Source organism: Bos grunniens, chromosome 19 (assembly GCF_055505025.1).
Source record: "Bos grunniens cultivar Pamir isolate PY7600 chromosome 19, Bosgru_T2T1.0, whole genome shotgun sequence".
Classification (NCBI taxonomy): Eukaryota; Metazoa; Chordata; class Mammalia; order Artiodactyla; family Bovidae; genus Bos; species Bos grunniens.
In genome coordinates this window covers 54357698-54429786 of record NC_141183.1, presented here as the reverse complement: position 1 = coordinate 54429786, position 72089 = coordinate 54357698, and the positions used below count along the sequence as shown (strand labels likewise).

Below are 72089 nucleotides of genomic sequence, written 5' to 3'. Positions count from 1 at the left end.
GTAGAGGATCATGTTATCTGAAAACAGTGAGAGTTTTACTTCTTCATTTCCAATCTGGATTCCTTTTATTTCATTTTCTGCTCTGATTGCTGTGGCCAAAACTTCCAAAACTATGTTTATGTTGAATAATAGTGGTGAGAGTGGGCACCCCTGTCTTGTTCCTGACTTGAGGGGAAATGCTTTCAATTTTTCACCATTGAGGATAATGTTTGCTGATAGTTTGTCATATATAGCTTTTATTATGTTGAGGTATGTTCCTTCTATTCCTGCTTTCTGGAGGGTTTTTTTTTTTTTATCATAAATGGATGTTGAATTTTGTCAAAGGCTTTCTCTTCATCTATTGAGATAGCCATATGGCTTTTATTTTATTTTTCAATTTGTTAATGTGGTATATTACATTGATTGATTTGCAGATATTGAAGAATCCTTGCATCCCTGGGATAAAGCCCACTTGGTCATGATGTATGATCTTTTTGATATGTTGTTGGATTGTTTGCTAGAATTTTGTTAAGGATTTTTGCATCTATGTTTATCAGTGATATTGGCCTGTAGTTTTCTTTTTTTGTGGCATCTTCATCCAGTTTTGGTATTAGGGTGATGGTGGCCTCCTAGAATGAGTTTGGAAGTTTACCTTCCTCTGGAATTTTCTGGAAGAGCTTGAGTAGGATAGGTGCTAGCTCTTCTCCAAATTTTTGGTAGAATTCAGCTGTGAAGCCGTCTGGTCCTGGGCTTTTGTTTGTTGGAAGATTTCTGATTACAGTTTCAATTTCTGTGCTTGTGATAGGTCTGTTAAGATTTTCTATTTCTTCCTGGTTCAGTTTTGGAAAGTTGTATTTTTCTAAGAATTTGTCCATTTCTTCCACGTTGTCCATTTTATTTGCATATAGTTGCTGATAATAGTCTCTTATGATCCTTTGTATTTCTGTGTTGTCTGTTGTGATCTCTCCATTTTCGTTTCTAAATTTGTTGATTTGATTCTTCTCTCTTTGTTTCTTGATGAGTCTGGCTAATGCTTTGTCAATTTTATTGATCTTCTCAAAGAACAAGCTTTTGGCTTTGTTGGTTTTTGCTATGGTCTCTTTTGTTTCTTTTGCATTTATTTCTGCCCTAATTTTTAAGATTTCTTTCCTTCTACTAACCCTGGGGTTCTTCATTTCTTCCTTTTCTAGTTGCTTTAGGTGTAGAGATAGGTTATTTATTTGACTTTTTTCTTGTTTCTTGAGGTAAGCCTGTATTGCTATGAACCTTTCCCTTAGTACTGCTTTTATAGTGTCCCATAGGTTTTGGGTTGTTGTGTTTTCATTCGTTTCTATGCATATTTTTATTTCTTTTTTGATTTCTTCTGTGATTTGTTGGTTATTCAGCACCGTGTTGTTCAAACTCCATATGTTGGAATTTTTAATATTTTTGTCCTGTAATTGAGATCTAATCTTACTGCATTGTGATCAGAAAAGATGCTTGGAATGATTTCAATTTTTTTGAATTTACCAAGACTAGATTTATGGCCCAGGATGTGATCTATCCTGGAGAAGGTTCCATGTGCGCTTGAGAAAAAGGTGAAATTCATTGTTTTGGGGTGAAATGTCCTATAGATATCAATTAGGTCTAACTGGCCTATTGTATCATTTAAAGTTTGTGTTTCCTTGTTAATTTTTTGTTTAGTTGATCTATCCATAGGTGTGAGTGGGGTATTAAAGTCTCCCACTATTATTGTGTTATTGTTAATTTCCCCTCTCATACTTATTAGCACTTGTCTTACATATTGTGGTGCTCCTATGTTGGGTGCATATATATTTATGATTGTTATATCTTCTTCTTAGATTGATCCTTTGATCATTATGTAGTGTCCCTCTTTGGCTCTTTTCACAGCCTTTGTTGTAAAGTCTATTTTATCTGATATGAGTATTGTTACCTCTGCTTTCTTTTGGTCTCTATTTGCATGGAATATGTTTTTCCAGCCCTTCACTTTCAGTCTGTATGTGTCCCTTGTTTTGAGGTGGGTCTCTTGTATACAACATATATAGGGGTCTTGTTTTTGTATCCATTCAGCCAGTCTTTGTCTTTTGGTTGGGGCATTCAACCCATTTACATTTAAGGTAATTACTGATAAGTATGATCCCATTGCCATTAACTTTGTTGTTTTGGGTTCGAGTTTATACACCCTTTCTGTGTTTCTTGTCTAGAGAAGACCCTTTAGCATTTGTTGGAGAGCTATTTTGGTGGTGCTGAATTCTCTCAGCTTTTGCTTGTCTGTAAAGCTTTTGATTTCTCCTTCATATTTGAATGAGATCCTTGCTGGGTACAGTAATCTGGGCTGTAGGTTATTTTCCTTCATCACTTTAAGTATGTTCTGCCATTCCCTCCTGGCCTGAGGAGTTCCTATTGAAAGATCAGCTGTTATCCTTACGGAAACCCCCTTGTGTGTTATTTGTTGTTTTTCCCTTGCTGCTTTTAGTATTTGTTCTTTGTGTTTGATCTTTGTTAATTTGATTACTATGTGTCTTGGGGTGTTTCACCTTGGGTTTATCCTGTTTAGGACTCGCTGGGTTTCTTGGACTTGGGTGGCTATTTTCTTCCCCATTTTAGGGAAGTTTTCAACTATTATCCCCTCCAGTATTTTCTCAGGGTCTTTCTTTTTGTCTTCTTCTTCTGGGACTCCTATGATTAGAATGTTGGAGCATTTAACATTGTCCCAGAGGTCTCTGAGGTTGTCCTCATTGCTCTTAATTCTTTTTTCTTCTCTGTTTCATTTATTTCTACCATTCTATCTTCTACCTCACTTATCCTATCTTCTGCCTCCATTATTCTACTGTCAATTCCCTCTACAGTGTTTTTTTTTTTTATCTCATTTATTGCATTATTCACTATATATTGACTCTCTTTTATTTCTTCTAGGTCCTTGTTAAACCTTTCTTATATCTTCTCGATCCTTGTCTCCAGGCTATTTATCCGTAACTCCAATTTTTTTTTTCAAGACTTTCGATCATTTTCAGTATCATTATTTTGAATTTTTTATCAGATAGATTCCCTATCTCTTCCTCTTTTGTTTGGTTTAGTGGGCATTTATCCTGTTCCTTTACCTGCTGGGTATTTCTCTGCCTTTTCATCTTGTTTATATTGCTGTGTTTGGGGTGGCCTTTTGTATTCTGGCAGTTGGTGGTTCCTCTTTATTGTGGAGGTTCCTCGCTGTGGGTGGGGTTGGATGGGTGGCTTGTCAAGGTTTTCTGGTTAGGGAAGCTTGTGTCAGTGTTCTGGTGGGTGGAGCTGGATTTCTTCCTTCTGGAGTGCAATGAAGTGTCCAGTAATAAGTTTTGAGATGTCAGTGGGTTTGGTGTGACTTTGGTCAGCCTGTATATTGAGGCTCAGGGTTATGTTCCTGTGTTGCTGGAGAATTTGCATGGTATGTCTTGCTCTGTAGCTTGTTGGCCTTTGGGTGGTGCTTGGTTTCAGTGTAGGTATGGAGGCGTTTGAGGAGCTCCTATCAATTAATGGTCCCTGGATTCAGGAGTTCTCTGGTGTTCTCAGGATTTGAACTTAAGCCTTCTGTCTCTGGTTTTCAGTCTTATTCTTACAGTAGCCTCAAGACTTCTCCATCTATACAGCACCGATGATAAAAAAACATCTAGGTTAATGATGAAGTTTCTCCACAGTGAGGGACACCTGGAGAGGTACACAGAGTTACATGGAGAAGAGAAGAGGGAGGAGGGAGATAGAGGTGACCAGGAGGAGAAGAGGGGGAATCAAAAGGGGAGAGAGCAAGCTAGCCAGTAATTACTTCCTTATGTGCTCTCCACAGTCTGGATACCTCAGAGATGTTCATGGAGTTACACAGAGAATAGAAGAGGGAGGAAGGAGACAGAGGTGGCCAGGAGGATAAAAGAGGGAATCAAAAGGAGAGAGACAGATTCAGCCAGTAATCAATTCCCTAAGTGTTCTCCACAGCCTGGAACACACAAGGAGATTCACCGAGTTGGGTAGAGGAGAAAAGGGCAGGGGGAGATAGAGGCGACCTGGTGGAGAAAATGGAGAGTCAAAAGGGAGAGAAAGCCATCAGGCCAGAGATCTCACTCCCAAGCAAAAATGGGTATTGAAGATTGGGTTCTTAAAGGTACAAAGTTGATAACAAATACCAAAAAGCAAAGATTAAAAATCTTGACAGAGGTTAGATTCTCAAAAATACAGTATTAAAAAAAAAAAAAAACAATAAAACAAACAAAAAACACAAAGTCACAGAAATTATAAACTATATGTACATGAAGCTTGCTTTAAAAATAGGGTCTTTTTTGTGTAAAGTAATAGTAGGTTATAAAAATGAAGATTAAAGGAGTAATGGGGACTTAAAAATAACCAAAATAAATAAATAAAATAATTTTTTAATTAAAAAAATGGCAATAGTAAAAATATATCTAAGACTTTCTCTGAAGCTGTTGTGGACAGTGTGGGGTCAGTTCATTTTCAGATAGTTCCTTGGTCTGGCTTGTACTTCTCATGGTCTATAGGCCCCTTCCTATGTAGTCGGTGCTAACTACAGGGTTTTAATCTATTGCACCTGTCACTTCCAAAGCGGTCCCCTCTGTTTATTTTAGTTTCTTCTATTTGCTGGTCTCTTCAGTGTCTAATTTCCACCCTGACACAAGGAGCGCGGTGGTGGTCATTTTTTTTTTTTTTTTTTTTTTTTAGGCTCGCTTGTTCAGTCGTGGTTTGGGGAGGGAGGAACACTGCAAACAAATATCACTGGTGTGTGTTCACACTGATTCAGCCACACTGGGTTTGCCCCTGCTCACGGCGTGTGTGCTTCCCAGTCTACACTGCTCAGACTCTAAGTTGCTCTGCCGGGAACTGTCTGATGCGGGCCCTGGTTTGCCTGCACTTCCCAGGTCTAAGCCATTCAAGTTCAGGTTCTGGGGTACTCCACAAAGGCTCAGACTTGGTTGGGCCTGCGTTTTGCTTCCGTCCCAGGTCCAAGCAGCTCAGGTGACCAGGTCCTTGGCACGCGTAGTTGCCCCCAGTTGAAGGCTGCAACTTATCCCCTCCCCCACCCCAGCCGCTGGGTTTTCTGGTTGTACAAGGGGTGTGCCTTCTCAGGTGTGCCATGTATCACTTCTGGGAAGCTGATCTCTGGCTGCGACCCTCCTGGCGGATGTTGACCGTCCAGAATCCCAAGAAGACTTGGTTAGCAACAAAGTCTGCTTGCAGTTTGGTATAGGATGCCTCTCTGGGGCCGTGATTGTCCCCTTCCAGCTCTGGCTGCCCTTTCCTGCCTGTCTCTGGTGGGGGATGGGCTGGTCCGCAGCCAGTTAGCTCTGCTCAGTCCTTTGTTCTGTGAGCGTGCCTGGCCATGGTTATGGCTTTTTGCAGGTTCCCGGGATAGCCATCTGATAGTCTGGATTGCTATCTCAAGCTAGTTCCCTCAGATTGCCCTTAGGGCATTCAGGGCCGGTCCTTACCCTAAGCAACGCAGCCCACTCCTCCCTGTCCCTCCCCCACTTGCTAGTGGGGAATGCGAGCATCTGGGCTGTTGCACCGCTGGAAGTTGCTGTTAGGCACGTAATCTGTGGGTTTTGATTATTTATTTATTTTTCCTCCTGGTTATTTTGCCCTCTGAGATTCCAAGGCTTGCCACAGACCCACCGGAGAGAGTGTTTCCTGGTGTTTGGAAACTTCTCTCTTTTTTTAGGATTCCCTTCCCAGGACGGATCTCCATCCCTATCTCTTTTGTCTCCCTTTTTATATTTTATATTTTGTCCTACCTCCTTTCGAAGACAATGGGCTGCTTTTCTGGGTGCCTGATGTCCTCTGCCAGCATTCAGAAGTTGTTCTGTGGAATTTTCTCGGCGCTCAAATGTTTTTTTTGATGAATTTGTGGGGCAGAAAGTGGTCTCCCTGTCCTATTCCTCCACCATCTTAGGACCACCTCCTCTTGCTTTGATTTATGTCACTGAGTGTTCTGTCTATATTTTCCTCTAGAGTTTTGTAGTTTCTGGTCTTACATTTAGGTCTTCAATCTATTTTGGTTTATCTTTGTGTATGGTATTAGGAAGTGCTCTAATTTCATTCTTTTACATGTCCAGTTTTCCCAACACCATTTATTGAAGAGGCTGTCTTTGCCCCATTGTATATTCTTGCCTCCATTGTCAAATAAGGTACCCACTGGCATGAGTTTATTTCTGGGCTTTCTATCTTGTTCCATTGGTCTGTATTTCTATTTTTGTGCCAGTACCATATACTCTTGATGATTGCACCTTGGTAGTATAGTCTGAAGTCAAGAAGGTTGTCTGAACGTTGATTCCTCCAGCTCAGTCTTCTTTCTTGACTGCTTTGGCTATTCATGGTCTTTTGTGTTTTCATATGAATTGTGAATTTTTTTGTTCTCAGTTCACTTCAGTTCAGTCACTCAGTCGTGTCCGACTCTTTGCGACCCCATGAACTGCAGCACGCCAGGCCTCCCTGTCCATCACCAACTCCCAGAGTTCACTCAAACTCACCTCCATCGAGTCAGTGATGCCATCCAGCCATCTCATCCTCTGTTGTGCCCTTCTCCTCCTGCCCCCAATCCCTCCCATCATCAGAGTCTTTTCCAATGACTCAACTCTTCTCATGAGGTGGCCAAAGTACTGGAGTTTCAGCTTAAGCATCATTCCTTCCAAGGAACACCCACGACTGATCTCCTTTAGAATGGACTGGTTGGATCTCTTTGCAGTCCAAGGGACTCGCAAGAGTCTTCTCCAACACCACAGTTCAAAAGCATCAATTCTTTGGCTAGTTCTGTGTAAAATGCCATTGGTAATTTGATAGGGATCGGATTGAATCTGTAGATTGCATTTGGTAATATCAGTTCAGTTCAGTTCAGTCGCTCAGTCGTGTCCAACTCTTTGCGACCCCATGAATCACAGCACGCCAGGCCTCCCTATCCAGCACCAACTCCCAGAGTTCACTCAAACTCATGTCCATCGAGTCAGTGATGCCATCCAGCCAGCTCATCCTCTGTTGTCCCCTTCTCCTCCTGCCCCCAATCCCTCCCAGCATCAGAGTCTTTTCCAATGAGTCAACTCTTCACATGAGGTGGCCAAAGTACTGGAGCTTCAGCTTTAGCATCATTCCCTCCAAAGAGGATCCAGAGCTGATCTCCTTCAGAATGGACTGGTTGGATCTCCTTGCAGTCCAAGGGGCTCTCAGGAGTCTTCTCCAACACCACAGTTCAAAAGCATCAATTCTTCGGTTCTCAGCCTTCTTCACAGTCCAACTCTCACATCCATACATGACCACAGGAAAAACCATAGCCTTGACTAGACGGACCTTTGTTGGCAAAGTCATGTCTCTGCTTTTGAATATGCTATCTAGGTTGGTCATAACTTTCCTTCCAAGGAGTAAGCGTCTTTTAATTTCATGGCTGCAGTCACCATCTGCAGTGATTTTGGAGCCCCAAAAAATAAAGTCTGACACTGTTTCCCCATCTCTTTCCCATGAAGTGATGGGACCAGATGCCATGATCTTTGTTTTCTGAAAGTTGAGCTTTAAGCCAATTTTTTCACTCTCCTCTTTCACTTTCATCAAGAGGCTTTTTAGTTCCTCTTCACTTTCTGCCATAAGGGTGGTGTCATCTGCATATCTGAGGTTATTGATATTTCTCCCGGCAATCTTGATTCCAGCTTGTGCTTCTTCCAGCCCAATGTTTCTCATGATGTACTCTGCATAGAAGTTAAATAAGCAGGGTGACAATATACAGCCTTGACGTACTCCTTTTCCTATTTGGAACCAGTCTGTTGTTCCATGTCCAGTTCTAACTGTTGCTTCCTGACCTGCATATAGATTTCTCAAGAGGCAGGTCAGGTGGTCTGGGATTCCCATCTCTTGAAGAATTTTCCACAGTTTATTGTGATCCACACAGTCAAAGGCTTTGGCATAGTCAATAAAGCAGAAATAGATATTTTTCTGGAACTCTCTTGCTTTTTCAATTTGGTGGTATAGTTGTTTTCATAATATTGATTCTTCCTACCCAGAAACATGGACTATCTATCCATCTATTTATGTCATCTTTGATTTCTTTCATCAGTGTCTTATAATTTTCTGCGTACAGTTTTTTGTCCCCTTAGCTAAGTTTATTGCTAGATATTTCATTCTTTTCATTACACTGGTGATTGGGATTGATTCTTTAATTTCTCTTTCTGATTTCTCATTGTAAATATATAGAAATGCAAGTGATTTCTGTGTATTGATTTTGTATCCTGCAAGTTTCCTATACTCACTTATTAGCTCTAGCAGGTTTCTGATACTGTCTGAAGGGTTTTCTATGTACAGTATCATGTTATCCGCAAACAATGAGAGCTTTACTTCTTTTTCAATCTGGATTCCTTTTATTTCTTTTTCTTCTCTGATTTCTGGAGCTAGGACTTCCAAAACTATGTTGAGTAATAGTGGTGAAAGTGGACACTCTTGTCTTGGTCCTGATCTTAGGGAGAATGTTTTCAGTTTTTCATCATTGAGAATAACGTTTGCTGTAGGCTTATCATATATGGCTTCTACTATGTTGAGGTAGGTTCCTTCTATGCCCATTTTTGAAAAGTTTTAATTATAAATGGGTGCTAAATTTTGTCAAAGGCTTTTTCTGCATCTATTGAGATAATCATATGATTTTTATCTTTCGATTTGTTAATATAGTGTATCACATTAAAGAATTCTTCAATCCCTGGAATAAACTCAACTTGATTATGGTCTATGAGATTTTTGATGTGTTGCTGAAATCTGTTTGCTAAAATTTTGTTGAGGATTTTTGCATCTATGTTCATCAGTGATATTGTCCTGTAGTTTTCTTTTTTGCGTTGCCTTTGTCTGGTTTTGGTGTCAGGGTGATGGTGGCCTCATAGAATGAGTTTGGAAGGGTTCCTTCCTTTGCAATATTTTGAAAGAGTTTTAGAAGGATAGGCATTAGCTCTTCTCTAAATGTTTAAAATAGAATTCTCCTGTGAAATCATCTGGTCCTGGGCTTTTGTTTTTTGGGAGATTTTTGATCACAGCTTCAATTTCACTGCTTGTAATTGGGTTGTTTATAATTTCTATTTCTTCCTTGTTCAGTCTTGGAGGATTGAACTTTTCTAATTATCTGTTCATTTCCTCCAGGTTATCCATTTTATTGCCATATAGTTGTTCATAATAGTCTCCTATAATCCTTCATATTTCTGCATTGTCTGCTGTAACCTCTCCTTTTTCATTTCTAATTTTGTTGATTTGATTCTTCTCTCTTTTTTTCTTGATTAGTCTAGCTGAAGGATGTTATTTTTGTTTATCTTCTCAAAGAACAAGCTTTTAGTTTTATTAATCTTTGCTATTGTGTCTTTTTTTTTTTTTTCATTTCTTTCTGCTTGGATATTTATGATTTTTTTCCTTCCACTAACTTTGGGAGGTTTTTTGTTCTTTTTCCAGTTGTTTTAGGTGTAAAGTTCAGTTGTCTATTTTGTTGTTTCTTGAAGTAGGATTGTATTGCTATAAACTTCCCTCTTAGAATTGCTTTTGCTGCATTCCATAGGTTTTGAGTTGTCATGTTTTCATTGTCATTTGTTTCTAGAAACTTTTTGATTTCCCTTTGGATTTCTTCAGTAACCTGTTGGTTATTTAGAGACATATTGTTTAATCTCCCTGTGTTTGTGTTTTTTACAGTTTTTAAAATTGTAATTGATATCCTATCTCAGTGTTTTGGTCAGAAAGGATGTTTGATACAATTTCAATTTCCCTAAATTTACTGAGGTTTGATTTGTGACCCAAGATGTGGTCTATCCTGGAGAATGTTCCACATGCACTTGAGAAGAAGGTGTATTCTTCTGCATTTGGATGGAATGTCCTGAAGATATCAGTGAGATCCATCTGATCTAATGTAGCCTTTAAGACAACAGGAAAATTTTGTGAATCTTCATTAATTTTCTGTTTTGATGATCTGTCCATTGGTGTGAGTGGGGTGTTAAAGTCTCCTACTATTATTATGTTACTGTCAATTTCTCCTTTTATGTCTGTTAGTGTTTGTCTTATGTATTGAGGTGCTCCTATATTGAGATAGGTGCATAGATATTTACAATTGGTGTGTCTTCCTCTTGGATTGGTATGTCTTCCTCTTGGTTCGTATGTCCTCCTCCTGGATCCAGGGGGGAAGACATGTAGTGTCCTTCCTTATCTCTTGTAATATTCTTTATATTAAAGTCTATTTTGTCTGATATGAGGATAGCTACTCCAGCTTTCTTTTGCTTCTCACTTGCATGGAATATATATTTTCCATCCACTCACTTTCAGTCTATATGTGTCTTGAGGTCTGTCTGAAGTGGCTTTCTTGTAGACAGCATATATATGGGTCTTGTTTTTGTATCCATTCAGCCAGTCTGTGTCTTTTGGTTGGAGCATTTATTCCATTTACATTTAAAGTAATTATTGACATATATGTTCCTATTGCCATTTTCTTAATTGCTTCAGATTTGATTTTGTAGATCTTTTCCTTCTATTTCTTGACTATATAAGTCCCATTAACATTTGTTGTAAAGCTAGTTTGGTGGTACTGAATTCTCTTAACTTTTGCTTTTCTGAAAAGCTTTTGATTTCTCCCTAAATTTTGAATGAGATCCTTGCCAAGTAGAGTAATCTTGGTTGTAGGTTTTCCCCTTTCAGTATTTTAAATATATCTACCGTTCCCTTCTGGCCTGCAAAGTTTCTGCTGAATGATCATCTGTTAAACGTATGGGGTTTGCCTTATATGTTAGTTGTTGCTTTTCCCTTGATGTTTTTAATATTCTTTCTTTGTGTGTAACCTTTGTTAGTTTGATTAGTGTGTGTGTTGGTGTATTTCTCCTTGGGTTTATCCTATATCGGACTCTCTGCACCTCTTGGACTTGATTGACTATTTCCTTTTCCATGCTGGGGAAATTTCCAACTATAATCTCTTAAAAGGTTTTCTCATACCCTTCTTTTTCTGGAACCCCCATAATTCGAATGTTGTTGCATTTGATATTGTCCCAGAGGTCTCTGAGATTATCCTCAGTTCTTTTCATTCATTTTACTATATGCTGCTCTTCAGAAGTTATTTCCACCATTTTATCCTCCAGCTCACTGATTCGTTTTTCTGCTTCAGATATTCTGCTATTGATTCCTTCTAGAGTATTTTTATTTTCAGTAATTGTGTTGTCTCCGTGTGTTTATTCTTTAATTCTTCTAGGTCTATGTTAATTGATTTTTGCCTTTTCTCCATTCTGTTTTCAAGGTTTTTGATCATCTTTACTATGATTATTCTGAAAGTTTTTCAGGTAGTTTGCCTATTTCCTCTTCATTTATTTGGACTTTTGTATTTCTAGTTTGTTCCTTCATTTGTGTAGTATTTCTCTGCCTCTTTTTTTTTTTTTTTTTTAACTTTTTGTGTTTGAGGTCTCCTTTTCCCAGGTTTCAAGACTGAATCCTTTCTTCCTTTTGGTTTCTGCCCTCTTAAGGTTGGTTCAGTGGTTTGTGTAAGCATCATAGAAGGTGAGATTTGTGCTGGGTTTTTTCTTTTTTTGTTGTTGTTGTTTTTCCTTTGATGTTCAAGGCTGAGTGAGGTGGTAATCCTGTCTGGTTATGATTTGGTTTGTATTTTTGTTTTGTTTGTTGTTCAGATGAGGCGTCCTGCACAGGGTTCTACTGGTGGTTGGGTGGTCCTGGGTCTTGTATTCAAGCGGTTTCCTTTGTGTGCATTCTCATTATTCAATACTCCCCAGGGTTAGTTCTCTCGTAGTCTAGGGTCTTGGAGTCAGTGCTCCCACTCCAAAGGCTCAGTACCTGATCTCTGGTCAAGAACAAAGATATCACAAGTGGTATGTTATGGCATTAAGTAAGATTAAAACAAATACCCAAAAACAAGAGACCAAAGACGAATGCCAGACAAATGGCAGTTACAAAATCAGGCAAATAATAATTAAAATAGTGAAATATACATGTACACAAATATACTCATAAGAAAAATTAAAACAGTCCAACAAAACTAAAGTGCAATAGATTGACCCAGGAAACAAAGGAAACCAAAAATCATATCTACCAGTTAAGAACAAAATTAACTAAAGCACAAACTGGAAAAAAAAAAAAAAAAAAAACTAAAGCAAGGTGCGATGTGGGGAATAAAGCAATGAAACAAAACTAACAAATATATTGAGAGGAATGAAAAGAACAAAAAGAAAGAAATAATAGCTATGCAAAGTTAAATAGAAGTAGATAAAAAAGATTTATATACATTAAAGATTAACTGCAAGGGGAAAAGAACAGTAGGAAAAGCAAACAAAGGAATAAATGTAGAAAAAATAATAATAATTTTAAAAAACTAAAATTAAGAAAAAAGAAAAAGAAAACTCCACAGAACTGCAAAAGCCCAACATAGAGGCAGAGGTTTATAAAAACAATAAAAAGAAACCTGAGAAAACAAAATCAAAAGCTTAATTAGATTTCATAGTGCCAATAAAATCGACAACTACAATGGGGGGGTGCTGAGGGGGGGGAATAAATTTATAAAAATCCAAAAGAATCCACAGAACAGGTCAAACTATAGGAATAATAAACGTTTTTCTTGAGTCACTACTGTCAGATTCCTTATCCTCGCGGGAGTCACAGTCCACCTCACCTTCCTAGGATGCCCTCCAACAATGTGCTGATCTCTGAACCTTCTGTGGGGGTAGCTCAGATTCTAATCTGGTCCTACTCCTGTGTGTTCTTGCCTCCAATATCCATAGCTACCAGAACTAGGGTGTTTTCTTTTGTGGGAGTTCTCAATGTCCTTTTATATATTCCATAGACATAGAGTCTGGCTAGTTGATTGTGTGGATTTAAGCTACAGCTTGTACAGATGGTGGGAAGGTTGTGGGTCTTCTTCCTTAGCCACACTGCCCCTGGGTTTCAATTGCGGTTTCCACCTCTGCATGTGGGTCATCCACTAGAGTTTGCTCCTGAGGCTGCCCTGGAAGACTTGGGTCTGCCCCAGTGAGGACCAGGTGTGAAGGTGGTGCAGCTGCTTGGGTTGCAGAGGTTCTGGCATGCCAGGTGCTCAGGGGAGTTGGCGGCTAGGGCAGCAGGAAATATAGTGTTCTAGAAGGGTATGGCCACCAGTATGGATCAAATATTCCAGTATTCTTGCCTGGAGAACCCCTCTGACAGAGAAGCCTGGCAGGCCACAGTCCACAGGGTCACAAAGAGCTGGACACTACTGAAGAGACCCTGCATGCATAAACACAAGCCTTTGTTTGCCTGTGGGGGCGAACAAGCTCTGCCCAAGTGAGGGTTGAAATGAAAGTGGTGCACCTGCTTGGGCAGCCAGGACGCTGGAGGCACCAAATGTGTCGGGACACAGACTGCCTCCACCACAGGAGTTATGGCCCAATCAGAGTCTTTTTTTGAGCCTCTGGTAGCTGGCAATCAGAGGGCCTCTTTGGCCAGTCTTTTTCCATTGCTCTGCCCATTCAGGCACTTAGAGGGCTCCCTTGCCTGGGGTCCTTCTCTGTTGTTCAGTGCAGCAGGCACACAGAAGGGCCCACCTGGCTGGGGTCTTAGTCTGTAGATTGGTGCATCATGCATTAAAGGGGCACCCTGTGTGGGGTCCTTCTCTGTAGTTCCCTGTGTCAGGCGTTTAATGGGCCAGCCTCTCAATTGTTCAGCTGCCCATGCTGGCCTTTAGGGAGAGAGAGGCTATGGTGATGGCTCCAACCCCTATGTGTGACTCAGCAGTATCACCTTGCTTCAGTGGCTGCCTGGCTTTCTTCCACAGGCATTTCCCACCACAGTCTCCTCCCCTACATCCCCTCAAACTGTCTCTCCACAGTCAACAGCAGCCTTCACCCTGGGATTGCTCCCCAATCCTCAAACTCCAGCTCCCAGCCACTGTACCTTCTAGGGGACCTGCATCCCTGTCCTGGGTATACTGCAGCAAGGACTGTTTGATTCTCATTCCCTTTAGTTTGCTGCAGATCAGCTGTTTCACTTTCAGCCTTAAATGTTTCTCCTCTCACTCAGACAATTGCCTTGATGTGGGGATGGGACCCCTGCTTCAGTTCCCCCATTCCCCCACCCACCGAGGGCAGGTCCAGTCTTACTAACACTCCTGTTTTCCCCCCTAGTTCCTTCCTCCTATCGAGTTTTGTATGGTTCGATATATTCTTTTCCGCTGGTTGGGTACTCCTTTCTGCTCTTAGCTGGTGTTCTCCATGCACTTCTGTGTCTGAAGGTGTATTCCTGATGTATCTGTGGAGAGAGACATACTCCATACTCTCCTACTCCTATGCCATCTTGTTCTCGCTCCTGCTTTTTTTTTTTTTTTTTTTTGAGAACTAAATCAGAATCATAATAAATTAACCCAGGTAATTTAATTAGTTACTTTTGATAGTTACAGTTAATGGCCTCTGATGGTAATGTGCTGTCACTTCAATCGTGTCTGACTCTTTGCCAGCCTATGGACTGTAACCCTCCAGGCTCTTCTGTCCTAGAGATTCTCCAGGCAAGAATACTGGAGTGGGTTGCCATTTCCTTCTCCAGGTCTGACTGTAAAGGGGATTGATAAGACCTATTTACTTCTCCAGAATCAACCCAGGCTATTTTAAGACTGGAATTTAAAATGAACTGAAACTCTAAATAATGGAACAACTAGTTTTTAGAATCTCTTGTCCTTAAAAGCTACAATTTCACATATTTTTAAAAATAAACCAGAGGGATTGTGCTTTGCTAAGTAAAAATATTTGTAACAAAAGAATTCAGATCATCCTGGAAATCTCATGTAAAACAAAACTGTATCTAAGAACTCAGTTTTTATTCTACACCAAGATAATAAAAATTATCTAAACAGTTCATCATAATAGGAATGTATATACAATTCATGCCCTTGTATAAAAGGAAGGACTTTATTGAGTAGTAATTCATATGTAAAGGGTACTAGAGTTTTATAGATGGTGCAATAGAATTGGATATACATGGGGAGTCGACCTTGGGTTCTGGTGGGTAAAATAAATGATAAATTTCTAGGGGTTGTTTTCAGTGTACAAACCTTTCCCACCTATCATATTGTCCAAGATCAATTAATTTTTTAAAAATTTATTTATTTTGATGGAGGATTCTTTATTTATTTATATTTTAAATTTATTTATTTTTAAAATTTATTTCTTTTAATTGGAGGCTAATTACTTTACAGTTTATTGTGATCCACACAGTCAAAGGCTTTGGCATAGTCAATAAAGCAGAAATAGATGTTTTTCTGGAACTCTCTTGCCTTTTCCATGATCCAGCAGATGTTGGCAATTTGATCTCTGGTTCCTCTGCCTTTTCTAAAACCAGCTTGAACATCAGGAAGTTCACGGTTCACATATTGCTGAAGCCTGGCTTGGAGAATTTTGAGCATTACTTTACTAGCATGTGAGATGAGTGCAATTGTGCGGTAGTTTGAGCATTCTTTGGCATTGCCTTTCTTTGGGATTGGAATGAAAATGGACCTTTTCCAGTCCTGTGGCCACTGCTGAGTTTTCCAAATTTGCTGGCATATTGAGTGCAGCACTTTCACAGCATCATCTTTCAGGATTTGAAATAGCTCAACTGGAATTCCATCACCTCCACTAGCTTTCTTCGTAGTGATGCTTTCTAAGGCCCACTTGACTTCACATTCCAGGATGTCTGGCTCTAGGTGAGTGATCACACCATCATGATTATCTGGGTCATGAAGATCTTTTTTGTACAGTCCTTCTGTGTATTCTTGCCACCTCTTCTTAATATCTTCTGCTTCTGTTAGGTCCATACCATTTCTGTCCTTTATCGAGCCCATCTTTGCATAAAATGTTCCCTTGGTATCTCTAATTATGTTTAAGAGATCTCTAGTCTTTCCCATTCTGTTGTTTTCCTCTATTTCTTTGCATTGATCGCTGAGGAAGGCTTTCTTATCTCTTCTTGCTCTTCTTTGGAACTCTGCATTCAGATGCTTATATCTTTCCTTTTCTCCTTTGCATTTCGCTTCTCTTCTTTTCACAGCTATTTGTAAGGCCTCCCCAGACAACCATTTTGCTTTTTTGCATTTCTTTTCCATGGGGATGGTCTTGATCCCTGTCTCTGTACAGTGTCATGAACCTCAGTCTATAGTTCCTCAGGCACTCTCTCTATCAGATCTAGGCCCCTAAATCTATTTCTCACTTCCACTGTATAATCATAAGGGATTTGATTTAGGTCATACCTGAATGGTCTAGTGGTTTTCCCTACTTTCTTCAATTTAAGTCTGAATTTGGTAATAAGGAGTTCATGATCTGAGCCACAGTCAGCTCCTGGTCTTGTTTTTGCTGACTGTATAGAGCTTCTCCATCTTTGGCTGCAAAGAATATAATCAATCTGATTTTTGAGTGTTGACCATCTGGTGCTGTCCATGTATAGAGTCTTTTCTTGTGTTGTTGGAAGTGGGTATTTGTTATGACCAGTGCATTTTCTTGGCAAAACTCTATTAGTCTTTGCCCTGCTTCATTCCGTATTCCAAGGCCAAATTAGCCTGTTACTCCAGGTGTTTTTTGACTTCCTACTTTTGCATTCCAGTCCCCTATAAGGAAAAGGACATCTTTTTTGGGTGTTAGTTCTAAAAGGTCTTATAGGTCTTCATAGAACCGTTCAACTTCAGCTTCTTCAGCATTACTCGTTGGGGCATAGACTTGGATTACTGTGATATTGAATGGTTTGCCTTGGAAATGAACAGAGATCATTCTGTCGTTTTTGAGATTGCATCCAAGTACTGCATTTCGGACTCTTGTTGACCATGATGGCTACTCCATTTCTTCTGAGGGATTCCTGCCCGCAGTAGTAGATATAATGGTCATCTGAGTTAAATTCACCCATTCCAGTCCATTTCAGTTCACTGATTCCTAGAATGTCGACATTCACTCTTGCCATCTCTTGTTTGACCACTTCCAATTTGCCTTGATTCATGGACCTGACATTCCAGGTTCCTATGCAATATTGCTCTTTACAGCATCGGACCTTGCTTCTATCACCAGTCACATCCACAGCTGGGTATTCTTTGTGCTTTGGTTCCATCCCTTCATTCTTTCTGGAGTTATTTCTCCACTCATCTCCAGTAGCATATTGGGCACCTACTTGACCTGGGGAGTTCCTCTTTCAGTATCCTATCATTTTGCCTTTTCATACTGTTCATGGGGTTCTCAAGGCAAGAATACTGAGGTGGTTTGCCATTCCCTTCTCCAGTGGACCACATTCTGTCAGATCTCTCCACCATGACCCGCCCGTCTTGGGTTGCCCCATGGGCATGGCTTAGTTTCATTGAGTCAGACAAGGCTGTGGTCCTAGTGTGATTAGATTGACTAGTTTTCTGTGAGTATGGTTTCAGTGTGTCTGCCCTCTAATGCCCTCTTGCAACACCTACCATCTTACTTGGGTTTCTCTTACCTTGAGCGTGGGGTATCTCTTCACAGCTGCTCCTTACCTTGGATGAGGGGTATCTCCTCACCGCCGCCCTTCCTGACCTTCAACGTGGGGTAGCTCCTCTAGGTCCTCCTGGGCCTGCACAGCCACTGCTCCTTGGACGTGGGGCAGCTCCTCCTGGCTGCCACCCCTGGCCTCGGGTTCGGGGCGTGGGGTAGCTCCTGGCGGCCGCCGCCCCTGACTTCGGACACAGGGTAGCTCCTCTCGGCTGTTCCTGCGCCGTCACAGCCTGGCACTCTCGGCCGCTGCCCCTGACCTCGGACGTGGGTTAACTCTTCTTGGCCGTCACCCTTGGGGCATGGGGTCCTCCCGGCTTCTGCCCCTGACCTTGGACGTGGGGTAGCTCCTCTCGCCTGCGCTTAGTGAACCAGTCGCAGCCGCCCGCGCTTAGTGCGCCGGTCGCAGCCACCCGTGGATCACAATAAACTGTGGAAAATTCTGAAAGATATGGGAATACCAGACCACCTGACCTGCCTCTTGAGAAATCTGTATGCAGGTCAGGAAGCAACAGTTAGAACTGGACATGGAACAACAGACTGGTTCCAAATAGGAAAAGGAGTACGTCAAGGCTGTATATTGTCACCCTGCTTATTTAACTTCTATGCCGAGTACATCATGAGAAACACTGGGCTGGAAGAAGCACAAGCTGGAACCAAGATTGCCGGGAGAAATATCAATAACCTCAGATATGCAGATGACACCACCCTTATGGCAGAAAGTGAAGAGGAACTCAAAAGCCTCTTGATGAAAGTGAAAGTGGAGAGTGAAAAAGTTGGCTTAAAGCTCAATATTCAGAAAACAAAGATCATGGCATCCGGTCCCATCACTTCATGGGAAATAGATGGGGAAACAGTGTCAGACTTTATTTTTCTGGGCTCCAAAATCACTGCAGATGGTGACTGCAGCCATGAAATTAAAAGATGCTTACTCCTTGGAAGGAAAGTTATGACCAACCTAGATAGCATGTTCAAAAGCAGAGACATTACTTTGCCAACAAAGGTCTGTCTAGTCAAGGCTATGGTTTTTCCTGTGGTCATGTATGGATGTCAGAGTTGGACTGTGAAGAAGGCTGAGAACCGAAGAATTGATGCTTTTGAACTGTGGTGTTGGAGAAGACTCTTGAGAGTCCCTTGGACTGCAAGGAGATCCAACCAGTCCATTCTGAAGGAGGTCAGCCCTGGGATTTCTTTGGAAGGAATGATGCTAAAGCTGAAACTCCAGTACTTTGGCCATCTCATGCGAAGAGTTGACTCATTGGAAAAGACTCTGATGCTGGGAGGGATTGGGGCAGGAGGAGAAGGGGATGACAGAGGATGAGATGGCTGGATGGCATCACTGACTTGATGGATGTGAGTCTGAGTGAACTCCGGGAGTTGGTGATGGACAGGGAGGCCTGGCGTGCTGCGATTCATGGGGTCGCAGAGTTGGACACGACTGAGCAACTGAACTGAACTGAATTACTTTAAAATATTGTAGTGCTTTTTCCATACACTGACATGAATCAGCTATGGCTATACATGTGTTCCCCATCCTGAACCCCCCTCCCATCTCCCTCTCCATCCCATCCCTCAGGGTCATCCCAGTGCATCAGCCCTAAGCACCCTGCCTCATGCTTCAAACTTTGGCGATCTGTTTCACAGATGATAATAAACATGTTTCAGTTCTCTCAAATCATCCCATTCTCACCTTCTCCCACAGTTCAACAGTCTATTCTTTACATCTGTGTCTCTTTGGCTGTCTCGCATATAGGGTCATCATTACCATCTTTCTAAATTCCATATACATGCAGTAAATATGTTTTGGTTTTTTTCTTTCTGACTTACTTCGCTCTGTATTATAGGCTCCAGTTTCATCCACCTCATTAGAACTGATTCAAATGCATTCTTTTTAATAGCTGAGTAATATTCCATTGTGTATATGTACCACAGTTTTCTTACCCATTTGTCTGCTGATGGACATCTAGGTTGTTTCCATGTCCTGGCTACTGTAAACAGTGCTATGATGAACATTGGGGTACACATGTCTCTTTCAATTCTGGTTTCCTTGGTTGTATGGCAGTTCTATTTCTAGTTTTTTTTTTTTTTTTTAAGGAATATCCACACTGTTCTCCATACTGGCTGTACTAGTTTGCGTTCCCATCAACAGTGTAAGCGGGTTCCCTTTTCTCTGCACCCTCTCCAGCATTTATTGTTTGTAGACTTTTGGATAGCAGCCATGCTGATTGGTGTGAGATATTAGCTCATTGTGGTTTTGATTTATATTTCTCCGATAATGAGTGATGTTGAGCATCTTTCATGTGTTTGTTAGCCCTCTGTATGTCTTCTTTGGAGAAATGTCTGTTTAGTTCTTTGGCCCACTTTTTTATTATGTCGCTTATTTTTCTGGAATTGAGCTGCATACGCTGCTTGTATATTTTTGAGATTAATTCTTTGTCAGTTGCTTCATTTGCTATTATTTTCTCCCATTCTGAAGGCTGTCTTTTCACCTTGCTTATAGTTTCCTTCATTGTGCAAAGGCCTTTAAGTTTAATTAGGTCCCATTTGTTTATTTTTGCTTTTATTTCCATTCCTCTGGGAGGTGGGTCATAGAGAATCCTGCTGTGATTTATGTTAGAGAGTGTTTTGCCTATGTTTTCCTCTAGGAGTTTTATAGTTGCTGGTCTTACATTTAGATCTTTATTCACTTTGAGTTTATTTTTGTGTATGGTGTTAGAAAGTGTTCTAGTTTCATTCTTTTACAAGTGGTTGACCCGATTTTCCAGCACCACTTGTTAAAGAGATCGTCTTTTCTCCATTGTATATTCTTGCCTCCTTTGACAAATATAAGGTAATCATAGGTGTGTGGATTTATCTCTGCGCTTTATACTTTGTTCCATTGATCTGTGTTTCTGTCTTTGTGCCAGTACCATACTGTCTTAATGACTTGCTTTATAGCATAGCCTGAAGTCAGACAGGTTGATTCCTCCAGTTCCATTCTTCTTTCTCAAGATTGCTTTGGCTATTCGAGGTTTTTTGTAATTCCATACAAATTGTGAAATTATTTTTTCTAGTTCTCTGAAAAATACCATTGGTAGCTTGATAGGGATTGCATTGAATCTATAAATTGCTTTGGGTAGTATACTCATTTTCACTATATTGATTCTTCTGATCCATGAACATGGTATATTTCTTTATCTATTTGTGTTCTCTTTGTTTTCTTTCATCAATGTTTTATAGTTTTCTATATATAGGTCTTTTGTTTCTATAAGTAGATATATTCCTAAGTATTTTATTCTTTTCGTTGCAATGGTGAATGGAATTGTTTCCGTAATTTCTCTTTCTGTTCTCTCATTGTTAGTGTATAGGAATGCAAGGGATTTCTGTGTGATTTTTATATACTGCAACTTCACTGTATTCATTGATTACTTCTAGGAATTTTCTGGTGGAGTCTTTAGGGTTTTCTATGTAGAGGATCATGTCATCTGTAAACAGTGAGAGTTTAACTTCTTCTTTACCAATCTGGATTCCTTTTATTTCGTTTTCTGTTCTGATTGCTGTGGTCAAAATTTCCAAAACTATGTTGAATAGTAGTGGTGAAAGTGGGCATCATTGTCTTGTTCCTGACTTTAGGGGAAAAGCTTTCAATTTTTCACCACTGAGGATAATGTTTGCTGTGGGTTTATCATATATGGCTTTCATTTTGTTGAGGTATGTTCCTTCTATTCTTGCTTTCTGGAGGGTTTTTATCATAAATGGATGTTGAATTTTGTCAAAGGCTTTCTCTGCATTTATTGAGATAATCATATGGCTTTTATCTTTCAATTTGTTAATGTGGTGTATTACATTGATTGATTTGCAGATATTGAAGAATCCTTGCACCCCTGGGATAAAGCCCACTTGGTCATGATGTATGATATTTTTAATATGTTGTTGGATTCTGTTTGCTAGAATTTTGTTAAGGACTTTTGCATCTATGTTCATCAGTGATATTGGTCTGTTTTCTTTTTTGTAGTTTTCTTTTTTGTGGCATCTTTGGCTGGTTTTGGTATTAGGGTGATGGTGGCCTCCTAGAATGAGTTTGGAACTTCACCTTCCTCTGGAATTTTCTGGAAGAGTTTGAGTAGGATAGGTGTTAGCTCTCCTCTAAATTTTTGGTAGAATTCAGCTGTGAAGCCGTCTGGTCCTGGGCTTTTGTTTGTTGGAAGATTTCTGATTACAGTTTTGATTTCTGTGCTTGTGATGGGCCTGTTAAGATTTTCTATTTCTTCCTGGTTCAGTTTTGGAAGGTTATACTTTTCTAAGAATTTGTCCATTTCTTCCAAGTTGTCCATTTTATTGGCATATAATTGTTGATAGTAGTCTCTTATGATCCTTTGTATTTCTGTGTTGTCTGTTGTGATCTCTCCATTTTCATTTCTAATTTTATTGATTTGATTTTTCTCCCTTTGTTTCTTGATGAGTCTGGCTAATGGTTTGTCAATTTTATTTATCCTCTCAAAGAACCAGCTTTTGGCTTTGTTGACTTTTGCTATGGTCTCTTTTGTTTCTTTTGCATTTATTTCTACCCTAATTTTTAAGATTTCTTTCCTTCTACTAACCCTGGGGTTCTTCATTTCTTCCTTTTCTAGTTGCTTTAGGTGTAGAGTTAGGTTATTTATTTGACTTTTTTCTTGTTTCTTGAGGTATGCCTGTATTGCTATGAACCTTCCCCTTAGCACTGCTTTTACAGTGTGCCATAGGTTTTGGGTTGTTGTGTTTTCATTTTCATTCATTTCTATGCATATTTTTATTTCTTTTTTGATTTCTTCTGTGATTTGTTGGTTATTCAGCAGCGTGTTTTTCAGCCTGCCTATGTTGGAATTTTTAATAGTTTTTCTCCTGTAATTGAGATCTAATCTTACTGCACTGTGGTCAGAAAAGATGCTTGGAATGATTTCAATTTTTTAAAAATTTACCAAGGCTAGATTTATGGCCCAGGATGTGATCTATCCTGGAGAAGGTTCCATGTGCACTTGAGAAAAAGGTGAAATTCATTGTTTTGGGGTGAAATGTCCTATAGATATCAATTAGGTCTAACTGGCCTATTGTATCATTTAAAGTTTGTGTTTCCTTGTTAATTTTTTGTTTAGTTGATCTATCCATAGGTGTGAGTGGGGTATTAAAGTCTCCCACTATTATTGTGTTATTGTTAATTTCCCCTTTCATACTTGTTAGCATTTGTGTTACATATTGCAGTGCTCCTATGTTGGGTGCATATATATTTATAATTGTTATATCTTCTTCTTGGATTGATCCTTTAATCATTATGTATTGTCCTACTTTGTCTCTTTTCACAGCCCTTGTTTTAAAGTCTGTTTTATCTGATATTAGTATTGCTACTCCTGCTTTCTTTTGATCTCTATTTGCTTGGAATATCTTTTTCCAGCCCTTCACTTTCAGTCTGTATGTGTCCCTTGTTTTGAGGTGGGTCTCTTGTAGACAGCATATATAGGGGTCTTGTTTTTGTATCCATTCAGCCAGTCTTTGTCTTTTTGTTGGGGCATTCAACCCATTTACATTTAAGATAATTATTGATAAATATGACCCCATTGCCATTTACTTTGTTGTTTTGGGCTTGAGTGTATACACCTTTCTGTGTTTCCTGTCTAGAGAAGATCCTTTAGCATTTGTTGGAGAGCTGTTTTCATGGTGCTGAATTCTCTCAGCTTTTGTTTGTCTGTAAAGCTTTTGATTTCTCCTTCATATTTGAATGATATCCTTGCTGGGTACAGTAATCTGGGCTGTAGGTTTTTCTTCAGGGCACACTAAGTATGTCCTGACGTTCCCTTCTGGCCTGAAGAGTTTCTATTGAAAGATCAGCTGTTATCCTTAAGGGAATCCCCTTGTGTGTTATTTGTTGTTTTTCCCTTGCTGCTTTTAATATTTGTTCTTTGTGTTTGATCTTTGTTAATTTGATTAATATGTGTCTTGGGATGTTTTGCCTTGGGTTATTCCTGTTTGGGACTCTCTGGGTTTCTTGGACTTGGGTGGCTACTTCCTTCCCCATTTTAGGGAAGTTTTCAACTATTATCTCCTCAAGTATTTTCTCAAGGCCTTTTTTTTTGTCTTCTTCTCTGGGATTCCTATGATTCAAATGTTGGGGCATTTGACATTGTCCCAGAGGTCTCTGAGGTTGTCTTAGTTTCTTTTAATTCTTTTTTCTTTTTTCTTCACTGCTTCATTTATTTCTACCATTCTATCTTTCACCTCACTTATCCTATCTTCTGCCTCGGTTATTCTACTGTTGTTTCCCTCCAGAATGTTTTTGATCTCAGTTATTGCGTTATTCATTATTGATTGACTCTTTTTTATTTCTTCTAGGTCCTTGTTAAACATTTCTTGCATCTTTTCAATCCTGTCTCCAGTCTATTTATCTGTAACTCCATTTTGTTTTCAAGATTTTGGATCATCTTTACTATCATTATTCTAAATTCTTTTTCAGGTAGACTCCCTATCTCCTCTTCTTTTGTTTGGTTTGGTGGGCTTTTATCATGTTCCTTTACCTGCTGAATATATCTCTGCCTTTTCATCTTGTTTAGGTTGTTGTGTTTGGGGTGGCCTTTCTGTATGCTGGCAGTTTGTGGTTCCTCTTTATTGTGGAGGTTCCTCGCTGTGGGTGGGATTGGATGAGTGGCTTGTCGAGGTTTTCTGGTTTGGGAAGCTTACATCGGTGTTCTGGTGGGTGGAGTTGGATCTCCTTTCTCGGGTTCAATGAAGTGTCCAGTAGTGAGTTTTGAGGTGTCTCTGGGTTTGGTATGACTTTTGGTCACCTGTATTTTAATGCTCAGAGTTATATTCCTGTGTTGTTGGAGAATAATCTTGGTATGTCTTGCTCAGAAATTTGTTGGCTCTTGGGTGGAGCTTGGTTTCATTGTAGGTATGGAAGTTTTTGGATGAGCTCTTGTCGATTAATGTTCTCTGGATTCAGGAGTTTTCTGGAGTTCTCAAATTTTGGATTTAAGCTTCCTGCCTCTGGCTTTCAGTCTTATTCTTACAGTAGCCTCAAGACTTCCCCATCCATACAGCACTGATGATAAAACATCTAGGTTAATGGTGAAAAGCTTCTCCACAGTGAGGGACACCTGGAGAGGTTCACAGAGTTACATGGAGAAGAGAAGAGAAAGGAGGAAGATAGAGGTGACCAGGAGGAGAAAAGGGGGAATCAAAATGAGAGAGACAGATCCAACCAGTAATCAGTTACCTAAGTTCTCCATAGCCAGGAACACACAAGGAGATTCACAGAGTTGGGTAGAGAAGAAAAGAGGGAGAGATGAAAGAGAAGTGATGTGGTGGAGAAAAAGGAGAGTCAAAAGGGGAAGAGAGCAATCAAGACAGCAATCACACTCCTAAGTAAAAATGGGTTCTGAAGATTTGGTTCTTAAAGGTACAAAATTGATAACAAATATGAAAAAGCAAAGATTAAAAATCTAGAGTAGAGGTTAGACTCTCAAAAAATACAGTATTAAAAAAAATCACAAAAGTTATAAATATATATATATGAAATTTAGTTTAAAAATAGTCTTTTTTTGCAAGGTAATAATAGGTTATAAAAATGAAAATTAAAGGAGTAATAAAGAATTTTAGAATTACAAAATGATAACAGTAAAATATATCTAGGAATTTCGCTGGAGCTGTTGAGGGCAGTGTGGGGTCAGTTCAGTTTCAGACAGTTCCTTGTTCCAGCTTATACTTCTTCCAATAGGCCCCTTCCAATGCAGTCACTAACCAGTTTTAATCTGTTGCTCCTGTCACTTCCAGTGCAGTTCCCTCTTTGTTTATATTGGCTCCCTCTGTTTGCAAGTGTCTTCAGTGTCTAATTTCCGCCCTGACACAAGGCAGCAAAGGTGGTCACTTATTTAGGCTCAATTGTTCAGTTGTGCTGTGGGGAGGGAGAAACACTGCAAAGAAATATCACTGATGTGTGTGGGGAGTGCTCACAGTGTCTGGGCCACATTGGGTTTGCCCCCACTCCTGGCACGTGTGCTTTGCCGGTCTACACTGCTCAGGCTCCAGGTTGTTCTGCAGGGGAACTGTCTAAAGTGGGCCCTGGGTTGCGTGCACTTCCCAGGTCTAAGCTGCTCAGGTTCAGGGTCTCAGGTACTCCACAAAGGCACAGATTTGGTTGGAAGTCACGGCTAGGTGCGTAATCTGTGGGTTCCTTTTTTTTTTTTTTTTTCGCTCCCGATTATGTTGCCTTTCGAGATTGCAAAACTCCCCAGAGACCCGCCCGTGAGAGGGTTCCCTGGTGTTTGGAAACTTCTCCTTCACAACTCCCTCCCCAGGATGGGTCTCCATCCCTAAGTCTTTTGTCTCTCTTTTTATCTTTTGTATTTTGCCCTACCTCCTTTCGAAGACAATGGGCTGCCTTTCTTGGTGCCTGGTGTCCTCCGCCAGCATTCAAAAGTTGTTTTGTGGAATTTGCTCAGCGTTCAAATGATCTTTCGATGAACTTGTGGGGGAGAAAGCAGTCTCCCCGTCCTATTCCTCTGTCATCTTCTAGAATACAGCCAATTAATTTAAGTAAGCTATCAAACCAATGGTCTTGATAATGTGAGAAAGAAACTGTCCATCATACTGACAAGAGCAGTGAAACTCAGTCATTCTCAAACTGTGGCCCCAGATAAGTAGCATTAGCATTACCTGAAAAGTTGTTAGAAATGCTAATTCTCTGTAGATCTCAGCCATCCAAGACCTACTGAATCTTAGGTTTAGCGTCCCCTTCAGGTGATTCAGGTGCATGCTTGTAGTCTCTGAAATGGGTCCTTCCAAAAATCCTGGAAACTTCCAGAGAATCTGATTTTTCTAATCTTGATCTCCTAATCTTACACGTCATGAATCTCTATAATTTTCAGTGTCCTTTGTTGACTTTTCTCTTGTTTAGGTTGTGTGTGTATGTATTTGATGCTTGTTTTGTTTTGTTTTGTTTTTGTCCTCAAGGTAAGCCTCTTAAATAGTGATTTTGAGAGACTTAAAGACTTTTTTTAACAACTCCCATTGTTCCCTCACCCTAGTGGGAATTGTTTCAACTCTGCTTCCTGAGCTCAGTCCAATAATTTCTCCCTGAGAATATGCACTCTTCCCCAGGGTCATGACTCATGCGTGTCAGTGATGCCAGAGATGAGGAAGCTGTGAGGCTGTATGGAGATGGTTGCCCAGAAAGTATAAGACATGAACTCTCTTCTCCCATCCAGGACTGAGGAAAGGTGAGAGCCTGAGGGTTTTCACACCCTCAGATAGGTCAATGATAGTTAGGTTCTTAGAGACACTTGTTGGAGGGTGGGGAGAATAAACAAGTGACCTAAATTTGACGGTACTAAGTGTAATGTTGGAGAAGAGCTTTGGGAAGAAATCTGAGGGTGGGTATATGCTGTTAAAACAGCTGCTTCAGGTTGCATGTAAAACCCAGTACTTTTAGCAACCAAATATAGATCTGGCCTTATGAGACAGGGAACAGAAGATAAGTAAAATCACTTTTAAAATCTCCACATAATTAATTACCTACTTAATACATTAATTTGACAATATTCACTGAGCATAAGGTGTATCAGAGTTGCTGTTCCAAGTTCTGGGGTTACCAAGATATTGAAATTATGATGTGGTTGGTTGAGGGAAGAAGTTTAAAAAAATGAATGATAATAAACCTGTAACAGAGGTTTGTTTTCGATGTTTGTATGTGTATGTTTGTGTGTGTGTCTGTTATTCACTCAGCTGTGTCTGAATCTTTATGATCTCATGGATTGTAGCCTGCCAAGGTCCTCTGTCCATGAAATTCTCCAGGCACAAATACTGGAGTGGGTTGCCATTCCCTTCTCCAGGGGATCTTCCTGACCCAGGGATGAAACTGCGGTTTCCCTCATTGCAGGCAAATTCTTTATCATCTGAGCCACAAGGGAAGCCCCATTTTTTATGTTTAAGAATATTGAAAAATGAAGAATTTGTTCTGCATGGGAGAAATAATGAGAAGAGTGATGAAAAAGGTGATGTTCATATTGACTTTTTCTATGGTTGAGAAGATGATGAAGAGAATTGCAGGAAACAAAAATGGAAATAAATACACAGCATCTTTAAGACTATTTTCCATTAAAGAGCTAGTGGTTCACCAGAGGTGGAGGTACTAATTAGAAAGGCAGATGGAACTTACATTTAGAGCCCTGTGTGACATGCTGAATTGTGTGCACATGTATATGTTTCTACCCTGACTTGATCCACAAAGTATTGTATGTGTCTCCTAAGGGGCTCTGGTGGAATCACTACAAGAATCGATGTGAGAGGGGAACATGATCAGAGACCTTCTGAAAGGTCTCATGGACAGCTGTATAGAAGGTGTACTGGAATGAAAGATGAAAGGGAAAATTAAAAAGGGAGTGATCCCTGAGAGGTAATGGATTTCAGGAAGTCAGGTGAGAGTGGGTGGAGATTGAGAGGAAGCCAAAGGAGTAGGGAGGGCACTTAGCCCTCACCTTTTGCCTCTGTCTCTCACCCTCAGAGTCCTTCTTCATTTTTGTTTCCACTCCCTCCCCTGCCACACCACCTTTCCATGTCTTCTTCCTTCACCATTCTATTCCCACAGCTTCCTTCCTTATGATAAATTTTCTCCTTTGAATTCTTCATTTATTTCACTTTCTTTTACTTCAACATTTTTTTTTCTTCTACCCTTGGATCAATACCACCTTCTGAAATTGCTTTCATTTCAGAAGAGTTGTAAGTCCCCTTCAAACAATGTATTTATCTATTTCTTAACTAATGAAATACTTAACCCTTTGCCATTTTCCCACATATAATCTGAGGAGCCTCATTCAGTAAGGGTCACCTACCCTGGAGGTTGGAAAGAAATGGAATGTCCCAGATGTGCAGCTGTACCCAGAGACTCCCTCACATGTCCTGAACCCCAATAACTTTTAACACACCTATCAGTTAACCCCAGTTAACACCATCTAAATTGGAATATTTAGGACATTCTCTGCTTTGAGGATTAGCCCCATAAACAGCAAAAATTCCTTAACCAGTTCAGCTAAAACTGGATCTCTCTCTCCCAGGTGGTGCACTGGTAAAGAATCTGCCTGCCAGTGCAGGAGTCACAAGAGACCCCTCGGTTGGGAAGATCCCATCCCATGGACTAGAAAATGGCAACCTACTCTAGTTTTCTTGTATGGAAAATCCCATGGACAGAGGAGCCTGCGGGGGCTACAGTCCATGGGGTTACAAAGAGCTGGATATGACTGAAGTGACATAGCACACACACACACACACACACACACGCACTTTTTAATTACCAACCATAAGCAAAGATGGGTACTGAAGGGGACAAATAAATTGGGAAATCAAGGCCTATGTGTCTAGCACATTATGATTAAATTCAGAAGGGAAAACATAGGCACATAAGAACTTCATGAACATTCTGTTGCTTTCACTGTTGCATGAAAAATGATTGATACAATATTCATGCTTTCTAATAACTCTAATTGAAAAATAACCTTTAAGTTGTATAAAACATAATAGGTTTTTTAAAATAAATTAATATTTAAAAAGGAAAAATGATTGGTGTAAAAATGTAGTAGACACTGGAGTAGAGTAGAAGACTACACAGAGGAGAGTGATTAATATTTACTATTCCAAATACTATCCTGGGAAGTTTATGTGTCATTTTATTTAATCCCTTAGCCAATTTTTATAAAGCAAACATATTTCTTTCAGATGTGGAAACTGAGACTCACATTAAATAACTTACTCAAGGCCAGATCTCAAAGAAATAGAAGTTCTCAAATTTGATTCCGTTTGGTTTGACTCTAAGTATCTTCCAGCTAGATTACACTGAATCTTGGAAAGGCAGGTGGAATGTGTCTGGGTGGCTTTAAGATATCTCACGTATGTTTTTTCCAGCACCAACTAGTAAACTTTCCAGAGACAAGGTCATTCAGTCAGCACTTGGTATTGTGCTCTGTACATAAGAATGTCCATTATTGACTTGGACAACTGACTTGAGCCCTGGAGCACGAAGAGGGCAAGCAACAACTTCATGCCTATCTCTGGTGTGTTTTCTTTAGGAGTATGGAGAAGACATCATGGATTCAGGGAACCTCACGTGGGTATCAGAATTTGTCTTCCTAGGGTTCTCACAGTATCAGGAACTCCAGCTTTTCTTATTTCTGGTGTTCCTGCTTGTCTACACCACCACTGTCGTGGGGAACCTCCTCATCATGGTGACAGTGACCTCTGATTCCAGGCTCCACACACCCATGTATTTCCTGCTGAGAAACCTGGCTGTCATAGATGTCTGCTTCTCCTCAGTCACTGCCCCAAAGATGCTGGTGGACATCCTCGCTGAGAAGAAGACCATCTCCTACCAGGGCTGCATGGCCCAGATCTTCTTCTTCCACTTTCTGGGAGGTGGGACTCTCCTCTTCCTCTCAGTGATGGCCTATGACCGTTACATAGCCATCTCCCGGCCCCTTCACTATGTCACCATCATGAACACTCAAGTGTGTATGGGGCTGGTGGTGGCTGCCTGGGTAGGAGGCTTTGTTCACTCCGTTGTCCAGCTGATTCTGATGCTCCCATTGCCTTTCTGTGGACCCAACATCCTAGATAACTTCTACTGTGATGTTCCACAAGTTCTGAGGCTTGCCTGCACAGATACCTCCCTCCTGGAGTTCCTTATGATCTCCAACAGTGGGATGCTGGTCCTCATCTGGTTCCTCCTCCTTCTGATCTCTTACACAGTCATTCTGGTGATGTTGAGGTCCCACTCTGGGAAGGCAAGGAGGAAGGCAGCTTCCACCTGCACCATCCACATCATTGTCGTGTCTATGGTCTTCATTCCTTGTATCTATATTTATGCCCGGCCCTTCACCTCTTTCCCCATGGACAAAGCTGTGTCCATCAGTCAAACAGTTATCACCCCCATGCTGAACCCAATGATCTACACCTTGAGGAACCAGGAGATGCAGGCAGCAGTGAAGAGATTAGGCAAGCACCTAGTGATTTCCAGGAGGGAGTGAACTTAAAATAGGTTGATTTTAAATGACAAATCTTCTCACTGAACCTTTGTTTTCCATGTGAGAAGTGTAAAATATGGAGTGTGACAATTGAAATTAAAGTAATATTTCTACGGACATTTTCCTGTGTCAGCTATTTTGTTAGTTACTTTCAGACTTATCTCTTATTCTTACAAAACTGACAGAAGGTATGGTAGTATTATACAGTTTTACAAATGAGAAAACTCAGAGAAAAAAGACTTGCTCAGTGATGAACAGCAAATGAAAGGCAGAGCTTGGCCAGAAGATGGTTCCTCTGACTCCAGGTTTTGAGGCAGGAGATATGGGTGGGATTTGAAACTCAGAGTATCTCGCCATCACAAGGGAAAACTTAGAGAGTTCCTCTTCTATGAGTGAATATCTCTGATGAATGGTCAACATTTCTATGTCAAATCTGGAACAATTACATTTGTTCTCCTCCCTGTTCTCTGCCTCATTCCCCACTGTGGTATTTCAGAAATGATATCATTTGTTAAGTTTCTAACTATTTTCCATCATCAAAGTACATATTTACCTGCACTTTGGATTGGGTCTTTCTTGACCAAATACTTCTTGGATATTCTGCAGGATATTCTACTTTAGTGACCAAATCTTTATATACTTTGGATGATATGGCTATGAGGACAATGTTGTGGGTGGTTGGTGAACCCAGGCTAGAGAGGGTAGGAACCTTGTCCTGCTTCCTGAGGGAGCCCAGTAGTTTCTCCCGAAGGATATACTCTTGTCTCCTAGGGTCACTCTCCTTGTTGTATGGGTGATGTGTGGGCACCGGCTGGGAAACTGGTCCTGCAGATAAAGGATCTCTAAGAAGACGGATGACCTGAAGACTCTTTCCCATTCTGGGCTGAAGGAAGGTGTGAAACTAGCATTTTCTCACCTGCATATAGAGCAGCTGTAAGAAGCATCCAGAAACTTGTTGGAGAGTGTGGAGAATAAACAAGTGATATGAACTCCATGCTAGTCAGTCTAAAGTCTGAGGATAACCTCGAGTGTAATGCAGAGGATACAAGGCATTAAAAACCAATTCCTCAAGTGGAAAGTGAAAACCAGGCTTTCAACCACCAAGAAACACTTGGTCTTGTGGTTTAGAGGGAAGATGCTGAGAACAAAGGATAAGGTGATACACCCCACAATCTTCCACGTGGTCACATTGAACAAGATCACATAATTATCTACTAATACATTGAGATAGCAACATATTTGAGCAAATGCTAAATCAGAGTTGCTATTATAGGTGCTGGGGCTACTAAATTATTGAATTTATAATCTAGTTAAGTGAAACAACAGGAAAAATATGATAAAGGCTGTAACAAAGGTACTTGCAAAATGTTACTGGAACCCAGAGAAATGAATTAATTCTGCATGTGATTAATGGAGAAGGAGTTACAGAAAAGGGGATATTTGAGGACTTCAAGGTTGAGAAGGTAGTAGAAGGTATTTTAGGAAACAGAATGCATTCCCAAAGCTACAGAAATAACCAAGCTTAGGGCATATGTGAGACACCATGGATTCCTGACTAGCAATCACTTCCTGGGTAACAGGGGTACTGATGAGAAAAGTAGATGGGGCCTACATTTTGATCTTGGTGTGACATACTGAGAGTTACATGTACATATTTAAGCATGTTTTTGAATCCTGAATTAACCCAAAACAAATGTTAGATCTCTTCTAAGAGTCTAGGTTCTAAGCTGTGAGTCCTTGATATAAAAGATTATAATGAGGAATGAAAGTGGTCAGGTACAAGTTTATGAAGGTCTCTGTGATGGTGATATAAAAGATGGACTTCAGTGGACGCAGATGAAAGCTGAAAGATGACACTAAAATAATCTCTGAAGGACAACAGTTTGCAGGAGGCAGGTGGGGGTGGTGAGAAGAGATAAAGCAGGGGAGTGGAGAGGCCACTTAACCCTCATCTGTCACCTCTATCTCTGACCCTCTGCATCCTTCTTCATCTTTGTTCCCAGTCTTCCCCCACCCCAACATTTCCCTTCCCCTTCTTTCCTCTCCCTCCCTCTTAATCACCCCTCTTTATTCCTTTTTCTATTCTATTTCTCTTATTTCATCATCTTCCTTTCTCTTTTATCCTTGTATTCAGTAACATCTTCCAAAATTCATTTCTTTAAGAAGAACTCTTTCAGTGCCATTCATGGAAGATCATCACCCTTTGCTTAACCCAAAGAATCTCTCTCCTACCCTCATATCTCAGCACACACACCATCTATCCTCTTACCTCACCCAGTAAGGAACCACCTACCCCAGGGAGGGGAGGCATTCCCTCTAGCTGTTCACCCACTCATCAGTCAATACTTTTTGAGTATTGACTATCAGCAAAGATGGGTACTGTAGGGTACAAATAAATTATAAGAAGCATATTCATTCCTCTGGATTCTATAGTTGAATTATGGAGGGAAAAACATAGAAACATAAAAAGTTCATTACATATGCTGACTGTTGCATGAAAAATCTTGGTACAAAATATGTTAGAGATTCGAGGAAAGGAGAAGGCTTAAGAATAGGAGACTGCACAGAGGAGAGTGATTTCCATTTATTATTCCAGACACTCTTCTGGAGTAGAGCTATCTCCTCTCTGAAGTGTATTTACGTGTTTCTAGGTCTGTTTTCCCTCATCAACCTGTGAGTTCTTGAGAGGAGAATGTTTGTCCTATTTTTCTATCCTTAGAATTGAGCATAGAGGTGTACCAAACCTGTCTTTTACTTCTCTCCTACTCTTAAGAAAAGGATAACCTTCAGTTCTGTTAACAAATTTATCTAAAACCTAGGTAGCCAAATATTTACCCAGGAAAGATTGCTTTATTCAAGATCAGCAGAGAATTGCAATTCAGGGTCTGCACTCACAGTGAGCCATGTGTAAGTGCTTCAGTGTAAGAGAAAAAGACTGCTTTTATACAGAGGGAAAGAGAGTGGGAGACTGCAGTATCAAAGAGTCCATAGTTCTTCATGGGCTAAGTCCTCAGCAGTCTTTTCTTTTTCTTTTTTTTTTACTGTGAGAAAGTGTTGAACCATATAACTATATTCTATTTAAATTTGCAAATTTGAAATTATATGTTTAACCAGTTTTTTCCTCTACATTTTAATACAGTATAAGGAATTATAACAAGCAAAAGATTATGTGTAAAATGCTTCTAAGCTATAAAACACTATATTATATGAACATGCTCTTCAGTTCAAGAACCAGATGGTATAATAACTCTACCTGTCTATAGGTGCTTTCCATCACATTACTTCTCCCCAGATGAAACCACATTCTTGAATTTGGTGTTTATCACTCCATTGCTTATAAAAACAATTTCATCAAATATTAACATAATCAGTATATTATTTTTTTGTTTGTGCTTTATACAAATAAGACTGTACCTGAAATTCTGGGATTTGCTTTTTTTCACTCCACATTGTCTCTAAATGTCCATATTGTTTTGTTTGACTGTAATTCACTCATCTGCACTGCTGTGTGTGTAATATTCCGTTGTAAGAATAAGCTTATTTGGATTGTCCTGGTTTTTGCTCTCGAAACAACACTCTTTTGGGTGGTCTTCTACTTGTCTCCAGCTGTCATGTTGCAGAGCTTTGGGTTATATACCTTGAAATGGAATTGCTGAATCATGAGATCTTCAAAGATTTACCTTTAAAAAGTAGTGCAAAATTGCTTTCCCAAGTTGTACTGAATTACACAGTCATCAGAAGCACTGAAGTGTTCCCTTTGATTCACATCGTCATAAACAATTAATATTGTCAGACTTCTTAATTGTTGCCAATTAAGTGAATAAAAAATGGTATTTCATGATAGTCTTTGTTTTTAAACTGGAGAGATTTAAAAAATTTTAATTTATTTATTTGGCTGCACCAGGTCTTAGTTAGTACATGTGGGATCAACCTTGATCTTCACTGCCTTGAGCAGAATCTATAGTAGCAGCATGTAGGGTCTAGTTCCCTAACTGGGAATTGAATCCAGGCCCCTGCAATGGGAGGGTGGAATATTAGCCTCTGGACCACCAGGGAAGTCCAGGCTTTTTCTTTTCAATGTAGAAGTTCTTACATAACTTGGTTACTGATCTATTGTCAGTGTTTACTATAATCTTGTCTACATTGGAAGAAGGGGAGTCTTCCTTTTTCCTGTTGGTTTCTGAGGTTGTAGTAGGGTGTGAGAACTCATGTTCCCCCGATTCTACTTAACTGAAGTTTCTGTTTACTAATTTTTAAACATTTATTGAATTTTCACAGTGGGCCAAGTAACTCCAAGACAATAAAACATTGGAATCATCTTTCTAAAATGGATAAATTATATACAGTCCCACTCTGAGGAATCAACTTTGAGGCTGGTATGTAGCTTAGTAGATAATTTATCATTCTACGTGCCTTGAGAAAAGAAATATATAAACAGAGGATACAATGACTTTTTTATTGAGAACTAAATCAGAATCATAATTAATTAATCCAGGTGATTTAATTAGCTAATTTTTATAAAGTTGCAGTTAATGACATCTGACAGTAAAGGAGATTGATAAGACCTATTCACTTCTCCAGAATCAATCCAGGCTATTTTAAGGAAAGACTGGAGTTTAAAATGAACTGAAACTCTAAACATTGGAAGAACTAGTGTTTTTAGAATCCCTTTTACTTAAAAGCCACAATTTCTTATACTTTAAAAAATAAACCAGAGGGATTGTGGTTTGCTAAGTATAAATATTTGCAACAAAAGAATTCAGATCATGCTGGAAATCTCATGTAAAACAGAAAACTGTATCTAAGAATTCACAGTTTTTATTCTACACCGAGATAATAAAAATTAGCTAAACAGTTCATTATAATGTATAAGGACTATCTATACAATTCCTTATACATAATGTATAAGTTTTATAGATGGTGCAATAGAATTGGATATACATGGGGAGTCGACCTTGGGATATGGTTGGTAAAATAAATGACAAATTTATAGGGTTTGTTTCCAGTGTAGTACACAAACCTTTTCCCACCTATCTTGTTGTCCAAGATCAATTAATTTTTTTAAAGTAAGCTATCAAACCAATGGTCTTGATAATGTGAGAAAGAAACTGTCCATCATGCTAACAAGAGCAGTGAAACTCAGTCATTCTCAAATGGTGGCCCCAGATAAGTAGCATTTAGCATCACCTGAAAAGTTGTTAGAAATGTTAATTCTCTGTAGATCTCAGCCATCCAAGAGCTACTGAATCTTAGGTTTAACATCCCCTTCAGGTGATCCAGGCACATGCTTACAGTGTGAGCCACTGGTCTCTGAAATGGGTCCTTCCAAAAATCTCAGAAACTTTCAGAGAATCTGGTTTTTCAACTTTTGATCTCCTAATCTTACATGTCATGAATCTCTATAATTTTCAGTGTCCCTGTTGGCTTTTCTTTTCTTTTGCTTGTATGTGTGGTGTGTTTGATTCTGTTTTGTTTTTCTTGCTTTTTTGTCCTCAAGGCAGCCCTCTCAAATAGTAAGTGTTTTTGAGATGCTTAGAAACTTTTTAACAGCTCCTATTGTTCCCTTGCCCCCAGTGGGATCATTTCAGCTCTGCCTACTTAGATCAGTCCAATAATTTCTCCCTGGGAATACGTGCTCATCCCCAGGGTCATGACTCATACGTGTCAGTGATGCCAGAGATCAGGAAACTTTGAGGCTGTATGGAGAGAGTCTCCCAGAAAGTGTAAGACATGAACTCTCTTCTCCCATCTGGAACTGAAGGAAGGTGAGAGCCTGAGGGTTTCCACACCCTCAGATAGGTCAATGATAGGTTCTTAGAAACACTTGTTGAAGGGTGAGGAGAATAAAAAAGTGACCTCGATTTGATGGTACTAAGTCTAATGTTGGAGAAGAGCCTTGGGAAGAAATTTGGGAGCAGGAATGTACTGTTAAAACAGCTGCTTCAGGTTGCATGTAAAACCCAGTACTTTTACCAACCAAGTATAGATCTGGCCTTATGAGATAGGGAATGGAGGATAAGTAAAATCACTTTTTAAATCTCCACATAATTAATCACCTACTTAATACATTAATTTGATAATATTTATTGAGCGTGTGCTGTATCAGAGTTGGTGTTCCAAGTTCTGCGATTACCAAGATATTGAAATTAGGACATAGTTGGTTGAGGAGAGAAGCTGACAAAAATGAACGATGATAAACCTGTAACAGAGGTTTGTTTCAGATATGTGTGTGTGTGTGTGTGTGCATGCGAGTATATGTTAGTCTCTCAGTCATGTCCTATTCTTTGTGACACTATGGACTTTAGCTTGCCAGTCTCCTCTGTCCATGGAATTTTCCAGGCAAGAATACTGGAGTGGGTAGCCATTCGCTTCTCCAGGGAATCTTCCTGACCCAGGGATCAAACCTGATCTCTTGCATTGCAGACAGATTCTTTACTATCTAAGCCACAAGGGATGACTGATTTTTAATGCTAAAGAACTTGAAAAATGGGGAATTTGTTCTGAGTGGGAGAAAGAGTGAGAAGAGTGACGGAGAGGGTCACATTCACATGAATATTTTCTAGGGTTGAGAAGATGGAAAGAATTGTAAGAAATAAACATGGAAAGAAATATGCAGCATGTTTAAGACTGTAATTCATTAAAGAGCTAGTGGGTCATTGGAGGCAGAGTTACTGGTTAGAAAGCAGATGGTGCTTACATTTAGAGCCCTGTGTGACATGCCGAGTTGCTTGCATATGTATGTGTTTCTACCCTGACTTGATCCACAAAATATTAAATGTGGTTCCTAAGGGGCTCTGGTGGAATCACTAAAGAATAGACATGAGAGGGGGACATTATCAGATCTATTTAGAAAGGTCTCATGGACAGCTGTGTAGAAGGTGTACTGGAATGAAAGAGAAAGGGAAAAATTAAAAGGGAGTGATCCCTGAGAGAGAATGGATTCCAGGAGGTCAAGTGAGAGTGGGTGGAGATTGAGAGGAAGCTGAAGGCATGGGGAAGGCAGTTAGCCCTCACCTGTCACCTCTATCTCTTGCCCTCTGAGTCCTTCATTTTTGTTCCCACTCCCTCCCCTGCGACACCACCCTTTCCTGTCTCCTTCTTTCACCATTATATTCCCCTATCTTCCTTCCTTATGATTTTCTTTCTCTCTGAATTCTTTGTTTATTTCTTTTACTTCAATAATTTTTTCTTCTACCCTTGGATCAATACCACTACCATCTGAAATTGCTGTCCTTTCAGAAGAGCTCTGTCTCCTTCAAACAACGTATTTATCTATTTCTTCACTAATGAAATAGTTACCCCTTTGCCACTTTCCCACTATAATCTGGGGAGCCTCATCCAGTAAGGGTCACCTACCCGGGGGATGGAAAGAAATGGAATGTCACAGGTGTGCCACTGTGGCCAGAGGCTCCTTCACATGTCCTGACCCCTAATAGCTTTTCACCCACTTAGCAGTTAACACCAGGCACTTGTTAATTACTGACTATGGGCACTGCAGGGCACAGTTAAACTGAGAAATCAAGACCTATGTGTCTAGCACATTATGGGTGCATTGTGAAGGAAAAACACAGACGCATGAAAAGTCCATTAACACTTTCTGATGTGTTCATTGTTGCATGAAAAATGATTGATGCCATAACCATTATTTCTATTAACTGTAAATGGAAAGTAACCTTCAAAGTGCATAAAACATAAGAAATTTTTTAAAAGGAAAAATGACTAGCATAAAAATGTAGTCGAGGCTGCTGTGGACTGGGAGACTGCACAGAAGAGAGTGATTAACATTTATTATTCCAAATACTGTTTATGAAATTTATGTTATTTTATTTAATCCCTTAGCCAAATTCTATAAAGAAAATGTATTTCTTTCAGATGTGGAAACTGAGACTCAGATTAAGTAATTTACTCAAGTCCAAATCTCAAGGAAATAGCTCTGAAATATGATTTTGGTTCTATTGAATTCTAAGTGTCTTCCCACCACGAGATTGCACTGAATCTTGGAAAGGCAAATGGCTTGTGTCTTTGGATGGCTTTAAGATAACTCACATATGTGTATCCCAGCAAAAACTAGTAAACTGTTTGAGACAAAGTCATTCAATCAGCACTTGGTATTGTCATCTGTACATAAGAATGTCCATTACATTGACTTGGACAACTGAATTGAGCCCTTGAGCACTAAGAGGACAAGCAACAACTTCATGCCTGTCTGTCTCTGGTGTGTTTTCCTTAGGTGTATGGAGAAGACACCATGGATTCAGGGAACCTCACATGGGTATCAGAATTTGTCTTCCTAGGGTTCTCACAGTATCAGGAGCTCCAGCTTTTCTTGTTTCTGGTTTTCCTGCTTGTCTACACCACCACTGTCATGGGAAACCTCCTCATCATGGTGACAGTGACCTCTGATTCCAGGCTCCACACACCCATGTATTTCCTGCTGAGAAATATGGCTGTTATAGATGTCTGCTTCTCCTCAGTCACTGCCCCGAAGATGCTAGTGGACATCCTTGCTGAGAAGAAGACCATCTCCTACCAGGGCTGCATGGCCCAGATCTTCTTCTTCCACTTTCTGGGAGGTGGGACTGTCTTCTTCCTCTCAGTGATGGCCTATGATCGCTACATAGCTATCTCCCGGCCCCTCCACTACGTCACCATCATGAACACTCGAGTGTGTGTGGGGCTGGTGGTGGCTGCCTGGGTAGGGGGCTTGGTCCACTCCATTGTCCAGCTGATTATGATGCTCCCATTGCCTTTCTGTGGACCCAACATCCTAGATAACTTCTACTGTGACATTCCACAAGTGCTGAGGCTTGCCTGCAGAGACACCTCCCTCCTGGAGTTCCTTATGATCTCCAACAGTGGGATGCTGGTCCTCATCTGGTTCCTCCTCCTTCTGATCTCTTACACAGTCATTCTGGTGGTGTTGAGGTCCCACTCTGGGCAGGTGAGGAGGAAGGCAGCTTCCACCTGCACCACTCACATCATTGTCGTGTCTATGGTCTTCATTCCTTGTATCTATATTTATGCCCGGCCCTTTACCTCTTTTCCCATGGACAAAGCTGTGTCCATCAGCCAAACGGTTATCACCCCCATGCTCAACCCAATGATCTACACCCTGAGGAACCAGGAGATGCAGGCAGCAGTGAAGAGATTAGGCAAGCGCCTAGTGATTTCCAGGAGGGAGTGAACTTAAAATAGGTTGATTTTAAATGACAAATCTTCTCACTGAACCTTTGTTTTCCATGTGGGATGTGGAGGAAAGTCTTTATGGAGTGTGACAGTTGAAATTAAACCAATATTTCTACCGACATTTTCCTGTGTCAGCTATTTTGTTAGTTACTTTCAGACTTCTCTCTCATTCTTACAAAACTGACAGAAGGTATGGTAGTATTATACAGTTTTACAAATGGGAAAACTCAGAGAGAAAAGACTTGCTCAGTGATGAACAGCAAGTGAGGGGCAGAGCTTGGTCAGAAGATGGTTCCTCGACTCCAGGTTTTGAGGCAGGAGATATGGGTGGGATTTGAAACTCAGAATATCTCACCATCACAAGGGAAAACTTACAGAGTTCCTCTTCTATGGGTGAATATCTCTGACAAATGGTCAACGTTTCTATGTCAAATCTGGAACAATTACATTTGTTCTCCTCCCTGCTCTCTGCCTCATTCTCCACTGTGGTATTTTGGAAATGATATCATTTGTTAAGTTTCTAACTATTTTCCATCATCAAAGTACATATTTACCTGCACTTTGGATTGGGTCTTTCTTGACCAAATACTTCTTGGATATTCTGCAGGATATTCTACTTTAGTGACCAAATCTTTATATACTTTGCATGATATGGCTATAAGGACAATGTTGTGGGTGGTTGGGGAACCCAGGCTAGAGAGGGTAGGAACCTTGTCCTGCTTCCTGAGGGAGTCCAGTAGTTTCTCCCCAAGGATATACTCTTGTCTCCTCGGGTCACTCTCCTTGTTGTATGGGTGATGTGTGGGCACTGGCTGGGAAACTGATCCTGCAGATAAAGGATCTCTAAGAAGACGGATGACCTGAAGACTCTTTTCCATTCTGGGCTGAAGGAAGGTGTGAAACTAGGATTTTCTCACCTGCATATAGAGCAGCTGTAAGAAGCATCCAGAAACTTGTTGGAGAGTGTGGAGAATAAACAAGTGATATGAACTCCATGCTAGTCAGTCTAAAGTCTGAGGATAACCTCAAGTGTAATGCAGAGGATACAAGGCATTCAAAACCAATTCCTCAAGTGGCAAGTGAAAACCAGGCTTTAACCAGTAAGTTACACTTGGTCTTGTAACATATAGCGTATGTGAGACACCGTGGATTCCTGACTAGCCATCAGTTCCCAGGTGACAGAGATACTGATAAGAAAGGTAGATGGAGCCTATGTTTTAGAACTTGGTGTGACCCACTGAGAGGGAGTTTCATGCACATATGTAAGCATGTCTTTGAACCATGAATTAACCCACAATGCATGTTAGGCAGCTTCTAAGAGTCTGAGTTGTTTGTTTGTTTGTTTTTAATAGTCAAAACTATTTTATTTATCCAAAAAGAAACAAGAAAAAAGATCCAAAAAAATTGAAACATGTATATTATCATATGTGGAACAGATCGCCAGTCCAGGTTCGATGCATGAGACAGGGTGCTCAGGGCTGGTGCACTGAGATGACCCTGAGGGATGGGATGGGGAGGGAGGTGGGAGGGGGGTTCAGGATGGGGAACTGTAGAAATTATAGAGATTAATTTATTTTAAAAAAATAAACTTAAAATCTGTAGAACTAATAGAAAACAAAAACTAAGATGATAAATATAAACATGTATATCAGTAATTACATTAAATTTATTCAGACTAAATGTCCCAGTTAAAACAACAAAGATTGTTATATTGAATAAAAATTTAAAATCTTATTTTATGCAGCTTACAAGACAAAACTTACATGTAATTTAATAGAGTGAAATAATATTATACATAGCATTCAAACACTAACTAAAAAAAAAGCTCCCTGGGACAACCCAGAGGGATGGGGTGTGGAGGGAGTTGGGAGGGAGGGTTCAGGATGGGGGGGACACATGTCCACCCATGGCTGATTCATGTCGATGTATGGCAAAAAACCACCACAATATTATAAAGTAATTATTCATCAATTAAAATTAATTAATTTTTGAAAACCACAAAATAGCCAATGCAGATAGACTAATATTAGAAAAGTAGATTTGTTAAAATAATAAAGAGTGATAATTCATAATATTAGATGAGAAATACACTGAGAAGATAGAATAATTCTAAATTTGTGTGTACCTAAAACATCACCTGTGAATATATAAAGCCAATATCAGCATCATTAAATGTAGAATTTTTTTTTAATCCCAGAAGCATAGTTGTAGATATTAATATACATCTAAGATTCTGAGTTTTAAGCTGTGAGTCCTTGACAGTCATTAAAAGATTATAATGAGCAAGCAAGGTGATCAGATACCAGGTTAGAAAGGTCTTTATGACAGTGACATAGAAGATGGAGTGAAGTGGATGCAGATGGAAGCGGAAGGATGAGGCTAAAATGACCCCTATTGGATAACAGATTGCAGGAGTCAGGTAAGGGGGTGGAAAGGCAGGGGAGTGAGGAGGCCACTTAACCCTCACTTGTCACCTCTATCTCTTACCCTCCATGTCCTCCTTCATCTTTATTCCCAGTCCTCCCCTCCCCTCCATCTTTACATTCCCCTTCCTTCCTCTCCCTTCCTATTAATCTCCCCTCTTTATTGCTTTGTCTATTTTATTTCTCTTATATCAACATCTTCCTTTCTCTTCTATCCTTATATTCAGTAACATCTTCTAAAATTCTAGTTTCACTAAGAAGAGTTCTTCCATTCCCCCTCATACAAGATCTATCACCCCTTTTTTAACCCAGACAATCTCTCACCCCCGTCTCATGTTGCAGCACACACACCACATATTCTGTTACTTCACCCAGTAAGGGACCATCTACACCAGTGAAGGAAGGCATTCCCTATAGATATTCACCCACATGGCAGTCAAAAGATTTTTATTTTATTTTATTTTTTAACTTTACAATATTGTATTGGTTTTGCCATATATCAAAATGAATCCACCACAGGTATACATGTGTTCCCCATCCTGAACCCTCCTCACTCCTCCCTCACCATACCATCCCTCTGGGTCGTCCCAGTGCACCAGCCCCAAGCATCCAGTATCGTGCATCGAACCTGGACTGGCGACTTGTTTCATATACGATATTATACATGTTTCAATGCCATTCTCCCAAATCATCCCACCCTCTTCCTCTCCCACAGAGTCCAAAAGACTGTTCTATATATCAGTGTCTCTTTTGCTGTCTCATATACAGGGTTATTATTCCCATTTTTCTAAATTCCATATATATGCGTTAGTATACTGTATTGGTGTTTTTCTTTCTGGCTTACTTCACTCTGTATAATAGGCTCCAGTTTCATCCATCTCATTAGAACTGATTCAAATGTATTCTTTTTAATGGCTGAGTAATACTCCACTGTGTATATATACCACAACTTTCTTATCCATTCATCTGCTGATGGACATCTAGGTTGTTTCCATGTCCTGGCTATTATACACAGTGCTGCAATGAACATTGGGACACACGTGTCTCTTTCCCTTCTGGTTTCCTCAGTGTGTATGCCCAGCAGTGGGATTGCTGGATCATAAGGCAGTTCTATTTCCAGTTTTTCAAGGAATCTCCACACTGTTCTCCATAGTGGCTGTACTAGTTTGCATTCCCACCAACAGTGTAAGAGGGTTCCCTTTTCTCCACACCCTCTCCAGCATTTATTCCTTGTAGACTTTTGGATAGCAGCCATTCTGACTGGCATGAAATGGTACCTCACTGTGGTTTTGATTTGCATTTCTCTGATAATGAGTGATGTTGAGCATCTTTTCATGTGTTTGTTAGCCATCTGTATGTCTTCTTTGGAGAAGTGTCTATTTAGTTCTTTGGCCCATTTTTTGATTGGGTAGCTTATTTTTCTGGAATTGAGATGTAGGAGTTGCTTGCATATTTTTGAGATTAGTTGTTTGTCAGTTGCTTCATTTGCTATTATTTTCTCCCATTCTGAAGGCTGTCTTTTCACCTTGCTAATAGTTTCCTTTGTTGTGCAGAAGCTTTTAAGTTTAATTAGGTCCCATTTGTTTATTTTTGCTTTTATTTCCAATATTCTGGGAGGTGGGTCATAGAGGATCCTGCTGTGATGTATGTCAGAGAGTGTTTTGCCTATGTTCTCCTCTAGGAGTTTTATAGTTTCTGGTCTTACGTTGAGATCTTTAATCCATTTTGAGTTTATTTTTGTGTATGGTGTTAGAAAGTGTTCTAGTTTCGTTCTTTTACAAGTGGCTGACCAGTTTTCCCAGCACCACTTGTTAAAGAGATTGTATTTAATTCATTGTATATTCTTGCCTCCTTTGTCAAAGATAAGGTGTCCATATGTGTGTGGATTTATCTCTGGGCTTTCTATTTTGTTCCATTGATCTATATTTCTGTCTTTGTGCCAGTACCATACTGTCTTGATGACTGTGGCTTTGTAGTAGAGCCTGAAGTCAGGCAGGTTGATTCCTCCAGTTCCATTCTTCTTTCTCAACATTGCTTTGGCTATTCGAGGTTTTTTGTATTTCCATACAAATTGTGAAATTATTTGTTCTAGCTCTGTGAAGAATACCGTTGGTAGCTTGATAGGAATTGCATTGAATCTATAGATTGCTTTGGGTAGTATACTCATTTTCACTATATTGATTCTTCCAATCCATGAACATGGTATATTTCTCCATCTATTAGTGTCCTCTTTGATTTTTTTCACCAGTGTTTTATAGTTTTCTATATATAGGTCTTTAGTTTCTTTAGGTAGATATATTCCTAAGTATTTTATTCTTTTCATTGCAATGGTGAATGAAATTGTTTCCTTAATTTCTCTTTCTATTTTCTCATTATTAGTGTATAGGAATGCAAGGGATTTCTGTGTGTTGATTTCATATCCTGCAACTTTGCTATATTCATTGATTAGTTCTAGTAATTTTCTGGTGGAGTCTTTAGGGTTTTCTATGTAGAGGATCATGTCATCTGTAAACAGTGAGAGTTTTACTTCTTCTTTTCCAGTTTGGATTCCTTTTATTTCTTTTTCTGCTCTGATTGCTGTGGCCAAAACTTCCAAAACTATGTTGAATAGTAATGGTGAAAGTGGGCACCCTTGTCTCATTCCTGACTTTAGAGGAAATGCTTTCAATTTTTCACCATTGAGGATAATGTTTGCTGTGGGTTTGTCATATATAGCTTTTATTATGTTGAGGTATGTTCCTTCTATTCCTGCTTTCTGGTGAGTTTTTATCATAAATGGATGTTGAATTTTGTCAAAGGCTTTCTCTGCATCTATTGAGATAATCATATGGTTTTCATCTTTCAGTTTGTTAATGTGGTGTGTTACATTGATTGATTTGTGGATATCAGTCAAAAGATTTTGAGTATTGACTATCAGAAAAGATGGGTACTGTAGGGCACAAATAAATTATAAGATGCATATTTATCCCTCTGCAAACATTTAGTTGAATTATGGATGGAAAATACAGAAACACAAAAAGTTCCTTAACATTATGATGTGGTAACTGTTGCATAAAAAATTTTGGTACAAAATATATTAGATTTTCAAGGAAGGGAAGAGGGTTTAAAGTAGGAGACTACACAGAGGAAAGTGTTTGCCGTTTATTATTCCAGACACTCTTGTAGGGACCTTGTGTGTTATTTTATTTAATCCTCTAGACAATTCTATAAAGAAAGTCATTTTTATTCCTACCATACAAATGTGGAAACTTAGAGAGGTTAAGTAATTTCTCCAGGGTCAAATATCAAGGAAATAGAAATTTAACTGCAGATCTGTTGAACTCCAAGTGTCTTACCACCAGTAGATAACACTGAATCTTTGAAAGGCAGGTTGCATGTGTCTCTGGATAGCATTAAGCTATCTTGTGAATATATACTTGTGTTTGTGTTCAACTGCTCAGTCATGCCTGACTGTTTTTGACCTCATGGACTGTGACCTGCCAGGCTCCTCTGTCTATGGGTCTTTTCAGGCAAAAATACTGGAGTGGATGGCCATTTCCTCCTCCTGGGGATCTTCCCAACACAGGGATTAAACCTACCTCTCCTGTGTCTCCTGCATTGACAGGCAGACTCTTTACCACTGAGCCTCCTGGGAAGCCCCTGATGAATATATATCACAGAACCAACTAGTGAACTCTCCAGAGACAAGACCATTAAGTCAGCCCCAGGTATTATTATCTGCACATGAAAATCCATCATCGAGACCTGGACACTCAATTTGAGTGAGCCCCTGAGCAATAAGGCATCACTCTCCTGGTGTGTTTTCTTTAGATGTATGGAGAAGATACCATGGAATCAGGGAATCTCTCATGTAAATCACAATTTATCCTGGAGCTCTCCCAGACTCAGGAGCTCCAGCTCTTCCTGTTTCTGGTGTTCCTGTTGGTCTGCACCACCACTGTCATGGGAAACCACCTCACCATGTTCACAGTGACCTCTGATTCCAGGCTCCACACACCCATGTATTTTCTGCTGTGAAACTGGGCAGTCATAGATGTCTGTTTCTCCTCAGTCCCTGCCCCAAAGATGCTGGTGGACTTCCTCGCTGAGAAGAAGACCATCTCCTATTAGGGCTACGAGGCTCAGGTCTTTTTCTCCACTTTCTGGGAGGTATCATGACCTTCTTCTCTATGAAGGTCTATGACCATTACCTAGCCATCTCCCAGCCCCTCTACTATGTCACCATCACAAGCATTCAGCTCTGTGTGGGATTGGTGGCGACAGCCTGGATGGTAGGTTTTGTTCATTCCATCTCCCAACTGGTCCTGATGCTCCCCCTGCCTTTTTGTGGCCCCAAGGTCCTAGATAACTTCTACTGTGATGTTCCACAGGTACAGAGACTCGCCTGCACTGACACTTCTGTCTTGGAGTTCCTCATGATCTGCAACAGTGGGATGCTGATGTCATCTGTTTCCTCCTCCTCCTGGTCTCCTACTCAGTCATCCTGGTGATGCTGAGGTCCCACTCAGGGCAGGCAAGGAGGAAGGCAGCTTCCACCTGTACCACCCCTGTTCTCCTGGTGTCTGTGGTCTTCATTCCAAGCATCTACCTCTATTCCAGGCCCTTCTCTTCCTTCTCCATGGTCCAGTCTGTATCCAGCAGCCACATGATCAAGAACCCCATGCTTGCCCATGATCTGCACCCTGATGGACCAGGAGATGCAGGCAGCACTGAAGAGATTGCACTCACATCAGTTGGATTGTACAAGGGAATGACAGTGGGTAGATCACTTTGGCCTTGTCTTCCACTTGTAAAGTGGAGACAGAGCTGCTGTGTCTGCCCTCTTCATATCTCCTGGATGTGTTGTGATGGTCCTCATAGAAGTCAATGCACAGTGAACATAAGCAACATATTCAGATTTTTAGGAAAATGGATAGTATCCTTATTTTTGTTTCTGATGGTTGTTTGAACACTCCTATAATGAGAGAATGTGTTGTCACAGAAACATTCTGGAAAGTCCCACCCTCCTTTCTGCCTTCTTGGTGGACTGTTTCTTCTTAGGATGACAGAATTTCCCCAGAAGAGCAGTTCTGTTTTTTGTATTTTGACCCCTTTACCTAGTATCCCATTTAAGCATGAGTCTGGGTTGTTGGAAACTGCCCAGCACTCTGAGTCTTAAGCCTTCAATCGAAGACCCTAACCCATCACTTACCAAAGGATGACCACCTTGAATGAGATACCTGAGGTCTCTTAGCCTCGTAACATTTTCCTCAACACACTTGCTAGAATTAATATCTGTCCCAAACTACTGTGAGAAAACATTGTACCATATATTTTATTTAATTTGAAAACTTTAAATTATATAAATGTTGTTTTCTCTATATTTTAATACAGTATAAGTAATTATAACAAGTGAAAGATTATGTATACAATGCTTCTAAGGTATAAAACACTATATTATATTATATGAACACTCATGAATATGCTACAGTTCAAGAACCAGCCTGTACTAATAACTTATACCTGGCTATAGGTGCTTTCCATCACATCACTTCTTCGGAGATGAAACCACATTCTTGAATTTAGTGTTTATCATTCCATTGCTTATAAAAACAATTTTATCACATATTAACATATTCAGTATATTGCTTTGTTTTGCTTTTTTGAGATTTATACAAATGAAAGATTGCACAGAATATTCTAGAATTTGCTTTCTTCACTCAACATCCTTTCTAAATGTCCACATTGCTTTGTTTGGCTATATTTCATTTATATGCACTGCTGTGTAATAGTCCATTGTAAGAATAAGTTTATTTGGATTGTTTCCAGTTTTTACTCTTGGAACCACACTCTTTTGAATGTTCTACTTGTCTTCAGTTGTTATGTTGAGGAGCTATGGATTAAATACCTTGAAATGGAATTGCTGAATTGTGAGATCTTCAAAGATTTACTTTTACAGAGTAGTGCCAAACTGTTTTCCAAAGTTGTACCAAATTACATGGTCAGCTGCATTGCTGAGGTTGATGCACATACTCCTAATTGTTACTATTGTTGGACTTCTTAACTTTGGCCAATTAAGTGAATAAAAAATGGTATATCACTGCAGTCTTTTTTTTTAAAACTGGAGGATTTTTAAAAAACATTTATTTATTTATGGGTCTTGGTCGCTGCGTGTGGGATCTTCCTTAATCTTCATTGCCTTGTGCAGAATCTTTAGTAGCAGCATGTAGGGTCTAATGAGGAATAGTTCCCTAATGAGGAATTGAACCCAGGCCCTGCAATGGGAGCATGGAATATTAGCCTCTAGACCACCAGGGAAGTCCTAGCTTTTTATTTTTAATGTAGAAGTTCTTATGTAACTTGGTTACTGATCTATTGTCAGTGTTTAGTATTGTCTATATTTATTATAACTCCTCTCAGTTTGTAGTTTGTCTTCTTTATTTTTGTGTTAGGGTTATCAATCTTTCATTTTAGTATTGGGTTTTATTTTTTAAAACTGCTTCTTACTCAGAGGACAGAAATATATTCTTGCTTCTTTCAAAGCATGCTAATTATATATAAACTTTTCTATTTCCTTGGTCTTTTCAGTTTTCTTCTCATTAATTTTTCTATTTATTTTGTTTTGTTCTCTTTGTTGGCAGCCTTTTTTAAACTCCTGGTGATTCCTGGCTATTTATATTTAAGAGCAAGGCAATAAAATACTAATTGGTACCTCAATGTATTGAAGCTTTTAGATTTTACCTTAGGGATTCTGGTGGAAATCAGCTCTTTATTGGAGGAGACCCAAGTGCCAATATACAGAGGTCTATTTTTCTAGAGTTGTTGTTTCTGCAAAGAAAAATGATTTCCTGTCTTTGTCTTAGATGCTCAAGTGATGAGGAAAGTGATGGATCAGTAGCTCTAATTCTTACCTGACCTCCTTCTCTCATTTACATACTTTTGATTTCGTGACCTCCACTGTTAGAAGAGGTTTTACTGTAAGACAGACTTCATGTCACTTTTAACAGTCTCTCGCCTCTGTTTCATCATATTCATTCCCTATTCAGGTGCTTTAAACAAGATAGCCTTCCTCTTGGGGGTCTATTCAAAGCCATTCCCAACCACTTCCCCCTTGTTTGTCCCCCTCATGTGTTCATTTTCCCACAACCCTTAGAAGCTAGATTTGCTCATGTGATCCAGGAATGAAAATTACAACAGTGTGTTAGCCAGGGTGCTTCTGGAAAAGCTTTCTCTTCCCTGTGTAGAGGCAAGAGATGCAGGAGGAGAAAGAAATGGCTCTCTACCTGATTCCTCACCTCCAGCCTTTTTAAAAAGTCTGTTTTTAAATTGGAGGATAATTGCTTTACAATGTTGTGTTGGTTTCTGGTGTACATCAACATGAATCAGCTATAAGTATACATATATATCCTCCCTCTGAGCCTCCCCCCTCCCACTTCCCCCATCCCACCCTTCTGTGTGCATGTGTGTGCACTACGTTGCTTCAGTCGTGTCTGACTCTTTGCGACCCTATGGACCGTACCCTGCCAGTCTCCTCTGTCCGGGGGATTCTCCAAGCAAGAGTACTGGAGTGGGTTGCCATTTCCTCCTCCAGGGCATCTTCCCAACCCAGGGACGGAATCAGCCTCTCTTACATCCCTTCATTAGCAGGCTGGCTCCTTACCACTAGCGCCCCTTGGGAAACCCTCCCACCATTCTGCTGCTGCTGCTGCTAAGTCACTTCATTCGTGTCCGACTCTGTGCGACCCCATAGACGGCAGCCCACCAGGCTCCTCCGTCGCTGGGATTCTCCAGGCAAAAACACTGGAGTGGGTTGCCATTTCCTTCTCCAGTGCATGAAAGTGAAAAGTGAAAGTGAAGTCGCTCAGTCGTGTCCAACTCCTAGCGACCCCATGGACTGCAGCCTACCAGGCCCCTCTGTCCATGGGATTTTCCAGGCAAGAGTACTGCAGTGGGGTGCCATTGCCTTCTCCTCCCACCATTCTAGGTCATCACAAAGCACCAAGCTGAGTTCCCTGTTTTATACAGCAACTTCCCACTAGCTACCTAGTCTACATTTGGTGATGTATATATGTCAATGCTACTGTCCATTCATCCCACCTTCTCCTTCCCAATCTGGGTCCGCAAGCTGATTCTCTACATCTGTCTCACTATTCCTGCCCTGAAAATAGGTTCATAAATACCATTTTTCTAGATTCCATATATATCTGTTGATATACAATACTTGTTTTTCTCTTTCTGACTTACTTTCTGTCATACTTCACTCTATGTGACAGACTCTAGGTTCAACCACTTCACTACAAATGACCCAATTTCATTTTTAGGCCTGAGTAATATTCCATTGTCGGAGAAGGCAATAGCAACCCACTCCAGTACTCTTGCCTGGAAAATCCCATGGACAGAGGGGCCTGGTAGGCTGCAGTCCATGGGGTTGCTAGGAGTCAGACACAACTGAGCAACTTCACTTTCACTTTTCACTTTCATGCACTGGAGAAGGAAATGGCAACCCACTCCAGTGTTCTTGCCTGGAGAATCCCAGGGACGGAGAGCCTGGTGGGCTGCCGTCTATGGGGTCGCACAGAGTCGGATACGACTGAAGCGACTTAGCAGCAGCAATATTCCATTGTATATATATGTACCACATCTTTATCCATTCATCTGTTGATGAACATCTAGGTTACTTCCATGTCCTGACTATTGTAAATAATAACCTCCAGCCCTTAGATGTGTCAGGACACACACCATAATGAAGAATGAAGCATCTTGGCTCAGAAGGGAGAGGCCCAGGGCATCACAGACTCACTACGTGTCCTGATATTACTGAGTTGTGGGTCCCTCTTGGCTCACTATCTTTCACTCCTGATTTTTCTTAATTACCTTTTTATCTTCCTCCTTCCTTCTTGGCTCCCATCTCCCTTTCCCCTTCTCCTCTAGCTCTTTACAGCCTCACATCTTTGATGATTTTGAAGCTCAGATGGCCTGAGTCCCAAACACAGGACAGGTATAAACCTTTAACTGCCTTCATTAAGTCTTCTCTGAAACGGGAGGGTATAAATAAACAAAGGAGCTATATACCACTATGTCCATCCTCTCAACTCTCCCCTCTCTCCTCCTCCCTGCTGCCACATAGACCTGGTCTGCAGGTCACTCTTTTGCAAACCTCCTCCACGTGTTCTCACCTCCCTGAATGTAAAACCTTTATGTATGAGCCTGGTTCTTTAACTCTATGCAGAGTGATCCCTGCCTGCTCTCCACCTAATGTCCCACCTCTTACCCTGTGCTCCAGCCTCGATGAGGCTTTCAGGGTTCATGGAGTGTATGCTCCCCCATTTCAGCTCTGGATCTCTGTTCTTCCTGGCAGATACACACTTTCCCTCTTTTGTCTGCTAACACACTTGAACTTCTCTTTTTAAATGTCATCACTGCTCCAAAGTCTTTCTTCTTTTCCAGTCATGGTTAGCTGCTCAGCCTTTAAACATTTGAGCATTCGCCTGGTAGAGCTATCTCCTCTCTGAAGTGCATTTATGTGTTTCTAGGTCTGTTTTCCTCATCAGCCTAGAGAAGAGAACGTATGTCATATATTTGTATCTTCAGCATTGAGCATAGAGGTTACCCAATCTGCCTTTTATTGCTCTTCTACTCTTAAAAAGGATAACTTTCAGTTATGCAAATAAATGCTGATCTAAATAAAAATGACCACATGGACCACAGCTTTGTCTAACTCAATGAAACTATGAGCCATGCTGTGTAGGGCCACCCAAGATGGACAGGTCAGGTGGAGAGTTCTGACAACATGTGTTCCACTGAGAAGGAAATGGCAAACCACTTCAGCATTCTTCCCTTGAGAACCCCAAGAACAGTATGAAAAGGCAAAAAGATAGGACACTGAAAGATGAACCTACCCAGGTTGGTAGGTGCCCAATATGCTACTGGAGAAAAGTGGAGAAATAACTCCAGAAAGAATGAAGACATGGAGCCAAAGTGAAAACAGCACCCAGTTATGGATGTGACTGGTGATGGAAGTAAAGTCTGAAGCTGTGAAGAACAATATTGCATAGGAACCTGGAATCTTAGGTCCATGAATCAAGGTAAATTCAGTTCAGTTCAGTTCAATCACTCAGTCATGTCCGACTCTTTGTGACCCCATGGACAGCAGCACACCAGGTTTCCCTGTCCGTCACCAACTCCCAGAGATTACTTAAACTCATGTCCATTGAGTTGGTGATGCCATCCAACCCTCTCATCCTCTGTCTTCCCCTTCTCCTCCTCCCTTCAGTCTTTCCCAGCATTAGGATCTTTTCCAAGGAGTCAGTTCTTCTCATCAGGTGGCCAAAGTATTGGAGTTTCTGCTTCAGCATCCATCCTTCCAATGAATATTCAGGACGAATTTCCTTTAGGACTGACTGGTTGGATCTCCTTGAGTTCAAGGAACTCTCAAGAGTCTTCTCCAACACCACAGTTCAAAAGCATCAATTCTTCAGTCCTCAGCTTTGTTTATAGTCCAACTCTCACATCCATATGTGACTACTGGAAAAACCATAGCCTTGACTAGATGGACCTTTGTTGGCAATGTAATGTCTCTGCTTTTTAATATGCTGTCTGCTGCTGCTGCTAAGTTTCTTCAGTTGTGTCTGACTCTGTGCATCCCCATAGATAGCAGCCCACCAGGTGCCTCTGATCCTGGGATTCTCCAGGCAAGAATACTGGAGTGGGTTGCCATTTCCTTCTCCAATGCATGCACGCATGCTAAGTCACTTCAGTCTAGGTTGGTCATAACTTTTCTTCCAGGGAGTAAGTGTCTTTTAATTACATGGCTGCAGTCACCATCTGCGATTATTTTGAAGCCCCCCCCCCCAAAATAAAGTCTGCCACTGTTTCCACTGTTTCCCCATCTATTTGCCATGAAGTAAGGGGATTGGATGTCATGATCTTAGTTTTCCAAATGTTGAGTTTTAAATCAATTTTTTCACTCTCCTCTTTCACTTTCATCAAGAGGCTCTTTAGTCTTTCTTTACTTTCTGCCATAAGTGGGGTTTCATCTGCATATCTGAGGTTATTGATATTTCTCCTGGCAATCTTGATTCCAACTTGTGCTTAACCAGTCCAGCATTTCTCATGATGTACTCTGTATATAAGTTAAACAAGCAGGGTGACAATATACAGCCTTGACATACTCCTTTCCTGATTTGGAACCAGTCTTGTGTTCCATGTCTGGTTTAACTGTTGCTTCTTGACCTGCATACAGATTTCTCAGGAGGCAGGTCAAGTGGTCTGGTAGTACCATCTCTTGAAGAATTTTCCACACGCTAAAGTCAAAGGCTTTAGTGTGGTCAACAGAGCAGAAGTAGATGTTATTCTGAACTCTCTTGCTTTTTGGATGATCTAATGGATGTTGGCAATTTGATCTCTGGTTCCTCTGCCTTTTCAAAAACCAGCTTGAACATCTGGAAGTTCAAAGTTCATGTACTGTTGAAGCTTGACTTCGAGAATTTTGAGCACTGCTTTGCTAGTGTGTAAAATGAGGGCAATTGTGCAGTAGTTTGAGCATTCTTTGGCATTGCCTTTCTTTGGGATTGGAAAGACAACTGACCTTTTCCAGTCCTGTGGCCACTGCTGAGTTTTCCAAATTTGCTGGCATATTGAGTGCAGCACTTTCACAGTATCATCTTTTAGGGTTTGAAATAGCTCAGCTGGAATTCCATCACCTCCACTAGCTATGTCCATAGTGATGCTTCCTAAGGCCCACTTGACTTCACATTCCAGAATGTCTGGCTCTAGGTGAGTGATCACAACATCATGATTATCTGGGTCGTGAAGATCTTTTTTGTACAGTTCTTATGTGTATTCTTGCCACCTCTTCTTAATATCTTCTGCTTCTGTTAGGTCCATACAATTTCTATCCTTTATTGTGCCCATCTTTGCATGAAATGTTCCCTTGGGATAGCTAATTTCCTTGAAGATATCTCTAGTCTTTCCCATTCTATTGTCTTCCTCTATCTCTTTTTATTGATCACTGAGGAAGGCTTTCTTATCTCTCCTTGCTATTCTTTGGAACTCTGCATTCAGATGGGTATATCTTTCTCTTTTTCCTTTAGTGTCTCTTCTTTTCATGGCTATTTTTAAGGCCTCCTCAGACAACCATTTTGCCTTTCATTTTCTTGGGAATAGTCTTGATCACTGCCTCCTGTACAATGTCACAAACCTCCATTCATAGTTCTTCAGGCACTCTGTCTATCAGATCTAATCCCTTGAATCTATTTGTCACTTTCACTGTGTAATCATACGGGATTTGATTTAGGTCACACCTGAATGGTCTAGTGGTTTTCCCTACTTTCTTCAACTTAAGTCTGATTTTAGCAATAAGGAGTTCATGATCTGAGCCACAGTCAGCTCCTGGTCTTCTTTTTGTTGACTGTATAGAACTTTTCCATCTTTGGCTGCAAAGAATATAATCAATCTGATTTCAGTATTGACCATCTAGTGATGTCCAACACACATTCTCTTGTGTTGTTGGAAGAGGGTGTTTGCTATGACCAGTATGTTCTCTTCATAAAATTCTGTTAGGTTTTGCTCTGCTTCATTCTGTACTCCACGGCCAAATTTGCCTGTTACTCCTGGTATTTCTTGACTTCCTACTTTTGCATTCCAGTCCCCTATGATGAAAAGGAAGTCTTTTCTGGGTGTTAGTTCTAGAAGGTCTTGTAGGTCTTCATAGAACTGTTCAGCTTCAGCTTCTTCAGCATTACTGGTTGGGGCATAGGCTTGGATTACTGTGATATTGAATGGTTTGCCTTGGAAATGAACAGAAATCATTCTGTTGTTTTGAGATTGCACTTTGGACTATTTTGTTGACTATGATGGCTACTCCATTTCTCCTAAGGGATTCTTTCCCACAGTAGTAGATATGATGGTCATCTGATTTAATTCACCCATTCCAGTCCATTTTAGTTCACTGATTCCTAAAATGTCGATGTTCACTCTTGCCATCTGTTTGACCACTTATAATTTGCCTTGATTCATGGAATTAAGATTTCTGATTCCTATGCAATACTGTTCTTTACAGCATCGGACTTTACTTCCACCAGTCACATCCACAACTGGGTATTGTTTTTGCTTTGGCTCTGTCTCTTCATTCTTTCTGGAGTTATTTCTCCACTGATCTCCAGTAGCATATTGGATACCTACCAGCCTGGGTAGATTCATCTTTCAGTGTCCTATCTTTTTGCCTTTTCATATTGTTCATGGGGTTCTCAAGGCAAGAATACTGAAGTGGTTTGCCATTCCCTTCTCCAGTGGACCATGTTTTGTCAGAACTCTCCACCATGACCATTCTGTCTTGGGTGGCCCTACACAGCATGGCTTATAGCTTCATTGAGTTAGACAAGGCTATGGTCCATTTGATCAGATTGGTTAGTTTTCTGTGATTGTGGTTTTCAGTCTGTCTGCCTTCTGATGGAGAAGGATAAGAGGCTCATGGAAGCTTCTTGATGGGAAAGACTGACTGAGGGGGAAGATGGGTCTTACTCTGATGGGTGAGGCCATGCTCAGTAAATCTTTAATCCAGTTTTCTGTTGATGGGTGAGGCTGTGTTCCCTCCCTATTATTGGACATGAGGCCAAACTATGGTGGCAGTAATGAAGATAATGGTGACCTCCTTCAAAAGATCCCATGCACACACTACTATAGTCAGTGCCCCCAACCCTTCAGCAGGCCACTGCCAACCCACCTCCACTGGAGATTCCTGGACACTCATGGGAAAGTCTGGGTCAGTCTCTTGTGGGGTCATTGCTCCTTTCTCTTGGATCCTGATGCACTCAAGGTTCTGTTTTCACCCTCCAAGAGTCTGTTTCCCCAGACTCTGTGTAAGTTCTGGCAGCTCTATGATGGGGTTAATGGAGACCTCCTCCAAGAGGGCTTATGCCATACCCAGGTCTACTGCACCCAGAGCTGCTGCCCCTGCAGCAGGCCACTGCTAAACCAGACCTCCACAGGAGACACTCAAACACAGTTCTCTCTCAGTCTCTGTGGGGTCTCTGGGTCCTGGTGCACACAAGGTATGTTTGAGCCCTCTGAACGTCTCTGGCAAGTATGCAGTTTGATTCTAAACATGATTTCGTCCCTCCTACCATCTTGTGAGGCTTCTTCTTTGCCCTACTCCTTTGTTCCAGAGCCTACCATCTTGCTGGGGCTTTTCTGCTCTTGGAAGAGGGGTATCTCCCCCCAGTCACTCCAGCCCCACACAGCCATTCAAGATAAATTAAAAGTGGTCAAACAGGAAATGACAAGAGTGAACATCGACGTTTTAGGAATCAGTGAACTAAAAAGGACTGGAATGGATGAATTTAATTCAGATGACCATTATATCTACTATTGTGGAAAAGAATCCCTTAGAAGAAATGGAATAGCCTCATAGTCAACAAAAGAGTCCAAAGTGGGTGCAATCTCAAAAATGACCGAATGATTTCTATTCTTTTCCAAGGCAAACCATTCAATATCACAGTAATCTAAGCTATGCCCCAACCAGTAATGCTGAAGAAGCCGAAGTTGAACAGTTCTATGAAGACCTACAAGACCTTCTAGAACTAACACCCAGAAAAGATGTCCTTTTCATCATAGGGGACCGGAATGCAAAAGTAGGAAGTCAAGAAATACCAGGAGTAACAGGAAAATTTGACCTTGGAGTACAGAATGAAGCAGGGCAAAGCCTAACAGAGTTTTCCCAAGAGAACATACTGGTCATAGCAAACACCCTCTTCCAACAACACAAGAATGTGTGTTGGACATCACTAGATGGTCAATACTGAAATCAGATTGATTATATTCTTTGAAGCCAAAGATGGAGAAGCTCTATACAGTCAGCAAAAAGAAGACCAGAAGCTGACTGTGGCTCAGATCATAAAATCCTTATTGCCAAATTCAGATTTAAATGGAAGAAAGTGGGGGAAATCACTAGACCATTCAGGTGTGACCTAAATCAAATCCCTTATGATTACACAGTGAAAGTAACAAATAGATTCAAAGGATTAGATCTGATAGACAGACTGCCTGAAGAACTAAGGACAGAGGTTTGTGGTATTGTACAGGAGGCAGTGATCAAGACCATCTCCAAGAAAAAGAAATGCAAAAAGGCAAAATGGTTGTCTGAGGAGGCCTTACAAATAGCCGTGAAAAGAAGAGACACTAAAGGCAAAGGAGAAAAGAAAGATATACCCATTTGAATGCAGAATTCTAAAGAATAGCAAAGAGAGATAAGAAAGCCTTCCTTGATGATCACTGCAAAGAAATAGAGGAAAACAATAGAATGGGAAGAACTAGAGATCTCTTTAAGAAAATTAGAGATACCAAGGGAACATTTCATGCAAAGATGGGCACAATAAAGGATAGAAATTTTATGGACCTAACAGAAGCAGAAGATATTAAGGAGAGGTGGCAAGAATACACAGAAGAACTGTACAAAAAAGATCTTCACCACCCAGATAAGCATCTTGGTGTGATCTCTCACCCAGAGCCAGACATCCTGGAATGCAAAGTCCTGTGGGCCTTAGGAAGCATCTCTATAGACAAAGGTAGTGGAGGTAATAGAATTCCAGTTGAGCTATTTCAGATCCTAAAAGATGATGCTGTGAAAGTGCTGCACTCAATATGCCAGCAAATTTGGAAAGCTCAGCAGTGGCCACAGGACTGGAAAAGGTCCATTTTCATTCCAATCCCAAAGAAAGGTAATGCCAAAGAATGTCCAAACTACTGCACAATTGCATTCATCTCACAAGCTAGCAAAGTAATGCTCAAAATTCTCCAAGCTAGGCTTCAACAGTATGTAAACCATGAACTTCCAGATGTTCAAGCTGGATTTTTCTAAATCAGAGGAACCAGAGATCAAATTGCCAACATCCATTGGATCATCAAAAAGGCAAGAGAATATAAGGAAAACATCTATTTCTGCTTTATTGATTATGCCAAAAACTTTGTGTAGATCACAACAAAGTGTGGAAAATTTTTCGAGAGATGGGAATACAAGACCACCTTACTGTCCTCCTGGGAAATCTGTATGCATGTCAAGAAGCAACAGTTAGGACTGGGCATGAAACAACAGACTGGTTCCAAATTGGGAAAGGATTATGTCAAAGCTGTATATTGTCATCCTGCTGATTTAACTTATATGCAGAGTACATCATGAAAATGCTGGGCTGGATGAAGCACAAACTGGAATCAAGATTGCTGGGAGAAATATCAATAACCTCAGATACATAGCTGACAACCACCCTTATGGCAGAAAGCGAAGAAGAACTAAAGAGCTTCTTGATGAAAGTGAAAGAGGAAAGTGAAAAAGTTGGCTTAAAAGTCAACATTCAAAAAACTTAAGATCATGCATCCGGTCACATCACTTTATGACAAATAAATAGGGAAACAATGTAAACAGTGACAGACTGTACTTTCAGTTCAGTTCAGTTCAGTCACTCAGTCGTGTCCGACTCTTTGCGACCCCATGAACCAAAACACGCCAGGCCTCCCTGTCCATCACCAACTCCCGGAGTTCACTCAGACTCACGTCCATTGAGTCAGTGATGCCATCCAGCCATCTCATCCTCTGTCGTCCCCTTCTCCTCCTGCCCCCAATCCCTCCCAGCATCAGAGTCTTTTCCAATGGGTCAAATCTTCGCATGAGGTGGCCAAAGTACTGGAGTTTCAGCTTTAGCATCATTCCTTCCAAAGAAATCCCAGGGCTGATCTCCTTCAGAACGGACTGGTTGGATGTCCTTGCAGTCCAAGGGACTCTCAAGAGTCTTCTCCAACACCACAGTTCAAAAGCATCAATTCTTTGGTGCTCAGCCTTCTTCACAGTCCAACTCTCACATCCATACATGACCACAGGAAAAACCATAGCCTTGACTAGACGAACCTTTGTTGGCAAAGTAATGTCTTTGCTTTTGAATATGCTATCTAGGTTGGTCATAACTTTCCTTCCAAGGAGTAAGCGTCTTTTAATTTCATGGCTGCAGTCACCATCTGCAGTGATTTTAGAGCCCCCCAAAATAAAGTCTGACACTGTTTCCACTGTTTCCACTGTTTCCCCATCTATTTCCCATGAAGTGATGGGACTGGAAGCCATGATCTTCATTTTCTGAATGTTGAGCTTTAAGCCAACTTTTTCACTCTCCACTTTCACTTTCATCAAGAGGCTTTTGAGTTCCTCTTCACTTTCTGCCATAAGGGTGGTGTCATCTGCATATCTGAGGTGATTGATATTTCTCCCGGCAATCTTGATTCCAGCTTGTGTTTCTTCCAGTCCAGCGTTTCTCATGATGTACTCTGCATAGAAGTTAAATAAGCAGGGTGACAATATACAGCCTTGACGTACTCCTTTTCTTATTTGGAACCAGTCTGTTGTTCCATGTCCAGTTCGAACTGTTGCTTCCTGACCTGCATACAAATTTCTCAAGAGGCAGATCAGGTGGTCTGGTATTCCCATCTCTTTCAGAATTTTCCACAGTTGATTGTGATCCACAAAGTCAAAGGCTTTGGCATAGTCAATAAAGCAGAAATAGATGTTTTTCTGGAACTCTCTTGCTTTTTCCATGATCCAGTGGATGTTGGCAATTTGATCTCTGGTTCCTCTGCCTTTTCTAAAACCATCTTGAATATCTGGAAGTTCACGGTTCACATATTGCTGAAGCCTAGCTTGGAGAATTTTGAGCATTACTTTACTAGCATGTGAGATGAGTGCAATTGTGTGGTAGTTTGAGCATTCTTTGGCATTGCCTTTCTTTGGGACTGGAATGAAAATGGACCTTTTCCAGTCCTGTGGCCACTGCTGAGTTTTCAAAATTTGCTGGCATATTGAGTGCAGCACTTTCACAGCATCATCTTTTAGGATTTGAAATAGCTCAACTGGAATTCCATCACCTCCACTAGCTTTGTTCGTAGTGATGCTTTCTGAGGCCCACTTGACTTCACATTCCAGGATGTCTGGCTCTAGGTGAGTGATCACACCATTGTGATTATCTGGGTCATGAAGATCTTTTTTGTACAGTTTTTCTGTGTATTCTTGCCACCTCTTCTTAATATCTTCTGCTTCTGTTAGGTCCATACCATTTCTGTCTTTTATTGAGCCCATCTTTGCATGAAATGTTCCCTTGGTGTCTCTAATTTTCTTGAAGATATCTCTAGTCTTTCCCATTCTGTTGTTTTCCTCTATTTCTTTGCATTGATCGCTGAGGAAGGCTTTCTTATCTCTTCTTGCTATTCTTTGGAACTCTGCATTCAGATGCTTATATCTTTCCTTTTCTCCTTTGCTTTTCGCTTCTCTTCTTTTCACAGCTATTTGTAAGGCCTCCCCAGACAGCCATTTTGCTTTTTTGCATTTCTTTTCCATGGTGTTGGTTTTGATCCCTGTCTCCTGTACAATGTCATGAACCTCATTCCATAGTTCATCAGGCACTCTATCAGATCTAGGTCCTTAAATCTATTTCTCACTTCCACTGTATAATCATAAGGGATTTGATTTAGGTCATACCTGAATGGTCTAGTGGTTTTCCCTACTTTCTTCAATTTGAGTCTGAATTTGGCAATAAGGAGTTCATGATCTGAGCCACAGTCAGCTCCTGGTCTTGTTTTTGTTGACTGTATAGAGCTTCTCCATCTTTGGCTGCAAAGAATATAATCCTTCTGATTTCAGTGCTGACCATCTGGTGATGTCCATGTCTAGAGTCTTCTCTTGTGTGACTTTACTTTGGGGGGCTCCAAAATCACTACAGATGGTGAGTGCAGCCATGAAATTAAAAGATGCTCACTCCTTGGAAGGAAAGCTATGAGCAAGCTACACAGCATATTAAAAAGCAGAGATGTTACTTTGCCAACAAAGGTCCATCTGGTCAAAGCTATGGTTTTTCCAGTAGTCATGTATGGATGTGAGAGTTGGACTATAAAGAAAGCAGAGCACTGAAGAATTGATGCTTTTGAACTGTGGTTCTGGAGAAAACTCTTGAGAGTCCCTTGGACTGCAAGATCAAACCAGTCAATCCTAAAGGAAATCAGTCCTGAATATTCATTGGAAGGACGGATGCTGAGGCTGAAACTCCAATACTTAGGCCATGTGATGAGAGGAACTGACTCCTTGGAAAAGACCCTGATGCTTATAAAGATTGAAAGCAGGAGGAGAAGGGGAAGACAGAGGATGAGATGGTTGGATGGCATCACCAACTTGATGGGTATGAGTTTGAGCAAGGTCCAGGATTTGGTGATGGAAGGGAAGCCTGGTGTGCTGCAGTCCATGGGGTCACAAAGAGTTCGACACGACTAAATGACTGAACTGGACTGAACATAGGTAGCCAAATATTTCTCCAGGAAAGCTTGCTTTATTCAGGATCAGCAAAGAATTGCAATTCAGTGCCTGCACCCACCATTAGCAATATGCATGTTCCCTGTGGGAAGGGAAAAGAATGTATTTAGAGAGAGAAATGAGGCCGGAAGTCTGCAGTAAACAGAGGCCATGGCTTTTCATTGGCTGAGACCTTGCCGGGAAAGAATAGGAGACTTTCTTCTTCCTATTGGGCTCTGTGATTGTCACAGGGTTTGAAAGCTCCCCCTTCTGGTCTCTCAACTCTATTTAACTGAAATTTCTGTTTATCAGATTTTACACAAAGATTTATTGAACATCCACAATGGGCCAAGTACAGTAAGTCCAAAACAATAAGCCACATAGTAGCCAATTTCTAAAACAGATTTATCGGGACTTTCCTGGTGATCCAATGGTTAAGAATCTACCAGGCAATGCAGGGCACATGGATTCTATCCCTGGTCAGGGAACTAAGCTCCCAGGTGCCACAGGGCAACTGAGCCTACATCTGCTGAGCCTGATCTCTCTAGAGCCCATGCTCTATGATAAGAAGCCTGCCCAGTGTAACTAGAAAAGCCTCTGCATAGCTGCAACAAATACCCAGTGCAGCCAAAATGAAAAAACAAAAAAGTAAAAAAATACAACAGATTTTATGATCCACAATAATGCTCTAAGGAATCAGCTTTGGGTTGAAATGTGTTTACAAACAATTATATGCTGTAAGAGGAGAAATATATAAGGTAGAAAATATAAAGGGTTTCTTATTGAAAACCAAATCATAATAATAATGAATTAATCCAGGTAATTTAATTAGTCACTGTTAATAATGTTACAGTTAGTGACATCTGATAGTCCAGGAGGTGGATAAGACCTATTCTCTTCCCTAACATCAACTCATGCTATTTTAATGAGTGGTTGATTTTTAAAATGGAATAAAGCTCTAAATTTGGGAGAATTCATGTTTTTAAAATCTGTACTTCTTGTGGGCTGGAGGAAGCACAAGCTGGAATCAAGAATGCTGGGAGAAATATCAGTAACCTCAGATATGCAGATGACACCACCCTTATGGCAGAAAGTGAAGAGGAACTCAAAAGCCTCTTGATGAAAGTGAAAGTGGAGAGTGAAAAAGTTGGCTTAAAGCTCAACATTCAGAAAATGAAGATCATGGCATCTGGTCCCATCACTTCATGGGAAATAGATGGGGAAACAGTGGAAACAGTGTCAGACTTTATTTTGGGGGGCTCTAAAATCACTGCAGATGGTGACGGCAGCCATGAAATTAAAAGACGCTTACTCCTTGGAAGGAAAGTTATGACCAACCTAGATAGCATATTCAAAAGCAAAGACATTACTTTGCCAACAAAGTTCCGTCTAGTCAAGGCTATGGTTTTTCCAGTGGTCATGTATGGATGTGAGAGTTGGACTGTGAAGAAGGCTGAGCACCGAAGAATTGATGCCTTTGAACTGTGGTGTTGGAGAAGACTCTTGAGAGTCCCTTGGACTGCAAGGAGATCCAACCAGTCCACTCTAGAGGAGATCAGCCCTGGGTGTCCTTTGGAAGGAATGATGCTAAAGCTGAAACTCCAGTTCTTTGGCCACCTCATGCAAAGAGTTGACTCATTGGAAAAGACTCTGATGCTGGGAGGGATTGGGGGCAGGAGGAGAAGGGGACGACAGAGGATGAGATGGCTGGATGGCATCACCGACTCAATGGACATGAGTCTGAGTGAACTCTGGGAGTTGGTGATGGACAGGGAGGCCTGGTGTGCTGCGATTCATGGGATTGCAAAGAGTTGGACACGACTGAGCGACTGAACTGAACTGAACTGTGTTTGGTTGAATCCAGAGCTTCAGATACTGTTTTTCTAAGTTCTTGCTAAGCAGAAATATTTATAACAAAAGAACTCAGATCATCCTGGAAGTCCCATGTAGAATGGGAAACTCTATCAAAGAAATCACAGTTTTTACTGTGATTGTCATTGTTCAGTTGCTAGGTCAGGTCCAAATCTTTGGGACCTCATGAATTACAGCATGCCAGGCTCCTCTGCCCTCCACTATCTCCTGGAATTTGCCAAAACATGCCCATTGAGTTAATAATGCTGTCAAGCCAGCTCATCCTCTGCTGCCTCCTTCTCCTCTGGCATTCAATCTTTCCCAGCATGAGGGTCTTTTCCAATGAGTCAGTTGTTCACATCAGGTGGCCAAAGTGTTGGAGCTTCAGCTTCAGCATCAGTCCTTCTGATGAGTATTCAGGGTTGATTTCCTTTGGGATGGACTGGTTGGATCTCCTTGCTGTCCAAGGGACTCTCAAGAGTCTTCTCCAACACCACAATTCGAAAGCATCAATTCTACAACACTCAGCCTTTTTTATGGTCCAGCTCTCACATCTGTACATGACTACTGGAAAAACCATAGTTTTGACCATATGGACCCTTGCTGGGAAAGTGATGTCTTTGCTTTTTAATATGCTGTCTAGGTTTGTTATAGCTTTCCTTCCAAGGATAAAGCATCTTGTAATTTCGTGAATGCAGTCACTGTCCATAGGGATTTTGGAGCCCAAGAAAATAAAGTCTGTCACTGCTTCCACTTTTCCCGCTTCTATTTGCCATGAGTGATGGGATCAGATGCCATGATCTTATTTTTTTTGAATGTTGAGTGTTAAACCATATTTTTCACTCTCCTCTTTCACCTTCATCAAGAGGCTCTTTAATTTCTCTTCACTTTCTGCCATGAGAGGGGTATCATTTGCATATCTGAGGTTGTTATTTCTCCCGGCAGTGTCCAGCTTGTGATTCATTGAGCCCAAGATTATAAAACCACTAATCTGACTCTGATGGATTCATCACAATAAAAAAAAAATGCATTTCCTGTACTAGTCTTTGTATAAAAGGGAGGATTTTATTGAGTAATAATTCATATGTAAAGAGCTTTATAAATAGTGCGATAAAATTGCATATGGATAGGGAATTAATCTTGCAATCTGTTTGACAAAATAAAATGCAAAGTTTACAAGGTTTGTTTCCAATGTCTTATATAAACATTTTCTCATCTATGATGTTGTCCAAGTTAAGAACAATTAATTCTTTTTTAAAAATGGAACTGTTAAACCAGTTCTCTTGTGATGCTGTGAGACAGAACTGTTTATTGTGCTGACAAGAGCAGTGAAACTCAAAGTCAGTGGTTCTCAAAACCGTGACCTGAGATAAGCAGCATCGGTGTTAACTAAGAACTTGTTTGAAATGTGAATTTTCAGGCTCCACCCAAGACCCACCAATAAAAAATTCTGTTTGGGAGTTTCTGAGTTTTAACTTCACCTCCAGGTGATTCTACTGGGCTTTGCAGGTGGCTCAGTGGTAAAGAATCAGCCTGCAATACAGGAGACGAGGGTTCAATCTCTGGGTCGGGAAGATGCTTTGGAGAAGGAAATAGTAACCCGCTCTAGTGTTCTTGTCTGGGAAATCCCATGGACAGAGGAGCCTGGTGAGCTACACTCCATGGGATCTCAAAGAGTCAGACATGACTAATCAATCTACATTATTATTATTCATTATATACTATATATATATATATATATATATATATATAAAATATATATTTGGACATGGGGTCGGACTTAGCAAATAAACAACAACAGCAACCAGGTAATTCTAATACATGGTCAAGTGTGTGAATCATTGTTCTATGAAATGAAATGGGTCCTTCCTAGAAATCCCAGAAATGTTGTTTCTTTTGGAGAGACTCTATCCTTTCTGATCTTGGTCTCCTAATCCTTGTTGCTCAGTCTCTCCAGTTCAGTTCAGTCGCTCAGTTGTGTCCGACTCTTTGCAACCCCATGAATTGCAGCACGCCAGGCCTCCCTGTCCATCACCAACTCCCGGAGTTCACCCAGACTCACGTCCATCGAGTCAGTGATGCCATCCAGCCATCTCATCCTCTGTCGTCCCCTTCTCCTCCTGCCCCCAATCCCTCCCAGCTTCAGAGTCTTTTCCAATGAGTTAACTCTTCGCATGAGGTGGCCAAAGAACTGGAGTTTCAGCTTTAGCATCATTCCTTCCAAAGAAATCCCAGGACTGATCTCCTCTAGAGTGGACTGGTTGGATCTCCTTGCAGTCCAAGAGACTCTCAAGAGTCTTCTCCAACACCACAGTTCAAAGGCATCAATTCTTCGGTGCTCAGCCTTCTTCACAGTCCAACTCTCACATCCATACATGACCACAGGAAAAACCATAGCCTTGACTAGACGAACCTTTGTTGGCAAAGTAATGTCTTTGCTTTTGAATGTGCTATCTAGGTTGGTCATAACTTTCCTTCCAAGGAGTAAGCGTCTTTTAATTTCATGGCTGCCGTCACCATCTGCAGTGATTTTGGAGCCCCCCAAAATAAAGTCTGACACTGTTTCCACTGTTTCCCCATCTATTTCCCATGAAGTGATGGGACTGGATGCCATGATCTTTATTTTCTGAATGTTGAGCTTTAAGCCAACTTTTTCACTCTCCACTTTCACTTTCATCAAGAGGCTTTTGAGTTCCTCTTCACTTTCTGCCATAAGGGTGGTGTCATCTGCATATCTGAGGTGATTGATATTTCTCCCGGCAATCTTGATTCCAGCTTGTGCTTCTTCCAGTCCAGCGTTTCTCATGATGTACTCTGCATAGAAGTTAAATAATCAGGGTGACAATATACAGCCTTGACGTACTCCTTTTCCTATTTGGAACCAGTCTGTTGTTCCATGTCCAGTTCTAACTCAGTCTCTCAGTCATATCCAATTCTTTGTGATACTATGAACTGCAGCACACCAGGCTTTCCTGTCCTCCATTATTTCCAGGAGTTTGCTCAAACTCATGTCCATTGAATTGGTGACGCCATTCAACCATCTCATCCTCTGTCATCCCCTTCTCCTCCTGCCTTCAATCTTTCCCAGCATCAGGGTCTTTTCCAATAAGTCAGCTCTTCGAATCAGGCAGTCAAAGTATTGGAGCTTCAGCATCAGTTTCAGTCCTTTCAATGAATATTGGGACGATCCCCTGGAGGAGGAAATGGCAACCCACTCTAGTATTATTGCCTGGAAAATCCCATGGACAGAGGAGGATTAGGCTACAGAGAAGACTCTTGAGAGCCCTTTGGACTACCAGGAGATCAAACCAGTCAATCCTGAAGGAAATCAATCCTGAATATTCATTGGAAGGGCTGTTCCTGAAGCTGAAGCTCTGATACTTTGGCCACCTGATGTGAAGAGCTGATTTATTGTAAAAGACCCTGATGCTGGGAAAGACTGAGGGCAGAAGGAGAAGGGGGCAACAGAGGATGAGATGATTAGAGAGCATCACTGACTCAATGGACATGAATTTGAGCAAGCTCTGGGAGATAGTGGAGGATAGAGGAGCCTGGTGTACTGCAGTCCATGGAGCTGCAGAGCTGGACATGACTGAGGTACTGAACAACAAACCTAGGAGTAGAATTGCTTGGTCGTATCATAGTTCTAGGGGCTTCCCTGGGGGCTCAGATGGTAAAGAATCTGCCTGCAATGCAAGAGACCCAGATTTGATTCCTGGGTCAGGAAGATCCCCTGGAGAAGGGAATGGCAACCCACTCCAGTATTCTTGCCTAGAGAATCCCATGGACAGAGGAGCCTTGGTGGGCTACAGTCCATGGGGTCACAAAGACTTGGACATGACTGAGTGATTAACACACACACATGATAGTTCTATTCTTAGTTTTTTGAGTAACCTCCATACTATTTTCCATGTGGTTGTACCAATTTATAGTCCCACCAATAGTGCACAAGGGTTCCCCTTTTCTCTAAATCCTGGCCAACATTTGTTATTTGTGCTCTTTTGGGGTGATAGCCATTCTGACAGCTGTGAGGTGATGTCTCATGGTGATTTTGGTTTATATTTCCATGATGATTAACAACATTGAGCATCTTTTCACGTGCTCATTAGACATCTACATTTCCTCTTCGGAAAAACGTCTATTAAGTTTTGCAAATTTTTTCATTGGGTTGTTTGTTTTATTGAGATTGAGTTGCATGAGCTGTTTACATACGTTTGATATTAACCCATTATCGGTCCTATTATTTCCAAATATTTTCTCCTGTTCTGTAGGTTGTCTTTTCATTTTATCAATGATTTTCTTTGCTGTGCACAAAGCTGTTAAGTTTAATTCGGTCAGTTCAGTTCAGTTCAGTTGCTGAGTCATGTCCAACTCTGTGACCCACAGACTGCAGCAAGCCAGGCTTCTCTGTCCATAACCAACTCCTGGAGCTTATTCAAACTCAGGTCCGTTGAGTCGGTGATGCCATACAACCATCTCATCACCCGTCATCCCCTTCTATTCCCCACTTCAATCTTTCCCAGAGGGTCTTTTCCAAGGAGTCAGTTCCTCTCATCAGATGGCCAAAGTATTGGAGTTTCAGCTTCAGCATCAGTCCTTCCAATGAATATTCAGGACTGATTTCCTTTATGATGGACTGGTTTGATCTCCTTGCAGTCCAAGGGACTCTCAAGAGTCTTCTCCAACACCACAGTTCAAAAGCATCAATTCTTCGGTGCTCAGCTTTCTTTATAGTCCAACTCTCACGTCTATACATGACTACTGGAAAAACCACAGCTTTGACTAGATAGACCTTTGCTGGAAAAGTAATATCTCTGCTTTTTATTTATTTTTTTTTAATTTAAATTTATTTATTTTAATTTAGGCTAATTACTTTACAATATTGTATTGGTTTTGCTATACATCAACATGAATCTGCCACGGGTTGCTGTCTAGGTTGATCATAGCTTTGCTGCCATGGAGCAAGCGTCTTTTAATTTAATGGCTCCAGTACCATGTGCAGTGATTTTGGAGCCCAAGAAAATAAAGTCTGTCACTGTTTCCATTGTTTCCCCATCTGTTTGCCACGAAGTGGTGGGACTGGATGCCATGACCTTAGTTTTCTGAATGTTGAGTTTTAAGCCAACATTTTAGGTTCTATTTGTTTATTTGTGCTTTTATTTCCTTTATTTTAGGAGACACATTCAAAAAAATATTGTGGCAGTTATGTGAAAGAGTATCTGCCTATGTTATAGTATATGGTTTACATTTAGGTCTTTAATCCATTTTGAGTTTATTTTTGTGTATTGTGTGACAGAATATTCTAATTTCATTCTTTTCCATGTAGCTGTTCAGTTTTCCCAGCACCAATGATTGAAGAGTCTGTCCTTCTCCATTGTGTATACTTGCCTCCTTTGTTGGAAATTAATTGACCTTAAATGCGTTGGTTTGTTTCTGGGTATCCATGCTATTCCATTGATCTATGTGTCTGTTTTTGTCCCGTTACCATTTCTATATTTTTGTAGTATATTCTGAAGTCAGGATGCATAATTCTCATTCTCAAGATTGTATTGGCTATCAGGGGTCTTTTTCACTCCCTACAAATTTTTTATTTGTTCTAGGTCTGTGAAAAATACCAATGGCATTTTGATAGGGATTGCATTGAATCTAGGTTGCCTTGGGGGGTATGGTCAAATAGTAATTCTCAAAGACTTAGAAAATTTTTAACAACTCCCATTGTTCCCTCATCCCCAGCAGGACTCATTCCATCTCTGCTTCCTGTGCCCAGTCCAACAATTTCTCCCTGAGGATGCACACTCTTCCCCAGGGTCATGCCCGTGAGTAGTGTGTGTGAGGGATGGGCAGAGATCAGGAAGCTGTGAAGCTGCATAGAGAGGACCTTCCAGAAAGATGTAAGACCTCAAGTCTCTTTTGCATTTGGGCTGTAGGAAGGTGAGAGACTGAAGGTTTCCACATCTGCCGATAGGTCAGTGGTAATTAGGTTCTTTAAACACCTGCTAAAGACTCTGATGCTGGGAGGGATTGGGGGCAGGAGGAGAAGGGGACGACAGAGGATGAGATGGCTGATGGCATCACTGACTCGATGGACGTGAGTCTGAGTGAACTCCGGGAGTTGGTGATGGACAGGGAGGCCTGGTGTGCTGCGATTCATGGGGTCACAAAGAGTCGGACATGACTGAGCGACTGATCTGATCTGATCTGATCTGAGAGGCTGGAGAGAAAAAACAAGTGATAGACTTGATGGTACCAAGTTTCAAGGTGGAGGAGAGCCTTGGGAGGTAGCTGGGGTGCATATGCTTTCAAAATAATTGCTTCTGTTTGCATGTAAAACCCATTAAGTTTAACAAGCATGTACAGATCTGACCTTGTGAGACAGGAAACAGAAGATAAGGAAATTCAGTTTAAAAATCTCCGCAGAGTCAGTTGCCCACTTACTACATTAACTTGACAATATTTAAAGAGCACGTGCTGTATCAGAGTTGCTGTTCCAAATTACAATGTAGGGAATGGAGGAGGGAAGCTGGAAAAAAAAAAAAAACGAATGATGGTAAACCTATAACAGCGGTCAGTTCAGTTCAGTTCAGTCGCTCAGTCGTCTCTGACTCTTTGCGACCCCATGGACTGCAGCACACCAGGCTCCCCTGTCCATCACCAACTCCCAGAGAGGAGGTAACAGGGGTAAATTCAAAATATAATATTATAAGATTTATTATAAGATCTGAATAACAGAGGTAAATTCAAAATATTATAAGAACCCTGAGAAATGGGAATTTGTTCTGCATGGGAGAAATGGTGAAAGCAGAGACAGAGAGGGTGATGTTTAAGTGGGGCTTTTCCAAGGTTTCAAAGGTATGAACAGAATTCCAGGAAATAAACCTGGAAATAAAAAATATGTGGCATGTTTGAGACTATAATCCATTAAAGAACTAGTGGCTCAGCAGAGACACAGATACTGACTTGAAACACAGAAGGAGGTTACGTTTTACAGCCATGTATGACATGCTAAGTTGCATGCACGTGTGTATTTGTTTCTACCCTGATTTGATCCACAAAGTATTGGATCCACAAAGCCTAAAAGGCTCTGGTGGAATCACTACAAGAATAGATATGAGAGGGGAAAGTGATCAGATCAGTGTTTAGAAAGGTCTCATGGACAGCTATGTAGAAGGCGGACTGGAGTGAAAAAAAGATGAAAGTGAAAAGTAAGAAGGCAGTGATCTCTAATGGATAATGGAATGGGGGAGGTCAGGGTGGGAGCTAAGTGGAAGTAGGGGGTGGGGAGGGCGCTTATCCTCACCTGTCACCTCTGTCTCTAACCCTGAGTCCTTTTTCATCTTAAGTCCCATTCACACCCCGCCACATCACCTCTCCATTCCTCTTCTAGTGCTCCATTTTCCTTTCTTGTAATTTCCTTCCTCCCTTTAATTCTTTATGTATTTTCATTTCTCCCCAACATTCTCTTCCTCTTGTACCCTTGAATTCAATATTATCTTCTAAAACTGCTGTTCTTTCAGAAGAACTCTAAGTCTAATATATTCATCTATTTCTTCACTAATGTTGTTACCCCTGTGCCTCTTTGTCTCCATCTATGACCTGGGGAGCTTCACCAAGTAAGGGGCCACTTACTGTGGAGGATGGAAAGAAATGGAATGTCCCAGGTGTCCAGCTGTGACCAGAGGCTATTCTGAATGGATCTGCACACACAGTAGCTTTTCACCCACTCAGCAGTTAACATCAGGTATTTATCAAGTACTAACTATGAGCAACAGAGAAGGCAATGGCACCCCACCCCAGTACTCTTGCCTGGAAAATCCATGGACAGAGGAGCCTGGAAGGCTGCAGTCCATGGGGTCGCTAAGAGTCTGACACGACTGAGCGACTTCAATTTCTCTTTTCACTTTCATGCATTGGGAAGGAAATGGCAACCCACTCCAGTGTTCTTGCCTGGAGAATCCCAGGGACGGGAGAGCCTGGTGGGCTGCCCTCTATGTGGTCGCACAGAGTTGGACACAACTGAAGTGACTTAGCAGCAGCAGCAGCAACTATGAGCGAGCCCCAAGGAGGGGCACAGAAGGGCACAAATAAATTGTGACCCAAGACCTATGTCTGTAGCACATTATGAATTGGAGAGGAAAAGGGGGACACATGAGAAGTTCACTAACATTATGATGTGTTAACTATTGCATGAAAAATGATTGGTATAAAAATCAAATAGAGGCTGGAAGAAGGGAAGATCTTTAGAGTAGGAGAATACACAGAGGAGAGTGATTACCACTTAATATTCCAGACACTGTTCTAGGAACCTCATGTGTTACTTTCCTTAATCTCCTAGACCAGCAGTCCCCAATCTCTTTGGCATCAGGGACCTGTATTGTGGAAGATAATAATTCCCCGGACCGGGAAGAGGGAGATGGTTTCTGGATGACTCAGGCACATCACATCCATGGTACTCTTTATTTCTAATTGGATGCTGCTGCCGATCTGACAGGAGGAACCGATCCATAGCCTGGAGGTTGGGGACCCCTGCCCTAGACTATTTCTACTAAGAAAATGTTTTTCCTATAGAAGTGGAAACTGAGATTCAGAGAGATCAAGCAACAAGCTCAAGGCCAAATCTCAAGGAAATAGAGGCTGTGAAATTTGACTGCAGGTCTTTTGCACTCCAAGTGTCTTCCCACCCGCATATTACACTGAATCTTTGAAAAGCAAATGACATGTGCCACTGGATGGCTCTAAGATATCTCAAGAATGTATATTCCAGCACCAACTAGTGAACTCTCCAGAGACAAGGCCATTTAATCAGCACCTGGTATTACAATCTGCACATAAACATCCATTATCTAGACCTGGAGAATAAAAACACTAAAAGGACAGGGAACAA

The 72089-nt window shown here is 40.8% G+C and overlaps 3 protein-coding genes and 1 pseudogene across 3 annotated transcripts in view; all 4 read left to right on the top strand.

Moving 5' to 3' along the window:
- The first annotated feature begins 29321 nt into the window (after window positions 1-29321).
- On the top strand, window positions 29322-30516 carry LOC147352720 (olfactory receptor 4D1-like). The gene has a single exon (XM_086361000.1). It carries the CDS (start codon window positions 29522-29524, stop codon window positions 30455-30457), a length of 936 nt encoding a protein of 311 aa, XP_086217126.1. The 5' UTR covers window positions 29322-29521; the 3' UTR covers window positions 30458-30516.
- Window positions 30517-38702: 8186 nt separating this feature from the next.
- Window positions 38703-39638, top strand: LOC147352719 (olfactory receptor 4D1-like). Its single transcript, XM_086360999.1, has one exon. The coding sequence runs from the start codon at window positions 38703-38705 to the stop codon at window positions 39636-39638; it is 936 nt and encodes a 311-aa protein (XP_086217125.1).
- A 6253-nt stretch (window positions 39639-45891) lies between these two features.
- On the top strand, window positions 45892-47143 carry LOC147352718 (olfactory receptor 4D2-like; annotated as a pseudogene).
- Window positions 47144-72065: 24922 nt separating this feature from the next.
- LOC147352717 (olfactory receptor 4D2-like) overlaps window positions 72066-72089 on the top strand; it is a 1014-nt gene continuing 990 nt past the window's right edge. The window contains exon 1 of the mRNA XM_086360767.1: window positions 72066-72089. This exon is cut by the window's right edge and continues 990 nt beyond it. The gene's annotated coding sequence lies outside the window, so the exon portion shown is untranslated.

Excerpts from the sequence above, each read along its gene's own strand:
- LOC147352719 (XM_086360999.1), top strand. The coding sequence starts at position 38,703 with ATGGATTCAGGGAACCTCACATGGGTATCAGAATTTGTCTTCCTAGGG.
- LOC147352720 (XM_086361000.1), top strand. The coding sequence starts at position 29,522 with ATGGATTCAGGGAACCTCACGTGGGTATCAGAATTTGTCTTCCTAGGG.